This window comes from Arvicola amphibius, chromosome 1 (assembly GCF_903992535.2).
Source record: "Arvicola amphibius chromosome 1, mArvAmp1.2, whole genome shotgun sequence".
Taxonomy (NCBI): domain Eukaryota; kingdom Metazoa; phylum Chordata; class Mammalia; order Rodentia; family Cricetidae; genus Arvicola; species Arvicola amphibius.
The window spans coordinates 153,246,978-153,317,566 of record NC_052047.1 but is presented as its reverse complement, the minus strand read 5'-3'; the positions used below and the strand labels follow the sequence as shown (position 1 = coordinate 153,317,566).

General features: G+C 50.1%; 2 protein-coding genes across 4 annotated transcripts; one reads left to right on the top strand and one right to left on the bottom strand.

Moving 5' to 3' along the window:
• The first annotated feature begins 17,210 nt into the window (after nt 1-17,210).
• Cd5 (CD5 molecule) lies at nt 17,211-37,850 on the top strand. Its single transcript, XM_038344716.1, has 11 exons — nt 17,211-17,336; nt 26,074-26,112; nt 29,078-29,383; nt 29,782-29,844; nt 30,318-30,659; nt 32,348-32,635; nt 33,341-33,466; nt 34,059-34,112; nt 35,097-35,216; nt 35,790-35,881; nt 36,794-37,850. Exons 1-10 carry the CDS (start codon nt 17,285-17,287, stop codon nt 35,876-35,878), a joined length of 1,479 nt encoding a protein of 492 aa, XP_038200644.1. The 5' UTR covers nt 17,211-17,284; the 3' UTR covers nt 35,879-35,881; nt 36,794-37,850.
• Nucleotides 37,851-40,203: 2,353 nt separating this feature from the next.
• Vps37c (VPS37C subunit of ESCRT-I) lies at nt 40,204-65,662 on the bottom strand. Of its 3 annotated transcripts, none has more exons than XM_038333078.1 (5): nt 65,470-65,662; nt 48,489-48,587; nt 44,358-44,529; nt 43,468-43,550; nt 40,204-42,260 (listed from the first exon to the last, which is right to left on the bottom strand). In XM_038333078.1, the coding sequence occupies exons 2-5, from the start codon at nt 48,579-48,581 to the stop codon at nt 41,553-41,555; spliced, it is 1,056 nt and encodes a 351-aa protein (XP_038189006.1). In that variant the 5' UTR covers nt 48,582-48,587; nt 65,470-65,662; the 3' UTR covers nt 40,204-41,552. The 3 variants fall into 3 exon arrangements, with proteins under 3 accessions (XP_038189006.1, XP_038189014.1, XP_038189022.1); XM_038333086.1 differs by lacking the exon at nt 65,470-65,662 and adding an exon at nt 58,845-58,887; XM_038333094.1 differs by lacking the exon at nt 65,470-65,662 and adding an exon at nt 57,648-57,668.
• Between the last annotated feature and the right edge of the window lie 4,927 nt (nt 65,663-70,589).

The following is a 70,589-nucleotide window of genomic DNA, read 5'->3' as shown; positions in this document are numbered from 1 at the left end:
CATGCCAGTGCTGTAACCATACAATGCACACAATATTGCTGAGAAGCAGGGAAAAAATAACCAACACCTTGGAGTAATTCCTATCACTATTTTGGAATTTTTCTGTTAATAGCTGTGTTACTCACTGCCTCCTCCGTGTTTACATGCTTCTGAAAATTGAACCCAAAGCTTTATTTATACATGCCAGACAAGAACACCACCCTTTAATATAACCCAGACCTTTTCATAGCATCTTTAAACACATTTACTGTCGTAGATGTGCAAATATGTGTATATATGTATATATACATATATATATATATATATATATATATATATATATATATATATATATATAATTTACAGCAATCATTTTCTTAGGTCATTCGACTCTTCGTAAGCTGGGCTGGTGACATGCCTTATGGGGTAAAAGCACCTGCCTCCAAGACTAAGGACCTGATTTTTCACTCTGGAGATAAACATAGAAGAGAATTCACTCTTGAAAGTCACACACAGGCAATGTAAAATAAAGGAATACAATATAAAAATAATACCTTAAATCTTCATAAGTATTAAAATTTAAAGATCTAGCTGGGCAGTGATGACGTTCACCTTTAATCCCAGCACTAGAGAAGCAGAGGCAGGTGGATCTCTAAGTTTGAGGCCAAATTGGTCTACAGAGTTCCAGGACAGCCAGAGCTACAAAGAGAAACCCTGTCTTAGAAAAAACAAAAGTAAAAGTAAAATAAAACCAAACAAATAAAATGTAAAACTATATCAATTTTTAATAGCAGTATTTTATGTGCCATTAAATTTCATCCCCTTATCTGGTTCCTGATTGCCACAGCAGGGCACGCCATCTAAGACAATGTTTATGAAGTCCATCTTCTCTGCAAGACCCTGAGAAGACAGACACATGTGCTTCATACATGCAGAGAAATTAATTCTGGGTGGATTTCAGGGATAAAGGGGGTAAGAAAAAAATCACAGAAAGACTTGCATAAAGTTGGTGAAAACCTTTACCAGGGCTTTCTGTTAGAGAACCCTTTTGAACTCCTAAGGTTGCATAAGAAACCACAGCAACAACAACAGAAAAAAGATAACTTGATTTGGCTGCCTAACATTTTGAAGTAAAGGTCAAATAGCAACCTGAGGAAAATATTTGTGACAGTTGTGACAAAAGATGAATATCCATAATAAAGAGCTCACACAAATCAATAAAAGTCACCCATTGAGACCTCACTATCTAACAAGGCAAAAGACTTAGGATTGTTGTGTTGCCCTAGACAACAGCCACTAGCCATAGTGCAATATGCAAATTTAGATTTAAATTGAAGGCTTAAATGGATTAATTCCACATTTAAATTAATAATTCATATTCTGTAGCAGATCTGGCTGGTAGTTATTAACTGATGTGGATTTAGGCCATTTTTAATATACTATAAAGTTTGATTTAAAAGCACAGTTTTAGATAATTCGGCAAAAACAGACGCGTAGGCAACCATTCAACACATGCAAACTTTCAGTTCTCAAACAATATAAGCAATGCAAATGATCATCTAATTCGGATGAACCAGATGCTAAATTGCAGAACAGAGATATCGACCCTCTAAGGAATCAGTAAACAGTGGGTACCGAGAGCTATAGAAACTTCGGGCTCTGGTGGCACCGCAGCACTCGGGAGGCAGAGGCAGGTGGGTCTCAGAAGTAGATCGAGGCCAGCCTGGTCTACAAAGTGAGTTCTGGACTAGCTGGGGAGGAGTCCCAAACAAATTTAGGAAAGCAGTCTTATGCAGGAGCTGATTTATCCCCAAATTATTTATAGAGTCAGAGACCACCTTCCCACCCTAAAACTGAAAAATCCAACCTGAGGAAAGTGTGACTGTCATTAAGGTCAGTAGACAGATAAGCAATCGATAAACCTCTGATCTGCCCAAAATGGTTAATAACTTGGGAAATGTACTCAAATAAGGTTCCGTGTGAAAAGCAACAGCAGTGGGGCATGATGGTACCAGCCTGTAATCCCGGCTCTCAGGAGGCTGAGCCAAGAAGATGGCAAGTTTAATGCCAGCCTGGGCTACATAACAAGTCCCAGACTGACCTTGGAAACCTAACGAGGTTCTTTTTCAAAACAAAACCAATGCCATCCATGACAATAAGCCATTCAAATCTAACAGGACAGCATCGGCCAGAAAAATATAGGGACTTTTTTTTAATAAACAACTCTGAGATTCCATTTTATACCTATAGGAATGGCCAAGATCAAAAACACTGATGACAACTTATGCTGGAGAAGATGTGGGGTAAAGGGAACATTCTTCCATTGCTGGTGGGAGTGCAAACTGGTACAGCCACTTTGGAAATCAGGATGGTGATTTCTCAGAAAATTAGGAAGCAATCTACCTCAAGACCCAGCAATACCGCTGTTGGGTATATACTCAAAGGATGCTCAATAATACCACAAGGACATGTGCTCAACTATGTTTGTGACAGCATTATTTGTAATAGCCAGAACCTGGAAACAACCTAGATGCCCCTCAATGGAAGAATAGATAAAGAAAATGTGGTACATTTACGCAACGCAGTACTACACAGCAGTAAAAAAAAATGACATCTTGAAATTTTCAAGCAAATAGATGGATCTAGAAAACAAGTATACTGAATGAAGTAACCCAGACCCAGAAAGACAAATATAATATATTCACTCATAAGTAATTTTAGACAAAAAGCAAAGACAAAAACCAGCCTACAGACCACAACCCCAGAAAAACTAGACAACAAAGAGGACCCTAAGATGGATCTAATCTACATAGGAAGAAGAAAAAGACAAGATCTCCTGAAATTGGGAGCAAAGGGGTCACGGGAGAGGGTAGACAGGGAGGGGAAAAGGTAGATATTGGAGTGGAGAAAAATGTATAGCTCAATGAAAACAATAAAAAAAATTAAAAAATAAAATAAAAAATAAAGTGATTTTAAACAGTTAAAAAAATGCCGCCAGGCAGTGGTGGCACACGCCTTTAATCCCAGCACTCGGGAGGCAGAGGCAGGCGGATCTCTGTGAGTTCGAGACCAGCCTGGTCTACAAGAGCTAGTTCCAGGACAGGCTCCAAAGCCACAGAGAAACCCTGTCTCGAAAAACCAAAAAATAAATAAATAAATAAATAAATGCCACCAAGCAGTGGGCGCACACCTTAATCCCAGCACTGGGCAGGCAGAGGCAGGCCAATCTCTGTGAGTTTGAGGCCAGCTTGGTCTATAGAGTGAGTTCCAGGACAGCTAGGGCTGTTACACAGAGAGACCTTGCCTCGGAAAACAATAAATAAATAAATAATAAAAAACAAAACAAACAAAGAAAATATCAGAAGTCAGGAAAGTATTACTTGGTGAGCAGATTCTGAATCGTGTGCTCCTCAGCAATGGCAGTGTGCTAACTTTGTGAGAGAGGGGCCCACCTGAGCTCAAGATCCTCCTGGCAGAGTGCTAGAATTATAGGTGCATTCCATAACTCCTGTCAATTTCAGGTGTGTGTGTGAGTGGATCTGAGGATGTTTGTGTGTGTGAGTGTGTTGGCGGGGGTGGGGGGGGGTGGGGGGTGGAGGAGGGAGCAGGCAGGATTATCCTGGCCTCCTCACGTGCAGGCTCAGCATGCAGCAGTCACCTGCCTCACCAGGCACTGAGACGTTTCTCTAACCCAAGGCCGGCAGAGAGCCAGGCCTGTGCACGGCAGCCCTTCTGGGAGATGCGAGAGCTGCTGTTTCAGCAACAGGGGAATGCTTGTGTTGCACACTTGCTTGGCGAACTTGGGCCCAGAGTGCACGGCACAAAAGGCTCTTGACTGGGGAAAGACGTGCTTTTTAAAACCTCCAAAAAGGACAGGAGGAAGCGGTTCCAATCTTCAAACGGCGGTTACCTAGGGAGGTGGGAAGAAGGGTTTCCTTTTTTAGCTTAAAGAAACAAGAAAAGATCTTGCCCAAGGAACATGGCGCCTTTGCAGTGCAAGAGAAAGAGAGGGAGAGGGTAAAGCTTGAAAGGGAGGGAAGCTGAAGAGCCCGGTGGAGGACAGCCAGCAGCCGGCGCTGTGGTGAGAGTGACCGTGGGAGACAGTGGGCGCTGTAGAGAGAGTGACCTGGGGCCATGTGGATCTCAGTAATCATTTTCCCATGAATTGTATGTAAGTTTCAAACTTTTTCCAAGGGCTACTGAAACTTTTAAGAGAAAAAAATGGCATTAAGAAAACCAGGCTTGGATTGGTGTAGTGATGCACACCTTTAATACCAGCGCTAGGGAGGCAGGCAGATCTCTGAGTTCAAGGTCAGCCTGGTCTACAAAGCAAATTCCAGAACATCCAGAGTTACACAGAGAAACCTGGTCTCAAATATAAATAAATAAATAAATAAATAAATAAATAAATAAATAAATAAAAAGAATCCTATCTCAAGAAAAAGAAAAAGAAAAAAAAAAGGAAGGAAGAAAAGAAAACTTATGAAGGATATGGTGGACCATGCCTGAAATCCTAGCAGCAGGCCACACAGCAGAAGAATCAAGAGTTCAAAGTTATCCTACACCAACCTGGGTTACATGAACCCTGTCTCAAAAGGCAAAGAAAGCAAACTGAACTCCGGGTCCTCAGGTCTGTGAGGGACAGTGAGTCTACTTCCGACAGGAACTGAGGGTTAGGGTGTATCAGCGCAAAAGAAGAGTCACAGAAAGACGTGGCCTGCCCGCTGAGCCACCTGCCGGTCTCTGCAGTTCCCACTTGAGCCTCCTTGCCCACTACTCACAGAAGGTAGGGCAAGTTATTTTATAGCCTTCAGATAAACAGTCAGCGAATTGTTTCTCACAGTCGGAGCAAACTGGAGAGGAATCCGCTCTGCTGCGTGTGGCTGAGCGTGTGGCTGATAAGCAATCTATGGCATTTATCTGTCACTTATAGATCTTTTGTTTCCTCTGAGAACCTGGGGTGCTTGTCCCACCCCTCTCGGTGCCCACAGGATACCCTAATGGTTCTATCTGGTCGAGCAAGACAAGAGTTCCCAAGCCCACACGTCCCAGGTCCTAAGACCCTTGAAACAAAGGAAAGGCTCTGAACATCAAAAACTCCACACAGATTTGGTAGCACAGGCCTATAATCCCAGCCCTGAGGAGCCACAGAGAACAGTCACATGTTTGAGACTAGACTGAGCCACAGAGTACAAAGCCAGCCTGGGAAAGCTAGTGGGCTTCTGTCTCCAGAAAAAAAGGTAAAAAGATAAAGGACTGTGTGTGTGGCTCAGTGGTAGAGCTTGCCCAGCACATATGAGGGTCTGCGTGCGATCCTCAGTACCACAAAAGGGGCCCCGCTTCAGGGGAAGAAACACTTCTCAGAACAGATTGGGCCAACCCCTCCAGCAGATCAAGCTGTGGTCCCAATTCCTCTTGTTGCTTGGCTCCTCAAATTCTCTAGTGTCTCAGGTTGGTTTGTCACCTGAAGCTGGAACAGGGTGTGGGGGCCTCGCCATCGAGACCCACTGCGCTTGGCTCACCCTTTGAAGAGCTGGAGGTAGACCTTGGCTTGCACAGAAATGGTCTACTCTGTGGTTCAGAAACGTGGCGAGGGTGGGGATAGCTCAGCTAGCAGAGTACTTGCCAATTGTCCACAGAGCCTTGAGTTAAACCCTGAGCCAGGCATGGTGGTGCATTTTCTGGAATTCCAGTCAGTATTGAGGATTTGAAGGCAGGTGGGTCAGGTGTTCAAAGTCCTTCTAGACTATTTAGCAAGTCAAAGACCAGCTTAGGAATACATGAGATCCTATTTTAAATAATAAAAACATTTTTCCCAGGAGGGAACAAGACGAGCAGGAAGGACACACATTCTCTGGGGTCAGACAAGGAACTGAACTGTTAACATACAGATGAGATTTTCTGTGCTTTCAAGGGCTATGGGGAACAATAGGTTAAGCGGCTACTGCAAGGAAAGTACTAGAAAATATTAACTTCCTCTACCTTTTTTTTTTTTTTTTTTTGGTTGTTGCTGTCACAGCAACATGAAGGCTGAGTCTGGGGATAATAGGAAGAAAAGACCCAGGGCCAGAATCTGACATGCCAGGCACATGACCTCGGGGGCTGCCTCGTGCCTGTCAGCCCTGAACAGGAATAAAACAGGCCCCAGCAGCCAGAGACCCAGGGATGCTTCAGCACAGCACTGGGGAGGGGACGTAAATGCAGGCTGTTGTCACCTCTGGGAGAACAAGCCATGGTTCACAGGGCTTGGCAGTTTCTTGAGCAGAGAGCAAATGTGCTTTCTATAGCAAACCAAGAAAACACAAACCCACCCTTCTCACAGAGCCTTTCCTGGGTGTGAGGGCAGAAGAGGCCTGAGACTCACAGCCCAAGCCTCCCATGTAGAAAAAAGGCAATGCTGCACTCACAGACTGCCAGGCAGCTAGGAGAACCCAAGAATGCAAGCAGGCTCTTAAGGTTCCATTCATGGCTGAGGGAAACCTAGAAATGTCCCCAGCCTGAGGCAACCCTCAGAAGAAGCAGAAAAGAGCTACAGGCCGGGTGGCTCCAACAGTCAACCTTGTCTGACTTGATTATCATTCCCCTCCTCAGGTCTCTAATCCTCCCCCCCCCCCCCCCCCCCCCGCACAATACAAAAGCAGTTCTACAAGTCCCCAGCAGCCTCCCTTCAGAGTAACCCACAACTAGAAATCTGTGACTAATGGGACCTCCCCCCTAAAAACAATTTTCTACCCTCAAGGTCACTGAGTGTTTTTCAGCATGAAGGATTCTCCAAGAGGTGGTTTCTGGTGCCCCTGCCTCATTCGGAAAGGAGCTGCCAGGCTGGCCAGGGGCCGTCTCCCAGAAGACAGAAAGCTACAGAGGTGAATCAACCCTGAGGCCTCACAGGGCATCTGGATCAAGCGTGTCTTGAGGCCCTCCATCAACACCTACTTTCCTCACCCCCAGCCTCCTCACCCAGCCTTGTCCTGAAGAGGGCCAGACAAAGGAGCCAAGGGCTCTCACCGACCTGACCATCCTGCTGCGTGTCTAGGAAACATTCCCCAACATGATTGGCCCTCCTAACCTATGTTTCATGCTGCAAGGCCGCAGAGTTGGGTGTGTCCTAACAAAAGACTTCCTTTAGTGGGCAGTGCCCAGTGTGGCACCCCCGGGGCTTAGAATCAGCATCCTGGGTCCCTGTTGGTTCCTTAACCTGTCACATGACTACAGATGGGCCACCTCACCTCCCTAGGAAGTAGAACAAAGTTTACCTAGCCGTCTTGTGGTGTTGTGAGAATGACATTGGCTAGAGAGGCCAAGGTAAAAATTCACCATCAGCAACTGACTACAATAGTCAGGAGCTATTGTTAAGGATAACCAATGTTCTTCCTGGGCAGGGCAGCAAGAACTGTCCTCATTTGCAATTGAAATAAAAAGATATTCAGGGGAAGGCAGAGTCTCATTCCAAAACAGCAAAAGAAATTCATTTCCCTTTAAAAATACCCATAGGACCCCAGAGCAGTGAGGAATGTGGCTCAACATAAAACCATAAACCCACTTAGAACCTTATAAAGCAATTGTTGCTGATGTCTTTACGATTTTTTCTGTTTTGCAGTTCATATCCAGCAGACAACGTACTATGTCAAAAGGGTGGGGTTACCGTCAAGTTTTAAATTTTTCTCAAGAGGAGGCTTAAACCCCTAAGCTGTAAGTCCCCAGGGAAGGAGACACAGAAGAGCTCCTAAACACAGGCAAGGGTCCCCTAGAGTCTCCAGGCAGCTGGACCCAGGTAAGAAGACAGCTGAGCTTTCCTGTCTCTCCGTGGGGTGTTGGAGTCACCTCCTCTAGCCTGGGTTCATCTCCCTCACTTCTAGCCTAAGGAGAGGTACTGCCACCACCTGCCAGGGCTGAGCCATGAGGCACCACTGAGAATGCACTGTACAAATGCGGCTCAGAAGCCAATCACCCGGACCAACGGGCCCACGGCTCGCCCCACCCTCAAGGCCACTCTGTAGCAGAAAAGCCGTTGTCTCTGTCGCCACTGTGGCTTTGTGTGTTTTACACCTTCCCCGATCTCCAGCTCTCTGAAAGCCCTATTTACTCTGTGATATGCAATCTGTGGGTGGCAGCAGAGCTTCGGGGTAAATACTGTGCATTTGTACAATACATGCACCCGTCTTGGTAGAGTGTATCAACCAACTGTTGCTTGACCATGCATCAGAATACTATACAAGCAGAAAGAGAGAAAGAACACTCCCTACACAAAATACCACAGGTAGATTCAGAAAAAAAGGATACAAAACAGGTTGATACCATTCAGAGAAAATTCAAGAACAGATCAAACGCGTCAAAAGACTAATAGACGCGTGGATACAAGCACCAAGTGGGAACAAGCACACAGTGGGGCTTGTGAACACAGCTTACACGGGTGTGTCCTGTTTGTGAAATCACTCGGTCAGTGATGGTATATGCACTTCTTTGGACGCATCTATATCTAAGTAGTTTTCTCTTATGTGGGCACTGTGCCTAAGTGCCAGCTCCGGGGTTGCACATCTGTGATGTCAGTTGCAGGAATGCTAAGCTCCCGCTCTGTGGTACTATTGGATGGTCAGAGTCAGTGAGTGAACCTCGTGTTTCTACTCCTGTCTCTAGGCATTAGCGTCATTACTCACTCTGTGAGGGCTAAATCAACTCAGTGGATTTGTGGTCTCAATAAATACCATCAAAATTCTCTCTCTCAAACAACAACAAAAAAAAATAAAGCAAAAATGTTTCTTTGAAAGATTCCTGTAGTCCAGGCTGGCACCTCAGATTTGTTACGTAGCCAAGAATGACCTCCCACTCTTAATCCTCCTGCCTTACTTCTCACGTGCTCAAATTATAGGTATATGTCACCTTGCCTGACTTAAAAACAAAATTTGCCATCACTTGCGTAAACCGTGACTTTGGTATGTTTCGTATTCATTTTCTAGTGTACTGAATTAGGGCAGATTAAGACAAAGTCATAATACTAAGATTAAAATGTCCACCTCGGCGCCAGTCAAGCCCTCCTGGAACCCCTAGCACCATGAAAACCATTGTGAATGTCATAGTCACCAACACCATCCTCACCATCATCAGCACCATTTTCAGGATATCATCCTCCTGACACCATCACAACCTCTGATGCTGCCCCCACGATCATCGTCATCATCACGAATATCACACATGCAAAACCAATAGATATATATTTCTGCATCACCCATTACGGCCAGCCAGACCCAACCCTGCACTACACAAAGATTCGAGTCAGTAACACAGGACCTCCCAGAAGGATTGGGTGCTGCGAAGTGTGGAGCTCTGAGCAGAGTCCCACTCTCCATGCCAACTGAGTCCCCCACCACCACGGGCCAAGGCAAGGGCTCCTCACAGGCTTCACCCTATTCGTTGCTGACAGACCACAACATCGACCTTCAGAGGGGTAATGACCAAAGGGAATTGCAGTCTGCCACTCAGCACGCCACAGAAAGTGTCCGCCTATCCATCCCTCCCTCCCTCCCTCCCCCCTCCCCCCCTCCCTCCCTCCCTCCCTTCCTCATCCCGACACACATACAAGTGTTCCCTTCCACTTTTTTTCATTTTTCGAGACAGGATTTCTCTGTAACTTTGGAGCCTGTCCTGGAACTAGCTCTTGTAGACCAGGCTGGTCTCGAACTCACAGAGATCCACCTGCCTCTGCCTCCTGAGTGCTGGGATTAAAGGCATGCACCACCACCGCCTGGCCACCTTTTAAAGACAGGGCCTAACTATGCGGTCCAAGCTAGGCCTAGACTTACTCTGTAATCCAGACAAACCTTGAATTTGTGATCCTCCTGCCTCAGCCCCCCTGAGTAGCTGGGATTACAGGCTTGTGCCATCAGGGTTGGTTGAAAATCATCCCCAGATAGAACAATTCCTCACTGTCCTGGGATGCTCAGGATGGCCTCGATGATCCCAGCAGTGGCTATAAACCTACTCAGGTCACCACTTTTTAAGTAAGCCCAGGATATCACCATTCATATCACATATTAAAATTTTTGCTGTTTAAAATCATCAGAATCTTTGAATGAAATAATATTGTTTAAGGGATAATATTGTTTGATCTTTTTGAAAAATTATTGTGCAAAAATATCACAGTTATTTTAAGCACAAAAGAATAAACAGCCGGGCGGTGGTGGCGCACGCCTTTAATCCCAGCACTCGGGAGGCAGAGGCAGGCGGATCTCTGAGTTCGAGGCCAGCCTGGTCTACAAGAGCTAGTTCCAGGACAGGCTCTAGAAACCACAGGGAAACCCTGCCTCGAAAAACCAAAAAAAAAAAAAGGAATAAACAAAAATGTCCAATAATAAGGATTAATTCTACATCAGGTCTGTGTATTAGGTACTATACAGAATATATATATATATATATATATATATATATATATTGAATATATTTATTGAAGAGTCATAAATGGGCTGGGGATAAATCTAGGTGACAGAGTGTGCGAACAATTCTCTCTCTCTCGGTGTGTGTGTGTGTGTGTATGTGTGTGTATGTATACACAAGATTCAAATTGAGAAGATGGCTCATCAGGTAAAAATCACTTGTGACTCAAACCTGATTATCTGAACTCTATTCCTATAACCCACATCAAAAGTCAAAAATCAAATGGAGCAGTGCACATCTATAATCCCCCAGCATTCTGCAGTGAGCGGGGAGGAGCAGACCTGAGAATCAGTGGCTGCTTGCTAGGCCTGCGAGCCTGGAGTATGCAGTACAGCAGAAATCAGACAGATCCTGCCAGCGGGGCATGGCGGCACGAACCTGTAAGCTCAGCACTCGGGAGGCAGAGGCAGGTGGATCTCTGTATGGCTGAGGCTAGCCTGGACTGCACCGTGAAGGCCCTGTCTCAGTAATAAATGCAAGAGGGAGACTCTCTTAACAAATTGGAAAGTGAGTGCAGACTCGCAAGTTATCCTCTGACCTGCATTCTGGTGTTGAGGCATACCTGCACTCACACACAAATACAAACAAACAAATTTAGCCAAAAGAAAAGGCAGGTTCAAAGGTTAGATAAGAGCTTGACTATAGCTCAGAAGAGTGTTCGCCTAGCAAATGTGAGTTCCTGTGTGCATCTCCAGCACTGCAAAAAAATACATATTTATGTATACTTGTGTGTGTGTATGCGTATGTGTGTGTGATACAAATATAAAATATTATATTATATATCATTTATATATGCTGCCGACTTCGAAACTTAATGTAATGATTGTAGCTAGGAACAGAAAAAAGAGAAACAAACACATACGGCCTACTATGTTCGCAGTGGTTATACGCTGATGGTAGGATTGTGGGCGGTTTCATTTACTTTTTACTTTGTGCTCCACTGTGTTGGCTGACTTATCTCAGCATGAGTTATTCTTTTTAGCAAGGAAAACCACGCTGTAAAGATCTCAAATGCTTTGGACAATTGCACAAACACACCAACTATTTTCATTAAGAGCTTTTCTGCAGATGCCTTGTAAGTTATTTCTTAATAATTTCTGGAAGATGTATGTTTGCTTTGAAAATAATTAAACAATTAAACAATGTAGGCATCATTCACAAAAGCAAAAGCCTACCCACGCTCATGCCTGTTTCTATATCTTCCAAGCCCACCCCACTATTATTGCATCATGCTTAATTCAGAATTTTGCAAAATCCTTTCTATGGCTACAGAAACCCTGTCTAGCTATACATTTCATACGTATTTGACTCAGATAGATGACAATGCACAAACCATTATAAAGTTTGGTCACATCTACATCAGTGTGCCAGGGTGTTTTGCCCTTTTATCTTTTTCTTTGCTCAGCGCAAGGATCGCTTGTCCCAAGAGAGGCAAGCGCTCTGCTGCTGACCCCCATCCTAGGCCCTCATCGCACTTTTTGTCTTTGAGACAAAGTCTCACTAACTGTAGCCTCTTGCTTCAGCCTCCATAACAGCTGGGATTACATCAGGCCTGCTGTCCCCTCTTCTGATGGCTCTGGAGTGTGGCAGGGCTGGAATTCCCTTTTGTTTCTCCTGCTCTTTCCCTTCCCTCTGGTGGCTGAAATAACCTTCCATGGGACCCTACCTCCCACCAAGGAAGTTTCTCTAAGGAGACATTGTGTTTAAGCCTCCAATCATTTAAAACTATTACCTAGTTTTAAGTCACATGTATTTATTGTATATGTTTGGGTGTGTGCACATCACTCCTCCCTGGGCTGAGAGAAGAGTGAACTTCTGGGTCCTGCTAGGTAGTAGCCAGTATGGGACAGGTGAGAGCGTTCAGGGAAAGAGGTCAGAGGACAATTTGCAGGGGCCACGTGACTCCCTGTATCATGTGGGTTTCTGAGGTGGAACTCGGGGTGTCAGACTTGGTAGTTAGGGCATTTACAAGCTAAGCCATATCACTGGCCCTGTGAGTGAGCTTTTGAAAGAGTATTATGGTTTTCAACATCTGGTCCTTTTAAGAAAACTTTTACAGATTGCTCAGGTACTGACCAGTTTTCTAAATGACCCTCTGACCCCGTGAGGTCATAGACTGAGGAATCTCAGTGACCAGCTGGAGATGGTCCTTTGTATCTCAGGGAAACTGGGATCCAGGGACAGCCTCTAGCTGGTAGGGCTGAGCTAGGACTCAACCCTACCCCCTTCTCACCTGTGCCCTCCTCATCTGTGCCTTTCTCACCTCTGCCCTTTTCACCTGTGCCCTCCTCACCTGTGCCCTCCTCACCTGTGCCCTCCTCACCTGTCCCCTCCTCACCTGTGCCCTCCTCACCTGTGCCCTCCTCACCTGCCCCTCCTCACCTGCCCCTCCTCACCTGTGCCCTCCTCACCTGTCCCCTCCTCACCTGTGCCCTCCTCACCTGCCCCTCCTCACCTGTGCCCTTCTCGCCTGTCCCACACTGGCTACTATCTAACAGGACCCAGAAGTCTTTCTATTCACTCTTCCCTCAGCCCAGGAAACCCATCCTGCCACCTAAACCCTTCCACCTCCCCTGACTTCCACACAGGTGCCAATGGCTACATCTTTTCTACAGTGCCCTCAGGTTGGTTCTTTCCACAGGCCATCCTAATTTCCTGGGAGAGACTGCCACGTTGGTGTGAACTCCCAGGGTCCAGGCTGCTGTGTGTGCCCATGCTGTATGATCCCCTACCAACCATACATTTATTTGTTCAAGAGCAGGCTTTGTGCCCCGGGCTGGGTACTTAGGAGAGAAAGCCTAGGCTGGGTGATCAAAGAGGCAGGAAGAGCTTCAGGAACAATGCCGCTCAAAGGGGCTGGGATTGTCCACTACTCTAAGAGTGAGGGCCGCCGCCCTGCCCCATCAGGCTCTCCACCATCTAGAGGACCCACTAGGTGCATTCCTACAGGTGTGTTGGCCCACCTCACACCCCAGGCTCTGTATGTCCACCTGCTTTATAGACGGCAGCCAGACCAAGGCCACTGGAGGATCTGCAGACTTATGGTCCCCAGTGGTATCTCTACTATAACCCACAAGAGTTCCTGTCCAAATGGTGCACTCACCTGAAGTAAAAGTCAAGTGGCATGTGAAAAACCTGCTAGGCGGCCTGGAGGTACATTTCAAACCTCACTGTGGGTGAGCTCTGCACCTTGGGGAATTTACCTAACCCCTCTGGTCAAGTAGGTAGCCCATCTGAAAAATGGGCTTGTGTCCTGAGGCACATTTTCTCCATTCAAGTGTTTACCCTGTGGTCAAACAAGCTCACTGTCACTCATAAGAGTTGGAGCTGTGGGGAAAGTGGCAGTGGGGAGTGGGAGCCTGGCCCCTTCATCTAACAGCCTCCACATCACGCCCCTTGTGGGACAGCATGGAACAAGCCTGGGGTGCCTGGCCTCACACTAGGGGTGCTTTGTGCTTCACTAGCCCCGTGTGTCATCACCACAGAAGCTTCCAGAAGCCCTGTGATGCAAGAAGATGGATCTCAGAAAGGGGAGTAACTTACCTAAGATCCCACACAGATTATTGGCTGGCGTCTAGCTCCCAAGTCTGTTTCTACCCAACTGTAAAAGCTGTCATTGGAAGCCTACAACCATGGATTCTTCGACTTTCCCTCTGAGCCTGGGGGCATATCACAGGGTAGCCTTCTTCAAACACATCACACAAGGGGGGATTTAGGTAATTTGCTTCATTAAGTGACTCAGTTTCACCACAGATATGAGCGTCTGGTCCTGTCGCAACAAAGGCAGTAGGGAGCCTGCTGAGCAGCTAGCCCCTCTAGGGGCCCAGGAAAAGTAGTACCCTGCTTCCAGATTCTCTACTACTGCTTAAAAGTTCAAGCTGATGCTCTCCCACCAGCAAGATGTAAATCCTCTAGGTCCCCAAACAGAGAAAGCCCCTCCTCTGAGGGCATCTGGAACACACACACAGCCATCTCCACAGGCAGGTGTCTAAAAGACAGCTGGTCTCAGGGTCATCCTCATAGTACACGGGAACCAATCGAGGACTCCAGCATGACAGGACTCACCTAAGGTCCCAGAGCAAAGGCCATGCTTCAAACAGCAGGTGCTGGAGGGACAACAGCCCTCCCTCACACAGACAGTCCCTTCAGTAGGGGAGCGTGGTGCCATCCCCCTCCCTGTGCACGCACACACACACACACACACACACACACACGCGCGCGCACACACTCCACTCTCAGGGAAGGAGCAAAGTTGGGCCAGGAGGGCTGCACTCCCGAAGATGTGTAGGAAACTGGAAAGCTGGTCTGCTCTAGTCATGCTCAAGACTGACGAGTACAGAAAGCCATTCCAGCTATTGCTCTACCCCAGCTTCAGCCCCCTCCCAGCTCTCCTTCTACCCTCGACTCCACCCCTTTCCCCCACACTCCTAGTGTCCAGTTGCCAACTCCCTCCACTCACTCCCCTTTCCAAAAAGACAGGTGTCTGGGATCATTGAGGAGTGATCCAAACCAGAGGAGTAGAGCAGCTCTTGGGAGGGTACCTGGTGTAGCCCCGGCAATAGGGCGCGCGTCTGTCCCGCGGAGGTTCTAACATTGGCCTAGGGGGCTCACCCCCCCTTCCCCAACCTCGGCCTCCACCGAGCAGCGGCATGGAAAACCCAACCAGCTCAGCTGACTTCCTCTTGTGTCATGGAAAGAGCGGGTGTTAGGACAGGAAACTGTCGTCTGGGATCTGGGGTCTAAGCGGGGGCACCAGGGCCAGAGGCCTGGACGGATGCAAGGGGCGGAACCACCACGCGGGGTAATTACTAAGGGGGCGTGGGGGAGGGGCCAGGGGCAGCAAGGGGACCACAGACCCGGGAGTGGAGGGACCCTACCACGAGGGTTCCGCAGGTACAGAGCCAGTAACTGGGGTAATACTTTCAGTTTTCTACAAAGGATGGAACACAGAATGGAAGCCACTTAGTAGATGACCCTCTCACCTGCAGAGGGCAAGACTGGAAAGAAGCCTAAAGCCCGGGGTTTGGGTTGCCTTTGATATAGAAGAAAGAATCTGGAGGGCTGTGGAGGGGGACGTCGGTTTCTTCGTGTGTGAAACTGGAAGCTGCATTCCCATGCTGACTGAGGTCATCCTTCCTGGCTGGTGTCAGTGGACCGGGAAGCTGAGTTCTTCCCAGCTACTCTCTGTAAACTGTGAGGGAATAGGCTGCGAATGGCACTTAAGAAATAGAAGGGGCGCCGGGATGTAGCTCGGTTGGTAGAGTGTTTGCCCCGTAAGCACTAGACACTGGGCTCCATCCCCAGCACCAACCATCAAATGACAGGAACGCTAAGTCATAAGGGTCCCCTGGTCACAGCAGGACGGGACTGTGCCTCTCTCTCTTTCATCCTTGCATTTCTTGTTCTTTTCGTTTGCTTGCTTTTTTTTGTTGTTGTTGTTTTGTTTTTTTCGAGACAGGGTTTTTCTGTGTAACAGTCCTGGCTGTACTAGAACTTACTTCGTAGAGCAGGTTAGCCTCAAACTCAAAGAGACCTGCTTTCCTCTGCCTCCCAGAGTGCTGAAATTAAAGGCATGTGCTACCACCACTGGGCTGCATTTCTAGATCTGCATTTCTAGATCTTGCATAAAGTAAATGTTTGATGAACGAGTGAATACATGAATGAATACATGAATGAATGAGTTCAGATTTTCAAAATCATACAATATGGAGATTGCATACCCAACTTAAAGATCTCAACCTTAACATGGAGATCGTACACCCAGAATGGGAATTTCACATCAACATGAGATCTCAGTTTCCCTCATACACACACACACACACACACACACACACACACATACACACGTGTGCGTACACACACTGGTGCAAATCCAACTTTCACGAAGATACTCTCCTCACTGTACTTACTGGTAAAATATCACTCACAGACTCCTAGGTATGGTTAATTCACACTTCTAAGTCCAGCACTTGTGAGGCTGAGGCAGAAGGATTACCATAAATCCCAGGCTAGCATGCGGTACCTAAGAAGACTCTGGTTTGGGGGGTTGGGTTTTTTGTGGGGGTCATTTTATTTTGTTTTAATTCCCCATAGGGCAGCAGTTCTCAGCCTATGGGTCAAACTCCCTGGGGGTCCAATGGCCCTTTCACAGAGGTTGCCTAAAACCATCAGAAAACACAGACATTTACCTTATGATTCATAACAGTAGCAAAATTATAGTTAAGAAGCAACAAAAATAATTTTATGGTTGGGGGAATCACCACATAAGGAACTGTATTAAAGGGTTGCAGCATTAAGAAGATTGAAAATACTGACATCGGGATTCAAGGCACACCACAGACTTCCAGTGTGGTCCACCATGGTGGGGGTGGGGGGCGAGAGGAGCTTGACAAGGCTAGCATGTCTGTTTTCCCCACTAGACCTGAAGTGTACCCCCTTCCCACCTCCCACAGCCCCACTCAGAACACTCTGTCTGGGGCCCTTGCCCGGACCACCCTTCTCACCTCAGGTCAGCTCTCCTTAGAGCAAGATACCCTCTCTCTGGGTGCCCAGCCTCTCCCTGTCCCGCATCTCACAAGGACACCTGGCTCTATCCAGGCATGAGCGCGGCCAGTGGGCACTATCACAGCTCTAAGCATCTCAAGCAGGAAGCCGGCAGGCTTGGGCCTCCATTCAAATTGGGGCAGGTGGTTTCACCAGGAGGAAGTTGACAGTTCAACTTCAAACAAGGTGGCAGTGACGCAGGCCCACCCTGCCTGCTTCCCCGTTCCACCTCTGCTCATGCCCCCTCCCTCCCAGAGAGTGAGACACTGAGCCAGACACCTTTCCAGGCTGACTACCAAGCTCGCTGAGGCTGAGGCTGCAGAAGGCCACATCCATGGACTCCCACCAAGTGCTGCTGGCTGCCGCGTACCTGCTGGGAACCCTGGGTGAGTCTCTGCCAGGTTCCGCCAGACAGCATACCTGAGCAACGTGGGGTACAGGGAGGAGACCTCAGTTCCTCCCAGGTCAAACTCTGGGCCCATGTGCAATACCGGGCAGATTTAGGGCCAGAGCCCAGGTCAACTTCCCAGCCGCAGCTGGGCTCTGCTTGCCCATTCTTCCCCAGAACTGCCCAGCCTGATTCTCTGTATTGTTGAGAGTTACTCAGCCTTGGGCTGCAGCGTGCCACTCAGGATGCCTGGTCTCTATTTGGTCACCTCCAGGGAGGGAGAAAGCTGATGTTGAGGATGCTCGGGCAGACCAGTTCCTTCACAAGGATGCGGAAGAACGGATGCCAAGCTCAAACAGCCGCCCTGGGTCCATCCTAAAGGAGTCCCCAACTCCTGAATCTTGCTCTAGACCCAAGGCTCTGACGGTGGCCATCAGTGGCATCAGGAGAGGGGAGGTTGGCTCAACTAGCCAGAGGTGTGCTGTGGGAGTTAGGCCTGGAGGCCCAAGCCCTGGGCTCTCAGTTTGATCATGAGATCTTCCCGTACATCGGGTGGCTACATCGGGGCAGGGGTATAAAGAAGTATAAAATAAGAGGTGTGGCAGGGAGAGGGCTGCTGGACGCCAGGTGTGGCAGGGAGGAAGAGATGGCATTCTATTTTGCAGAGAAGGGGCTGAGGCCGCAGATACCCAGTCTTCACCTACAGCTGCTGATGAGTGAGTGTGGGGATGTGTAAGTTTGGATGGGAGTGTGTGTGTGTGTGTGTGATTTAGAGAGTGTGCACACATTTTTAATGTGTGTATGTATGAGAACTATATGTGTACTCTCCTGGATACTACATGTTTGAGAGAGAGTGTGCACACACTTTTAATGTGTGTATGTATGCGAACTGTATGTGTACTCTCCTGGATACTACATGGCTTATTCATTCATGTTACCATGCCTTGGATGCCCATGCATACATCCCTTGTCCATATTACAATAAGAGGTACAAAGTGCCTTCTTGACAAGCCTTGACTCACTTCCTGGATACTACCAGAACATTGCTGTGGCCTCTTCAGTCTCTAGAATCCCAAAAGCCAAGCCTTTACCACCCCACAAGCCAGTCCTCCCCTGTAGCCTCAGACCCACACTCCCCATTGGGCATGGAATGAGCTCCTGAGAAGACTAACAGGTACCCCAGCCCCATGGAACCCAGAGTCCAGGAGCGATGGAGGCAAACCTTCACCCCCCCCCCACTGTAGCGGCATCATCTGGAGGTCGGGGAAGACATGGTCCCCGTGTGCAGTTAGAACTTATAGGTAGAAAGCAATCCCATGGTGCTGGGGGCAGGCAGGGAGGGGTCACAGCTCACAATTTTATTTTTATTTTTATGGTTCTAGGTTGGACCCAGGGCCTTAAATGCTAGGCAAGCTAACACTGAGCAACATCCTGCCAGTTTTTACTTTTTACTTTATACTGCCACTTTTTTACTTTAAAAAAAATGTTTTTAGACATTTATTTGTGTGTGTGCGCGCGCACGCGTGCGAGCACGCACGAGCATGCGTGTGTGTGTGTGTTTGTGTGTGTTTGTGTGTGTGTGTGTGTACTTGTGCCACTGGGTCAGAGGGCAACTTGCAAGCGTCAGTTCTCTCCTTCTGCCATGTGGTCCCAAAGACAGAACTTGGCTCATCAGTCTTGCCAGAGAGCGCCTTTACCCACTTAACCATCTCGTCGGCCCTCAGTTTTTTAAGGTAGGTTCTCCATACAATGACCAGCTGGCCTTGAACTCACTCCATATCCCAGGAGTGCCTTGAACTTATGATTCTGCTGCCTCGGTCTCCCCAGGAGTTAGAATTACGGGCCTGTGCCACCAGGCCTGACTTTCATGAAATCCTCTTGAAGCCATTTTTTCTGTAAGCTTCCGAATAGTACAGGATGTGGGCCCATCACCCCATTTTACATTGAGGGAACACTGAGACCCAGGAGTGACAAGCCCAAGGTGGAGTAGATGGTAAGCTGCACGGAGAACCCGGCCCGACATGCTGTCCTCACACAGCTCCACTGCCTCCATAGGAGAAATAGGTCCCCAAAGCCATCCCCACACGTCAGAGCATGGCTACAGGAGAGGCCTCCATCAGCAGACACACAGAGGTCAAGGCACAGGGCTGGGGACACCCCAAGGACTGAGGAACGAAGATGTGTACAGCCTGGCTTCATTAGAGTGTCAGTCCCATGCTGCCCCCTCTTACAATTTTTCTGAGCCCCAATCATTGAAGTGGCTTGGAGACATGGCTCAGACACTGCACAGTCCGACTGACTGCACAGTAACTCCAAAAACCAACTTGAGTCCCACTCTGTCGCTTTTAGCTGGGTGACCATAAGCCTCCTCCACTGTAGTAGGAAGTAGAAACAGGATTTATGGTTAAACGAATTGACTCTCGGTAGGTCTAGCCTGCACGTAGTGGAGATAGCGCACAATAGACATCAGAGTCATCCAGAAGCAAGGCAAGGCAGGACAGAATCGGGAGGGGTCTTAGGTGCTCGCCACACCGCAGATCTTCTCCCCCATTTTTCATGAACATGTTCACTCACTCACTCATTCATCTACAAACTTGTTTTGAGCATCTCTTAGATACTCAGCTCTTTACAGCAGCAGGAGCCAAGGCAGACGCCCCGGCCCAGGTCAGAGGAGACCTGTCTGGAAGCCTAGGCACATGAGAGGGCCCCTCACTCAGCATAGAGACCTGGCTGTGCAGGCACAGGACCTTTTGAAGAGGATAACATGACCTCTGCCACCCTGAGACACAAGTGATAAGAAGAACCAGCTAGGCGGAGAAAGGAGGGGAGAGCGGCTTAGGCAGAGGTAAAGGCCGTGGAGAAAGAAAAGCCTTAGGGGCTGGGTATGTGTTAGCCAGAAGCAGGCTGTGAGATGCTGCCCCAGGATACATAGCCGAGGATGTCTTGGGCTCTAAGCACAAAGGATCAGAACCCTGACTGATCCTGGAAGCCAGGGGCTGGTACTAGCCTTGTGGTCACTTGGCATGGCTCCACAAAGAGGTCAGATGATCTAGAGTGACCAGGACAGGAATTCAATCGGACAGTGAGGAGCATCGATTCTCTGTGCTTATGTATATGCATGTACATGTGTGCAGTTGGTGTGCAGGATAGGAAAGGAGGATCTAATTTTCTTTCTTTTTAGTCACCCAGAGTGACAAGAATGTCTCTGGCCCTTGGTCTCCTCATCTATAACACAGGGCTAAGCTGGGCATGGTGGTAATCCCAGATCTCAGGAGACCGAGACAGAAAGGTCACAAGATCCAGGACAGCCTGGGTTACACAGTGAGTAACCAGCCTCAAAAATCAGCAAACAGAACAGAGCACCAGAAGCCTGTAGCTGTGCTTCAAAGGATAACAGCGGTAGTTTCCGCGGGACTCATCCAGAAACAAACACTGGTTGAGTACCTACTGTGTGCTGGGGATACACAGAGAACAGAGAGACGAGATCTCTGCCCTGGTGGGTCTGAGACACAGATAGCACCTGTGGGTGCTAGAAGGTCATTCATGGGTTGGCAATAGATAAAGGGGTCTTATAAAAAGAGAAGATATTCACACACAAGCAAGGGCAGTAAGCAAGCCCACCACCGGGTGGGCTCCGCAGGTGCAGTGGAGGGAATGAGAGAGGGAGACCATGGAGCCTCCTGGAGGACAAGCTTCCGCTCTATAGACAGGAGGACAGAACTGTCTCTCTGGGACTATGAGGCCTCATCCTGATCTCTAGCCAGATGTGCTCCAGAGTCCAGAAGCTCTCCAAATGTATACATTTCATTTTATATCTTGAAGAGGTCTGGGGGCAGCACTAGGTCACAGAACACATGCACGCCCCTGCAGGGACACCTGGGCTATCGGGGACCCAGAGGAACCCCACATGCTGTGTCAGATGGTGGTGTGAGGCGCAGTACTGCGTACCTCCAGCAAGTCATCTTCCTTTCGGAACTTTGGTTTTCCCAAATGTGGAAAATCGAATGTGGAGGCAAACCCAGCCCATTTTATATAGGGTTGTTACGGCAAGATCAGACTGCAGCTCTGAGCTTTGAAATATGTGAAGGTCGGCACCCCTGCAATCCCAGCACTGGAGTGAGGAAGGCAAGAGGATCAAGGAGTTTCAAGGCCATCCTCTGAGACATAATGAGGCCTAAGCTAGCCTGGGCTACATAAACCACCCCCCACCCCTCTCACACACACACAAAGAAGGGGGAGGCTGTCAGGGGCAAGCAAAATGGTGAGATTATTGCCTCAATCTAAACCCTTCGCCCTTTGTGCATGCTCCACCTCCCAGGTTTCATTGGGTACTCTACCCGAGACCCCAAATCCCTGGCTCTGTCTGACCTCTGTTTCCAGAAATCTTTGACAGTCTCAAATGAGGGACAACTCCACTGATAAATGTTTGTTTGAGTTTGGTATTCCAGAAAAGTGGGTTTTAGCTGGGTATAGCAGAGCACACCTTTAATCCCAGCACTGAGGAGGCAGAGGCAAGCAGATCTCTGAGTTCAAGGCCAGTCTACTCTACAAATCAAGTTCCAGGACAGCCAGGGGATACACAGAGGGGAAAAAAACTTGTCTCAGAAGAAAAAAGAAAGAAAGAAAGAAAGAAAGAAAGAAAGAAAGAAAGAAAGAAAGAAAGAAAGAAAGAGGCAAAGACAGAAAGGAAGAGAGAGAGAGAGAGAGAGAGAGAGAGAGAGAGAGAGAGAGAGAGAGAAAAAGAATAGTGAGGACCACCCCCCCCCCATCACTTTCATGTAACTTATAAATCAGGTGGCCTCTTTACCCTATACACAGTGATCCCGATTTCTAAGTTATCTTGCTCTATGGAGCAAGATAGTAGTATCTTCATTTAGGTTTAGACAAGAAATGGGTCTTCATGACAGAAAATCGCTGGCAAGGGGCCTACCATAATAAAAAGCTATTATTGCTATTGCCAAGATTCCAGCCCCTCCCTCTGACCCCCAGTGCCTACCAGATGCTAAACCAGTATGTCCAGGTTGAAAACGTAGGCAGGACCTCTGGATGGGTCAGAGGCAGAGGACCGAGTTTAGTTTTGCCGCCAGCTGCCGTGAGCCAGGCTCTGTCCTGCAGAGTGCTTTACAGGGTAGCCCTGTGAACTGTGACAGCCTGGCCACCAGTAAGGGATCCACTGCAGAGGGCCATGGACATGTGTCAGCCATTCCGAAATCCAGAAGATACTTAAAATTCCTGGCAAACAGGTCTTTACAAGACAACTTGAAGTCCTGGGAGGCTATTTATAATCCGATGCATCCCATTCAGGGCGGGAATGTGTGTGTCTCGCTGGAGACAGCATCATGTGCCTCATCCAGGGCTCGGGAGACACAGGGAGAAAGCAGAACCCCTCAGTTCCAGCAAATGAAAAGATAAAAGTAGAGACTGTTGGCCGAGGCCCTGGTGATGGCGTCACAGCCCACGGCCTGATTTTCAAAACCATCCGAAGCTTCATCAGATTTATTTTAAAAGCAAAGTAAAAGAAGTCTTAAAATTTGCACCCTCCCCCCTCCCACCCCAGAAAAAAGGGAAAGAAGAAAAGAAAACCGTTAAGCATTGCCCGGAGCTAATAAAACTCACTAGTAGGGAGATGCAGCCTGTGGATGCAGCACAAGAAAGCACAGCGAACATCATAGGCTTGCTCAGGGCAGAAGGAAGGGGGAGATACCTCAGAGCAGCTCTCAGGGATTCCTCTGACCCTTCCTGAGCCCTGTCAGCTCAGGCAGGCTCGAAATTATTGGATTTAATCAATGGAGACAAGAGACTGAGCTAGGAACAGTGGCTTCTTTGGCCAAGGTCTTTGTCTGGGCTTGCTCAGTTCAAGCCCTGCACTGTGGGAGCATGCAGGATGTTGGCCAGGGAAAGAAAAAGCCTTGGAATCCTTAGGTGTTGTTCCAGCACCCTGGAGGAGAAGTGTGGGTGGCAGAGGATGAGATAGGGTAATGTTTCCATGCCCCGTGACCCTGCAGTCTCTAGGGTCTACGAGCAGAGTCCTGGGTTGGGGTTGGCTACAGGAGTTTCTGAGGGAACTGGGCAGAGGTGAAGTGTGGCTCCAGAGGAGGTCAGAGAGATGCTGAGCACAGCCTGCGGGGCTCAGGCCTAGGAGCGTGTTCGTGGGTTCCTGTGAAAATGGTAAATGAATGAAAATAGGTTATGGACAAGCAAAGAATCAGCATGCCGTGAGTCTCGCTCTGCCAGACACCTTTAAGACTCCTTAGAAACACAGGCTGGAGATTATGTACCGTTAGGCCAAGAGGAGAGTGAAGGATTATGGAACTGAGCTTCATCACGTTATAGACCAGTGAACTGAGCTCAGAGAGCTGCCAACATCACCCAGCAGATTCAGTCTAGCCGTGGTTTATCTTGACTGCTTGAAACACGCAGGAATTGATGTAACAGAGCACAGCAGACAGTCTGCTAGGGGAAGAGCCCAGCCTCTTGGCCACTAGCTGTATGGGCAAAATATTCACCTCTCTTAGTTTCCTCTACCAAACAGGAACCAAACCAATCATACCTATCAAATGGCATGGTGGACAGAATTGAGAGATTCAAGCGAAAAATTCCCAGAAGAGTGAAAACTAAAGACGCTGATGACCGAGGGGATGATGACGGTGATGGTGGCAGAGACGAGGGTAGTAGTGATGGTAGGAGTGGCCAAGTGGTGGTGGTGGCAGCAGTGATAGAGGTAATGTGATAACGACGGCGATAGTGATGGTGATGATGGTGCAGACGGTGACAGTGGGGATAATGGCAGTAGTAACGATGGTGATGCTGGCAGAGATGGAGGTGGGATCCTGAGAGTGACGGTGACAGCACTGAGGGTGATGTCACAGCACACATGACGATAGTGGCCATGGTATAGTGACGGTGATGGAGAGAGAAGGGAAAACATGGTTCATGTGAGGACCAAACAAAATGAGCCACGCCCTGGAATGCACAGCTACCTTCTCTTAACAAATTCAACAAATCACTTTTCTTATGATCGGGGGGTGTGTGTGTGCGTGTGCGTGTGCGCGCGCGCGCGTGCCACAAGAGGTCAGAAGACAACTTTTGAGAATCAGTTCTCCTTCCACCTTATTGAGGCGACGCCTCTCATTTCTGCTGCTGTACTGTGAACTCCAGGCAAGCTGGACCCCAAGTTGCTGAACGATTCTGTGTCTGCTGCTCTTGCTGTGGCTGTGCTGGGGCTGCAGCTCATCCGGCTTCGTGCTCAAGTCACCAGGCTTGCTTAGCCACCCCCTTTACCCTGCTTTCCTTCTTAGGACAGCAGCTGGTGTCTGCTCTTCAGACTTTCCTAAGGAAATTATCTGAGCAGGACCAATGCTGTCTGTGTGGTGTCTAGCCATGGGGCCTGGAGTCCTCAAACCCAGCCCTGCCCACTAAGTCTGGCTGCTCAGGGTCAGGAGCTCAAGCATGGTAGTCTCTAAATCTGGGAGTGGCTGCTGAGTAGCCGAGAGCTAGCCAGAGACTGCTACAACCTAGACCCTGACTATCTCTAGCCAAGTGTCTGATATTCAGAATGAGTGCAGCGGATTAAGAACCCTGTGGCCTGCCCTCTGCACTTCTGAAGCAAGCCCTCTGAATCCTCCCACGGGGAAAGCTCCCCAGAGGTCTGTGGCCACACCTGCCTCACCCAAACAGCAGTAACCCCATCTATGAACACTGAGACGGTCTTGGGAGGTGCTAGGCTAAGCTCTTCACATAGAGGGGTCCAGCTCCATCTCTCAGCATAGCCTCCACACTGTGAATGGGGAAACTGAGGTTTCAAGGGTTAAGATAGAAGAACCTGCTTCCCATGTCCACAGGCAGAAACAACAGAGCAGACCCTCAAACTCAGAGCACCTCTAGGACTGAAAATCAGCCCTGTGTCACACAGGAGCAAAGGGCAGACCTAAGCGTCTCCTTTCCCCATAGCCACCACTTTAAGCACCTCAGCCTCGTGATTTTGGCAAGTGAGTGGCTCTCTAATGGTGGCTTTCCCAGTCCCCATGGGAGATCCAGGACCAGAAAGAAAGAGGACTGAGAGAAAGGTCAGAGGTGAGGAAGGGCAAAGGGTTCCTGCCTTCTCTCTCTTGCCCTGTAGCTAGGCTTCTTCCCTGCATCTTCCTGAGGCCAAACTTGATCCGCCTGTCTCTAGCTTCCCAGAATTAAGATTAGCATCACAAGGGCATGCCCAATGCCTGGTTTTACACATGGGCTCTGGGGTTAAACAAGTGTCCTTGTGCTTGCAAGACAAACTCTTTCCTGACCGAGCCATGTCTGCAGCATTGCTGTCCCCAAAGCAGTTCACACCCTCCCAATGCCGGTGTGTTGTGCTGCCCTGTATTCTGCTCCATTTCCTTTGTAAGAAGAGGAATGCTTGCATCACTGTAAGGGACAGACAGAGTGAGAAGTCCCCATGGGCAGTGGAGCTGGAGTGTATCTTGATGGGGATAGAGGTCATGCATGTGGTGCATGAATCAATTCTACTTGTGTATCCACTGAGAAAATAAATGTTTAAAAGAGAAAGTCGATGGCTGCAGCCCACAAAATGGATTCAATAACCACTTTGGGTTCTAAGCTACAGCATGACAATCCCTGCCATGGAATCTCCTTGGCAGTGGGGTGGAGGCACAGCCAGCCAGGGCCACTGCAGGCCCTTGGAGCTGAGAGAAAGGGAGGGGGATTCACATTCTGACCTCCTTCTTTCCTTTCCACAGTTGCTTTCTGCCATGGTCAGTCCCGACTGGATGACTCAGGTAAGGAAGACCGTGAGAAGTGGGGCAGGGAGAGAGCCAGGCAGCAGCATCGTGGGCTACGTGAAGACCTGCCTATTCAAAACCTGCCCCCTCCATCACTATGAACCCCACCTCTTGTGAACACTGAGACATCAGCATGCTAGTACGTGTTCAGGTGGCACCCTCTGTGGCCATAAAGCACCACGTGAATGCTAGCTAGCGTGCCCCCCGCCCCAGTCTGTGGGCAGGAAGCATACCCACCCACAAATGTGCCTCACAAAGTCTTGTTTCCTCTCTGGTCCTCCGTGGTCATGGACACTTCAGATAGGCTGGGGGAAAAGCTGTGTTAGGTTGCACTACTACTCAGGTTGAGTATGGGCTTACCATGCTCAAGGCCCTGAGCTCTATCCTAGTGCATAACAACAAACCAAGGGCAGAGTGTCTGCCTCACCTACACATCCTCTACACACCTGCCATCTCTAGATTATTTAGAATCCTAACCCCATGCAAAACTGTGTTCAGGGAACACTGACATGAAAGGCATGAATGAATGTAGGACAGATAGGTGTGCACGCATGTGTGTCGGGGGTAGGGTGGGGGGTGCTTTTCCTCACACTGTCCATATTTTTTGAGACAGGGTTGGCTCCCTAGTGGCCTAGAGCTTAGTAAGCTAAGACGGCCAGTGAGTCTCGGGCATGCCTGCCTCTGCCTCCACAATGCTATGGTTACAAGGACATGCCACCATGTCTGGATTTTTTTTTTCATTCTGGAGACCACTGGTCCTCTTGCATGCAAGGTAAGCATTGTACATTGTACACATTGAACTGTCTCCCAAGATTGTCTTTTTTTTTTCCAAGACAGGATTTATCAATGTAACAGTCCTAGCTGTCCTGGAACCAGCTCTTGTAGACCAAGCTCAAATTCACAGAGATCTGCCTGCCTCTGCCTCTCGAGTGCTAGGATTAAAGGAATGTGCCACCACTGCCCAGCCTTTCTTTAGTTTTGATCTTTACTTGGTTGAAGTCACGGATACTATGTCCTCTCTCTCTCTCTCTCTCTCTCTCTCTCTCTCTCTCTCTCTCTCTCTGTGTGTGTGTGTGTGTGTGTGTGTGTGTGTGTGTGTACAAAGAGATTCTGGGAGGATATGTTTGGATATTTTCAAACATAAGAAAAAGTAGAGCCTAGCAGTGGTGATGCACACCTTTAATCCTAGCACTTGGGGGGCAGAGGCAGATGGATCTCTTGAGTTCGAGGCTAGCCTGGGTTTCAGGACAGCCAGGACCACACAGAGAATCTCTCTCTCTCTCTCTCTCTCTCTCTCTCTCTCACACACACACACACACACACACTCCTTTTGGGGGGCGGCTTGTTTGTGTGTTTGTTTGACTGTTTGTTTGAAAGCTGTGTGACCCAGATTGGCCTCGAACTTACCAAGAATGACTTTGAACCCCTGATCCCCCGTCTTTCACCTCCTGGGTGCTGGGACGACAGACATGTGCCACCTTGCCTGGCCCTAGACATTTTACATGAGGAACATAAGCATCTGTGGATTCTAACATCCAATGGTCCTCAGAGCACTTTCCACGGGTTCCGAGGTCACCTTTAGATGTTATCTACTCCTCTCCCATCATGGAGCTTTAAAAAGTAACAATGTCAAAATTCTGCCTATAACCTAAGAATTTCACTGTAAGGTATTAACCCAAGAGAAATGGAGACACAAGCCCACATGCTGGCCTGCACATGTAAATTTATCAGCAGTTTGATTCACAGCCAACGGAACAATCCACAAGATACATAGAAAAGAAATGGGGGAAGATTCACACAATGAAATATTATTATTCACACAACACAAAGACATGAATTACTGATCCACACAGGAACACGCATGAGCCTCAAATACATGTAGAGGGCAAGAGACCCTAGCAAATGATGCTCTGTGGTTCAGTTCAATTATGTGACCCTGGAGAAGACTAATCTTTCATGGCAGATAGCAGGGCAGTCCTTGCCTGAAGCCAGAGCCAGGGAAATGAACCAGCTGTTGGGGAGCAAGCAGGAAGTGTCCAGATGATGGACAGATGCTGCATCTGGGTCACAGGGTGGCTGTGTGGTTGCAGATGCTTGTCGGCTCTCACAGAACAGAACCCTTAAAATGAGTGTGCTCCACTGCATGAAAACTGCGCCTCCATAAAATCGATGTTTGATGTTTTGCTTCATTGAGACAGACTCTCCTGCACCCCAGGCTGTCCTCAGACTCACCATGTAGTTGAGAATGACCTTGCACTCCTATTTCTCCTGCCTCCACCTGCCATGTGATGGAATTACAGACATGCACCACCACACCCAGCTAATACAATTAATTTTAAATGTTAAAACAGAAGATGTTGGGAGAAAGAACTGGGAAGATGGCTCAGTCTAGTAAGGTGCCTGAGCATGAGGACCTGAGTCCAATTCCCAGAGCCCACATTAGAAAGAAAAAAAAAATCAGGACACTTGTAATCCTTGCTAGGCAGGAAGAAATGGACAAACTCCCGGGCTTGCTGACCAGCAGGCCTGGCTGAAATGGCAAGTCCAGCTCCTAGTGAGATACCATGTCTCACAAAACAAGATGAACAGCTAGCTCCTGAGGAACGACACTAAAAATTGACTTCTGATCCCTGAAACATGTACACACACACACACACACACACACACACACAACCACATCAGGCCACACCTCAGGCCTACTGAAACTGAATTTCCAAGATTGGTAGGATTGTGTTGGACAGAAAGTGCTGAGACCATCTTGTCCACAGCCCCAGCGTTCCCTCCAGCTCAGAAATCTGAGCCACCACATAGGGCCAACATAGCACCCTGCTTGAGTTTCTAGGAAGCCTCTGTGGTGCCCTAAAAGGGGAAAACTCAGAAGGGGAAGCAAGAGCTGAGCCCCTGAGGAGAGCTCTTCCTCCATTACCTGACAAACCCCACTACTTCTTTGACCCCCCTCCAGGTCTCCAGGTGACACTAAGTGGCCTCAACTCCAAGTGTCAGGGTAAACTGGAGGTTCAGATGGAAGGCCTGTGGAGGACTGTGTGCAGTTCCAGTTGGAGCTGGAAGCAGGACCTCTGGAGAAATCCCCATCAAGCCTCTGGAGTGTGCCAGCAGCTGGGATGTGGTGACCCCTTGGTCCTCGGCTACTTCTCTTTATTGAACAGAACCCAGCACGAGATCCTCTGTCACGGACCCCTGGGGTCTTTCTCCAACTGCAGCAGAAACTCACAAGCCAAGTGCCTTCCACTGACCCTGATCTGCCAAGGTGTGTGATGCTGTGTGGCACCCTGGGCTGAGGCCTGGGAGGGTAACGGGATGAAGAGGGCTTCCCAGATTACAGTGCCCTGGCTATGGACAGGAGAGAGGACTGGGTAAGGGGTAAGCCAGAAGGTGCTGCAAGTGGCTGGCAAGACTGAGAAGCAGGATCTGGCTCTGACAAATGCCAGCCTTGTCCTTTGGGCCTCAATTTTTCTGTCTGGGATATGTGGGACTGCCACCTCTCAGAGAGTTGAGAGGCAGAACAGGGGAGGGGGCAAGTCAGCTTACCAACAAGTGGTACTAAGGTCACACGCCCTGTGTTGTCACGTTGCCAGCACTCCAGGTCCCCCCACCTTCTTCTCTTCACTCCCCACTTCCCACCCTTGTCTGTGTGTTTCACTGCAGAGCCCCTAAGGATGACACCTCCACCCACAACTGCTCCACCCACCACCATGCCAGAGCCCACAGGTAAGAGGGTTCTTGGGCCTCATGGAAGGCAGGACAGGGAAGGGACTGATAGAGATAATAAAGAGCCAAGGACCAGGTATGACGTAGCCATTGCACCCTTGAACTCACAGGAGCTGTGATTACCTGCACAAGATTAGGTTGTCAACAACTTACTGGAGGGAGGAGGGACCCATGAGACCTCACCCCTCCCTTAAGAAGCATAAGCAGTTAATGGTGGGAAGGGCATTTTCTTCAGTGCTATGGCCACTGGTAAGGTACCCATGTCCCTAAAAATGGCCCGAATTAAATTCATTGAGTCACCAAAACAAACAAAAACCAAGAGGCCCAGTTACATCTAAATCCCAGTGGGAAAGATTCAGGGGTGTCCTATGCAATGTTTGGGACCCTCACCTCCCAGGTATTCATGTGTTGGTGCTCAGCAGCAAGGCATTCTGAAAATCGTCCAAACCCAGGCATGCTTTCCCCCCCTCCAGCTCCTCCCAGGCTGCAGCTGGTGCCAGGACACAAGGGCCTGAGGTGCGCGGGCGTGGTGGAATTCTACAATGGCAGCAGAGGTGGCACCATCCTCTATGAGGCCAAGGACAGGCCCCTGGGCCTGGGGAACCTTATCTGTAACGCTCTGCAGTGTGGATCTTTCTTGACACATCTGTCGGAGCCAGAGGCAGCAGCAACACCAGCTCCTGACGAGCTGAAGGGCCCCAAGCCCTTGCCAGTTCGATGGGAGGTGCAGAATGCGAGCTGTGCCTCGCTGGAGCAGTGCTTCCAGAAAACCACACCCCAGGAGGGTGGCCGGGCGCTATCGGTCATCTGTTCCGGTAAGCTGAAAACTAAGCACGCTCTGTCAGGCCATCTGTTGCCTTAGAGTGGGGGATGTGGGGTCCCCTGATGTTATGAGAGGCCTGAGAGGGAAGAAAGAGAAGCTGAATCCTGAGCCCATGGCCTCCTCTAAAAGATAGGACAAGTTAGATGAGGGGACGTCTCAGGCATGTACAAAACAACCCCTGCAGCCCAAAGGAGCTACCATCCGGAGAAGTGGAATCAGCTGGGATCCTAGCAGGAAGAGGAAACAAGATTTTGTGACTGAGGCTTGGGAAAGGCCTGGGGCAACTGGAGAGGTGGCCTTTACCAATTAGGAGCTTTCAAATCTCCAGAAAGGAGGCTGGAGGGATGGTAAGGCGTGGGAGGTCCCTAAGGTCTGGCTCAGAGCGCAGCTGCAGAGGCAGCCGCTACAGAGGATGCTCTTCCTGGGTCCTGAGCTATAAGAGATGGGCAGTGCTGGTGCAGCTGAAGTGGGTAGAGAGGGAACGCTGACCTGCAGGACTTCTATGGGGCCAAACCAGGATGCGACAGACCAGAAGAGATCACAGTTCACAGCAAGGCAGAATAACCCCCAAGCCAAGGAAGGGGTGGGTCCATGTCACCGGAAGTGCCCTGCTGCATTCTGGGTTCGGTTCCTAACAGACTACTTGGTGCTGGGCATCCTTCAGTTTTCATCCCCACCCTGGGAGGTGGGAACTACTGTTACTCTCTTTTTCCAAGGGGAAGGGCTCAGAAACAGCTTGGCTTCCTGCCAGTATCACAGAGCACTAGCTGAGATCTGCCCTCAAATAGGGTCAATCCAGAGCCTATTTTCTAAGCCTGAACCACTCAAGGTGAGGTCCTAGGCCAGCACCATCCATGCCACCTGGAGAGAGTGTCCGCACTCCTCCCGCTCCCAGCAAGGGCCATTTCAGCAGGTCCTCGGGATTCTTGCCCAAATACAGGATGCGTGGCTCTGAACTACAAGGAATACTAGCAGGACAGCCTACTCCACTGGACAGCTGATATAAATTGGTCCTCTAGGCAGAAGCAGCCCCCAAGGTTCTCTGACCCAGATGAGAGGTCCATGGCTGGCTCCAGTCCCGCCCACCCCTCAGCTATGAGCTCTCAAGCTTTCTTGCAGGCTACAACCTGCAAAAGCCATGCCCAGGGTCTTGCTTTGAAGTTTCTTCTAAATAGAAGATTCACTAGGGCTTTGAAGGTGGATGTTGCCATGGAAACTAGCCTAAGCTGTTGAGCTCAGTATTGACTTTAAACCAAGCACAGTTGCTTCTGCCACAGATTCCCAAGCACCACCCCGTTAGCAGGCACGAATATGCTAGGCACTTGGCCTCATTGCCAAAAGCCTAACCTACAGGATTCAGGGCCCCAGGCAATAAAATTTCTGGGTTCTGTCCCACCCGTGGAGTATTACCAGTGCTTCCTGGTTCCCAGGTCTCAGTTTCCTCCTTCTAAAAAGCTCTCCCTCTTCCTAAGGAACAGCAAGAGAGTAAAAAGGCCTGGCCACCCTGTCAGCTTCTTTGCCACTGCTGTCTTGAGAAGGCTGCCACTTGCCCAGAGGTCCTAGGGACCAGAGCTTGCTCAGGGGAATGGCTGGGGAAAAGGACAGCATCTTCCCTGGAGTGCTCACCACTTCCAGGGCCCCCAGGTCAGCCCGCACCTCATCATCACTTCCCCTCTGCAGGTTTCCAGCCCAAGGTACAGAGCCGCCTGGTGGGGGGCAGCAGCCTGTGTGAGGGCATCGCTGAAGTGCGCCAGGGATCACAGTGGACTACTCTGTGTGACAGCTCTATGGCCAGGGGTCGGGCGCGGTGGGAGGAGCTGTGTCAGGAGCAGCAGTGTGGCAACCTCCTCTCCTTCCGTGCGCTGGATGCTGACAGGATCACCCCTGGGCTCATCTGTACCCAGGAGAAGCTGTCTCAGTGTTACGAGCTTCAGAAAAAGAACACCTGCAAGAGGGTGTTCGTCACATGTGAGTTGACTGTAGCCCTTGGCGGGTGAAGAACAGTTAGAGGCTTTTCCTCCAGGACCTGGTCAGGGAGCACATCTCTAGAGAACGGATCTGAAGGGTAGATAAAAGGTCCTGGAAAGGGGTTCTGGGAGCAACGATGAGTGGAACAGGTGAGGCCCAAGCAGATCACTGTCAGGCCACTAGCAGAAGCCAGAACTCTTTCTTCCCTTCTAGCTCCTCTTCGCCAGGGTGCGAGCTAGAAAACCAGGGGGGGGGGATGGGACATATTTACTACACGAGTGGCAACTGAATAATGGGTAAAAGAGAGACAGGTACATGGATGGGTGACATGAATGGGGGGGGTGGATGAGTAGATAGATGATTGTCTAAATGGATGGATGGGTCAGTGGATAGATGGATGGACAGACAGACAAATGAGTAGATAGATGACTGCATAAGTCATATGATTAGTCATAATAGGAAAGATGGAAAATTATCAGTCAATACCAAGAGTGGCAAACAGCAGCTTGATGGTCACTGAAGGTAATAAATGGTAGACAAATGTATGGGCACTAAAGACTCCTAGAGATGGCCGGAGGGACAGCTCCCCTCTGAACACACCTGTGGGTTGGTAAGAGATGCCAAGGTACCAGGGAAATCCAGGCAGCTGCTGCCCTCTATGTTGTTCCCCAGGACTGGGACTGATTTAAGACTTCCCTTGTCCAGGCCAAGACCCAAACCCAGCAGGCCTGGCCCCAGGCACTGTGGCAAGCATCATCCTGACCCTTGTCCTCCTGGTGGTGCTGCTGGTCATGTGTGGTCCTCTGATCTACAAGAAGCTGGTGAAGAAATGTAGGTGCCAAACCCCAGTCTTCCCCCTTTACCACCCAGTTCTCCCTGCTGCCCACTGGCCTTTTCCTGCCTAAGGATCAGAAAGTCAGGACTAATTATACCCTCTGATTGGACCTTATCTGGACCAGGCAAAATCCTACTGCAGTTGATAAAGGCCATGGTCACAGTACAGTCTCTTACGTCACAAGATGTAACCCAAGTCCACCTCCACAGCTACCCATAGCACTGATTGTGCTGCTGCCTCTATCTGAGCCTCAGTTTCCCCATTTACTGAATGAACTGCTGCATACCTTATGAATGAGGGGGCTTAGAGAAACTTTCCAGAGGCAAAGGAGGATGAGTGAGAACAGAGGCAAGCAGTCTTGGGTCCCTTGTGCCCTCTGGGTTATCAGTTCTGGTTCTAAACAAACCCTGTGATCATTTCTGCCTGCACTCAGTGGCTCCAGTCTCCCTCCCTAGAGAGTTAGGAAATGAGGCAGAAGGCCCATAGTGGTACCCATCAGTCTGACCTTCAGGTCATTGTGCCTTCCCTTTCCCCACCCCCCTCCTTAATCATCACCTGGCCCTCATGAGCTTCCTGTCTGTTGCCCAGTCCGTCAGAAGAAGCAGCGTCAGTGGATTGGCCCCACGGGAGTGAACCAGAACGGTAAGTGTCCCCAGAGGTGGGTCTCCTTCAGCCCTAGGACTTAGGCCACAGAAGTCAATCTGTTGAGCACACTGAACCAGCAGCGGCTAGAGGACTCAGCTCTCCACCACATTTCTACTAAGGTGTGACTGTGGCCAACAGACGTACCCACACCAGAGAAGGCTGAGGCTTCTTCTAGGGGCAAGCGGTTCTGTGCATTTTGCCTCTTGAGCCTCAGACACCATGGTATTTCTGCTCTCTTGACTTGTGGTTGACTTAAGCAGAGGTCGGGGCCCCACGGCCTTCACCCTCTGGGCAGCCTTCCCCAACTTGATGATTGACAGATGCTCATGGGGATTATTTATTCCATGGTCAAGCAGGGTTAAGCAAGCCCATGCACTGTTCTTTAGTTCAGGACTTACAAGAACCTTTTGTGTGGCTCCTCTTCAAAGTGGGAAGGCATGACAAAGGCTTGGTCAAGCTAGTTCTAAGCAGGGATCAACTTCAGAGGGCCAGTTTTAGAAGATACTGTTCTGCTAGCCCAAGCCCTCCCCTAGCCTTCATTCTCTCCTTCCTGCCATATTCAGAGCTACACTAACAGACGGAGCACGCACTCTATTCCTCTCCCCTTTCCATGTCCAGGCCCAAATCTCTCTAAAAGATTCTCTGTTTTGTCTGGTTTGAAGTAATACAAAGGCCTGCAGCTCCTGATACACAGGAGCACGTACGCCTCCCTATCTCCCTAGCATCCACATTCCAGACGCCTACTAGGTAAAAGTTCCATGATCCACTGAGCAACTGGAGGCTCTCTTGACCAATCAGACTGCTCTGACAGTCTGAGGCTGCCCCTGCTGGCATGAATCTCCCCAGAGAGAAAGAAAGGGTTAAAATGTACTACCCTTCTCCCATGACCTCATGGAGCCGGAAAGCTAAGCTATGGGATTCTGCTCGGGAAGGACTGCACCTCGGTTCTAACAATGCCACTGGCCTCCCGTGTCTGTTTAGTGTCTTTCCACCGCAGCCACACGGCAACTGTAAGGTCCCAGGGTGAGAACCGGACAGCCTCTCACGTGGACAATGAATACAGTCAGCCTCCCAGGAACTCCCACCTGTCAGCTTACCCAGGTGAGCCCCAGGGGGCTGCGGGGGGGGGTGGGGGGAGAGGAGGAAGCAGGCTAAGCCTAACCTTGAAGTTGTGTGCTGGTCCAAAGAGGGAAAGGGAGGCTCCAGGGGGTAGAGGATGAAACTGCCTGCTTGACAGCTGGTCCCAGCAGGGTGGCGGCAGGAAAACAGCCTTCACAGGTCTCTGCTGTCCCTTGGAGACCTTGAAACATTCATCTAGAGAGAAGAATGCAGTTGGATAGATGCCATTAACCCCAGCCTTGCTGTGACCTAATGGGCCTGTTTGCCTGCAGGCCTTGAGAAACTGGATGATAAATGAGCCCCTAGGATCTCTCTGAGCCAGGACAGAGCCATTAAGTGGTCCACAGGAGCCTCCAATACTTGGCTTCTCACAGGCACTCACAATTAAGTCCCAGGGGGTCTAGAGTTTAGCATCATTAGCGAACACTTGGCCAGTCTGATCAAAACTGATACAGGGCTGTCACCGATTCAGAGAGCCTCTGTGATCTTGCAACCCACTCAGCTCCTGGGGCGTTGTGTAGCCCCTGACTTCTTTAATCAGTCTGTTCTCTCTAGCTCTGGAAGGGGCCCTACACCGTTCTTCCACCCAGCCTGACAACTCCTCTGATAGTGACTATGACCTGCAAGTGGCTCAGAGACTGTAAGAGGTGAGTCTGCCCCTGCATGGTGCTTGGCACCCAGGACCTGCATCCAGCCTTGGGGCCCCAGCCTCTCCATTGTCCATATAGTGCCTCCCAGCCTCTTGTTTCATATAAAGGGGAAGACTAAGCTTGGTCTGTCACCCCGACACTTCAAAGGCAGAGTCACAAGTCTGAGGTGAACCTAGTCTACATAGCTAGTTCTGGGCCAACCAGAGATCCATAGCAAGTCCCTGTCTCAAAAAAACAAACAAACAAGCAATCCCACACCCACCCCATCCCATCCCATCCCACCCCACCCCACAATTTAGACAATGGAGCCACCTGGGCAAACTGCAGAAGACTTGTTAATCCTAAAGCCATCCTGGAAAGTTCCATCATGAAAAGGCACCGAGAAAGATACCTGAGAGAGTTGGGGTGAGAGCTGCCAGCACAGCAGAGACTTACAAGCAGGAAGACCTGAGTTCCACATCCAAAATCCATATTTAAAAACAACAGTAACAGCAAAAACAAGTGGATGTCGTGGTAGGCACTTTGCCATCCTAGCCGTGGTATGATGGGAGGCGGAGACAGGCAGCCCTGTAAGTCTGCTGGCCAGCTATCTTAGCCTACGTGGCAAAGTTCCAGGCTAGTAGAAAGTAGAAGGTGCCTCCAGAGCGACACCCGAGGCTGCCCTCTGAGCTCCACAGGCAAGTGCACACGTGTACTCCCATCACACACACACAAAAACCCCTAAGGGCTCGTGATAGTCACACCCTTCAGACCTGCCATGCCTCTAGCAGTGATAACTTCCAAGCTCAGGGCAGCAGCTTTCTTTCCCAAACTGAGCCCAATGCATCCCTTGGATACATCCCCCGTGTCACTGGTTCCCCTCCACGGTGCCCATGTTTATGCTCTGGCATGTGTCCTTTCACCTCACAGATCTTGGAACCAGCAACAAAAGGCCAAGCAGGTCCCTTCTGTCCAGAGGAGCATTTGCCACTTGGAGTGCCACCCTATTTCCACCTCAGCCAGCACTTGGACAGAGGCCAAGGTCCTTTGGAAAAGCTGCTGGGCCCTGCAACAGCAGGCCAGTTCCTATTTCCCCTAGGGCCATGACAGCCTGGCTGCTTCCTCCAAGAGCCAACACTCAACAGAGCCTAGAATCAACCAATCCTTCCAAGCAGACTCCAGTATCCAGAGGGGTTCCCACCCTCTGGGGAGCAGTGACCAGTGGGGTCAGCTTTCTCCTTGGCCTCTGAGGTCATGAAAGAATGACTAGGCAGCACACACCTGCGTGGGAGTTTATTTCTCAAGTGTATTTTTTAATATATTCTTTGTAAATAATGTTTTTTTCTATTTCCCAAGAACTTGAGTATTGCAGTCTGTTGTGTCCAGGACCCCACCCTCCAGATCCTTCTGATGAGAGACTTATTGAGTCCTGTGTGGCCACCATAGTCTCAGGCTGCACACCCGAGCCAAAGAGATTCTCGTTTTCCCTCCTTCCACCTTCTCCATCCCTCATCCAAACACATCTTCCCCTCCAGAGCACAGGACTTGCTGGCCAGCAAGGCACTGGTACCCTGCCCCCACCAGAGCCCAGCATAAAGGAGCACCCAGCCAATCTCAGCCACTAGGCTTTTTATTCCTCACAACAGTTAGAAATCCCAGCTCAGATATTTTCAGCTAACCTTCAAACCGAGGAGTTGGAGAACAGGGTTGGGTATGTTACTAGGGCTTAAGTAATTCCCTTCAACTAAGACATTCTCTAGAAGTTTCCCTGACTACAAGCAAGGGGAAGGCATCTACCCAGGAGCCCTCAGGTCTAACCCAGGGATAGGCTGTGTCTTGGTCATGAAGCCTTCAGGCACACAGGTATCAGTGACCCATCCACAGCTGCCAACTCTGGGAAAGCAAAGAGCGGTCACTAGAAGACGCTGGGAGGGGGACCAGGGACCAGGGCACCATCATTCTAGAAAAGGCTGCTAAGTAATTTGGCCTTCCTACAACACCCCTGCCCACCCAGGCTTCCGTTTGTTTGTTCGCTTTTTCATTTTAGCTATGTTTGTATAGACATGTCTTTGTGCAGAAATGTACAGGGTCGGACCCCCTGAAACTGGACGGTCACCCTATGTGAGTACTGGAACTGAGCTCTGCTCACTCGTAAGAGCAGTAGACACGAGTAATCAGCATCATTTCTCCAGCCATAGGCCTCCGTTCTAACAGTACAGTCACATATCTGCTAGGAACCCAGAAACAGGGTCTGCCACTTACCTGCTCACACAGAATGGGAGGAAAGGAGCCATCAAAGGGAGCAATGGGGGTGTAACTAGAAAGAGGATCCAAGGCAGCCATTATCCCCCCCACAGGTGTCTTTCTCGTAAGAGCTCTTTAGTTTGCCTACCAGTGATAGCAAAGCTTCCACAGCCTATTTTACAGGGAAAAACACACACCAAAAAGTTTAATAAAAAGGAATCTTTAGAAAACTGTTTGTGGGACTAAGATGATTCAGTCAGCAAAATGCTTGCCATGCAATCATGAGGATCTGAATTCAGATCCCTAACACCCACACAAAAAGCTAGACTCAGCAGCGAGCATCTCAAATCCCCACACTGAGGAGGCAGAAACAGGCTCCCTAGAGCTCCCTGGCCAAGTGGTCTACCTCAGTAAGCTCAGGTTCAGTGAGAGGCCCTGCCTGTCTCAAAAAGTAAAGGGGAGAATGACTGAGGAAGACCTGACGTCATTCTTTGATCCCCATATAGGAACACACACAATAAAACTCGCAAGCTCTGTGGGCCTGGGTGGTATATCCCAACTAGACCTGCTTGGTCACAACAGCCAAGTAGAAACAGTATCATTCCTTATGGTGCTGGTCAAGTTCTAGGCTCAGCTGGAGGGTCTGACCAGGCCAGCACTGCTCCTCCATGAATGGGAAATTCATGGCAAACCTGTCCCTCAGTCACCAAGGTTGCCCTGTTGTGACCTGGGGCTGCCTTGGGGACTCCATTCTACATCACAGCCCACTGGAACAGAGTAGGATGTGACCCTCCCACTCCTCGGTCCCCTATCTTCCTGCCCACTTCCCTAAGTGTTACTGGACAACCTCTGAAGTACCCTGTGCACAAGCTAATCCTAGTGGATTCTCACAAGTCAAAGAAACTGAAAGCCAACAGGCAGTCCCTGAGATGACCAAGCAGCATCCCTGCCTCAGAGCTAGGGCATTCCAAAGCTCTCCCCAGCCAGCAAAGCAGTCTCTAGGCCACATACATCTCTTCCAGCCTGTTGCGGTATGAGATGTGGTAAATATTTTGCAGGAGATAGAGAGGGCCTGCGGCAGTGTGTGCTGCCTTCCCAGTTATGCAGCCCGAAGGGAGGGAAGAGAACCAGGATGCCTCGTGCAGTGACCAGATCACATGGCTCTCCAAGTCCCGTCTTCATCCCCCGCCCCAGCTGCCACCGCTCTGGTACAACCCAAGGCAGGGGACTTAACTGCTACAATGAGATCTGCAACTCATTCCTGAAGAGCTGCTGACATTATTCAGCTCCCTGACATCCTGTGCGCCCAGCCCCAGCTCCTGCCAGGCAACTCAAATACAGCTGGAAGTGAAGGGCAGTAAGTCAAACTGAAGTTGGGGACTCTTGTGTGTCCTGGGGACTTCTAGCACCCTGCAGCGCTGGGACTGTGTGGATCTAAACCAAGTCTTACCTCCATGTGCAACCTGGTCACCGCACCACTCCAAGGTCTCCCTCTTAAAACTGGGGCTAGGAGGGCTAAGGTGGCTGTGGAAAGGATCCTAGAAGATACATGCCATATTCCTGGTGACTGTTAGACCTCTGGGCATGTGCCATAGGCAATCTACCTCTGTCACCTTATCATGACTTGAGGAACCGTCAGGAACCTGATCTCCCACATTCTCCTAGGCTTCAGGGTAACCACCCTGTAACAGCGCTTGGAGGAAGCTGTAGAGAATGCAGCCCAGTCCATAGAAGGCTACTTGGTCCCAGAAACAGTTTGGCATTCCCTGTCCCTCTTAGCATACTCTGCCACCCTGGTTTGAAAGCGGTAAACCACAGCCAGACTGGGGCACAGGTGCCCCCTGGTGGAACTGAGTGGCCATGCATGTGGCCTAGGACAAAGCAAGCATTCCAGGCTTCAAGAAACAGCTAAGGAAAAACCAGAAAAGAAAATGGTAGAAAGAGCCAAGCCCTTTGGCAGAGTGGGGTGGGCGGGGGGGGGGGGGGAGGGAATCAAGAGGTGGCCATGGAAAGAAGGCGCTCTATAGTCTAAGGCTGCAGAAGTCACCGCCCCACAAGCAGCCACAGCTGCTCTCAAACTCATCAGAGACGCCACACACTTGGGAACTCATCAACGTTTATTACGGCAATTACACAAACAAACAGGCGGTCATTCATTCAATTCAGCAGCAGTCGACCAGACTCCATTAGTGATTCCTTTCTATAAATAACTTAGGAGAAGCAAGCAGAGTTGGTAATGCACTCCTGGGCAGTGGCCTATGGGCAGGGTGGCACCAGAAGATGGGGTTCATCCTTGACCCCCAGCACCTTGGCCCACCAGAGGCTGGGTACCCAGGCAGGGGATGTTTCAAGGCACATACAACTTTCAAACGTGTGGCGGCTCCAGGGGCCACCCTGAGACCTGGTTCACATCTGGACCAGCCACTCTGATGCATCATCTGCTGCAACCCCTTTGGGATAGTGTAGTCACTTTTATTACTAAACAGCTTTGGCTCCCACCAAGTGCTGGGGCTGCACACACAATCCCTGCCCTTTACATTCTGAAGACGAGAGAGTGTAGAGAAACCAACCCCCATGTAGTGGTGGCGTCTGGGAGCACCATTGGGATATTCTGTAAGGGCAGGTCTGATATCTGTCTTGCAGAAACATTGGGGACAGGAAGGGATTACACAAGGATAGAGGGGCTACTAGCAAATGAGATTCAAGGCACTAAAGGAGTGGAGGGATGGGTGAACCTCAGAAAAAGCCAGCCAGAAGTAGAGGGCCCCAGGAGTGAAATGGTGGCTGGGAGGTAACCTGGGTCCTCAACACCAGCCAGAGGCTTCAGGGTGACCCCTAGGGCATCCAAGCATACAAGTGAGACCTAGGTTTCCCCTGGCATTCCCCAGCTCCCTCATCAGTACTGCTGTGGTTCCAACCAGCACACAGAACATACTAGCCTGACATTGGCACAGCAGCTAAATTATGGCTTTTAGGACTCAAAGTCCCCTTTTTTCCTGACTGTTACTTCCTTCGACCCAACTGTGGTAAATGAGATAGACCATCCTTAAATGGACAGACAGAGCTGTGTCCCCTGGCACTTGGCTCCACACGAATCACGCCAAGTTCTAAGGGAGAGCCTGCCTGTCATCAAGATCACTCTGCACTGGTTCAGACGGCAGGGAGCAAGCGCAGGAAGCTGTGCATAGTCGAACACGCTTGCTCATGCAGACACTGGAGAGCCCTGGGCTCACATCAGGCTACCTCAGGATGTGCTGAGCTGGTCCCTGGCAAAAGGTGCTCCCAGAAGGACCCATGTTGCACTGTCCAGGGCCTTTCAGGGGCCTGTGTGTTCCTACTCTGCAGGGAGTATTGGCCCCACTTCCAGTGTCAACCTCAAATCTCAGCAGATGGAGGCCAGAGGTGATGGCGCAGATGGAAGGAAGAAGGTGAGCAGGGGTCAGGGCTAGTACCTAGGCCAGGCAGGTCCCGGGGGATGGAAGCCATAGGGAGGGGTTGGCCCAGGAGGATATGGAGGTTGAGGGGGCACTGGAGGCTGTCCTGGGAAGCCTGAGAGCTGAGGTTGTGTTGGGTAGGGAGGTTTGCTTCTTGATGGTAGGTAGGGGGACTGTTGGGGATACCCAGGAGCAGGAGCTCGGCTTCCCATTAAGGGGTATCCTGGACCAGAGGTGCTAGTTGGGACCACAGGATAGCCAGGCACGGGTGGCACACTCCTCTGTGGGGACCAAGAGTAGCCCGCAGCAGCCCTGGGTCCTGGCTGAGGTGCTGGGTAAGAAGGACCCAGAGGCCCGGCATAGGAGGAAGGCTGGGCCACCACAGGGAAGGGGGCTGACTGTAGGGCTCCCTGGGCTGTAGGGCCCACAGGCAAGCCTGGGGATGGGCTGTAGGGCAAAGGGTAGGGAGTCACAACAGAGGGCTGTGGAGGCTGGTCTTCAGTCACAGGGGGTGTCGCCTGGGGCGTTGGGCGTGGGGGTGGAGGACGTGGTGGAGGGGCATCTCCAGCCAACTCCGGCAAAGCCCGGGGCCGCCTCACCACGTCCTGGAGCTTCTCCACTCGGACTCGGCGCAGGTGCAGCAGTGTCCTCATAGAGGAGAAGGACTCTAAGAAAGTCTCCAAGGGCACCTCACCCTCCAGGAACTTCTCAGCCATGGCCTAGAGGACACAAGACCTGTTGGCAACAGAGACCTTCCACAGCCTTCCCCAGCCCCCCTTCAGAGTGGCTCCCTCACCAGAATGCCAACTCCTCAATGTCAAGACCGTGTCTTCCGTGGTCACACTGTCCCCTTCCCAACACTATGCCAGGCCCCTGAGGGTCACTCTAAGTCTGTTCAACAGCTGGGCCTATGCAAGTGACTTGATTGCTGGCTCCTAGGCTGCACACCTGCAAGCTGCCTCCATCCAAAACATAAAGAAGTCTCTGTCCTCTAAGACAAAAGGGACATCCAGAGAGAGGAGGCAGCAGAGAGAGACAAGGAACAGGGGCCTAACCTCAGATGCTGGAGTGTCCTCTGTACCCTCATCCAACCACGTTTGCAAGTTCCCTGGGGCCTGCTGTCAGTCACCCATCCCTGATTCACCTGGGGTCCTGGCATAGTAATACCCCCTTATCCATGGTTCCATTTACTAGAGATCCTCTGGTGGTCCAAAGACACTACATGGAAAATTCTAGAAATAATCTGTAAGTTTTAAGTAACTTTTATTATAAAATACTGTGCTATTATTAGTTACTATTCTTATGTGTGTATGTGTGTGTGACTACACATGTGTATGGATGAACACGCACATGTGTGCATGTGGAGGCGAGAGGCCAACATCAGGTATTGTTCCTCAGGATCTGTCCACATCCCTTCTTGAGACAGGGTCTCTACTCTAGGTTCACCAATTCCTAGAGTTCCTACTCTAGGGAGCACCAGGGACCTGTCCATCTCTTCTGCAGCACTGGGACTAGAAAGACTGGTGTGTACCACCTAGCCTGGCTTTTTATATGCGTGCAAAGGTTCAAACTCAGGATGTCATGATTGTGCAGCAAACACTTTATCGACTGGGCTATCTCCCCAGCCCACGGTTACTGTTCTTAATCGCTCACTGTACCTGCTTCATAAACTATACATTTCCACAGACATACATGTACAGGAAAAACAGTACTGTCTACTCAGAAGTGAGTGTTAACTGTGGTCTCAAGTGCTCGCCAGGGGTCTTAGAATGTGTCCCTGCACTGTGCTCCACTGGGACTCCAGGTGCCATCTATTCTAGCGACATTCCAAACCTTTGTGCTTTGTGGTTCCTGAGCCTACCATGAGACCTGGCTCCAAGGGCTACCACCCTGTTTAAGGGAGTAGGGTATCACTCCCCACCTCACCTCAGACTCCTCCTCAATCTTCATGCCTTCGATCTGCAGAAGGTCCAACAAGGTCCCAGGTTGCAATGCTGAGGAAAATTTCTCTGGAAGGAAGGGGAGAGAGGTCAACATTTCAAAAGCACTGCTTTAGTTAAAGCTGAGGACTCCAATTTCAGGAAAGACACATGACATGCCCTCTGTGTGCTTGGGGTCTAGCCACACCAGGGCCCAGCACAGAGTTCCTACAGCTGGTTCTGGAGCACTCGGGGCTTAGCCACACCAGGGCCCACTACAGAGTTCCAACAGCTGGTTCTGTGGGACCCTTTGGATTCCTGTAGGCATTTGCTGTCCTGAGTAAAGAAGAGCTCAAGGACAGAGCCCAGGTCATGGCCAAGTCGCTCCCTATGGGCACAACTGTCCAGGGAGCTCTCCTACCTCCACAAGGCTTGGGGCTAAGATGGCTAAGTTGGCAGAGGCAGTCAAAGACACTGGCTGCCTGCATTCATCTCCCAGTTCCAGGGCCGCAAAGATGCTCAGCTGTTAAAGGCTAGGCTTGCAAATCCCAACTCCACCCAGCTCTAGAGGCTTTCCTCATCTATAAAATCTGAACCGCTTTTCACTTACACACACACACACACACACACACACACACACACACTTTACCAAGCTATCTAATAAAATATAAATACTCAAAAATTTAGACTAACCACAGGACCTACACCTTTCCACACTGTTGTGCAAAAACACGCAAAGCACTTTGCCCAGAGCACGGAGGACAGTGGCTGCACCGCTGCTGGCCCTTTCCTGTCCATGCTATTCCAGCTACCACCCTGTCCTTCCGTGAACAGGAACCCTGTGTCAGTCAGCAGGGGAGATGCCCAGAGTGCATGCCCACTGTCAGCTGTTCTTACCCAGCTTGGCTTTCTGTTCCTGGCACCGTTCCACAAGCTTCCGCAGCTCCTGATATTTATCTGAAAGGTTAGAGCGGCTGATTTCCAAGGGACCCTGGAACTCCAAGTTCTGCTCTGCCAGGCTTCGGTTGGTGGCTAGTGCCATCTCTCGTTCTAACTGCAGGTCCTGAACCTAAGGAAAGTAGGACAATTGACAATAAGCATAATTGTCACTGGTCACCCTCCAGGGCGGGGGTGGAGGGCTTCTGGATTCAGTGTTCACCTGGGAATACTCAGCTTGGTGCTCGGCCCTCAACCACAGTCACAGGAGCCTGGGTTTAAACTTCATACAAGACCTTGTGATCCAGGAGCTTCACCTCACCCTGATCAAGGGAGCCTGTGAGGCTGACACATGGGAAACAGGCACCGAGGCTAAACACTTACTCGAGGCCTCTCAAAGGACAAGCACCTGTAGGTGGTTTTGTGCTGGGCACGGGTAAGGAAGATCCACTCCTAAGGAAGGAATAGGCCCCAGGTCTAAGTCATTGGTCCCCAAGCTTCAAAGTGAGAAGACATATGAACACACACGCTGTGCACACATGCACACAAAGAAGCTGCTAGAGAGAACTCAGGTGGCCCGGGCCAGACCACAAGCTAAAAATGCTGTGAACTTCCAAAAGTACTGAAGGAGAGGGGTGGGGGCAGGGTTCTGGGGCAGGTCAGACAACCCTGCCCCCAGGTCATACAGGGTCTAAAGGTCTAAACTGTAGACACTCCCTGAGTGCCTTCTGCTGAAAATGCTTTCCACATCAGCATCACTGAGCCCTCGTTTAGGCCCCTATTTAACTGCCAGGCAGGCAGAAGCCTTGGAACCTTGCCCAGCAGGCCTAACATAGGAAGGTATCTGCTTCTCTCAGAGGAGAGCTGGAGACAGGCCACCATCCTATCACAATACCATCTGGCACCAGCAGAGGGGGCTCAGCACTGGCCACAGAAATCAGGGAAGATGTCAGCAAGACCAGCTTCCACAGGGGAACAAAAGGTCCTGCAACACAGAACTTCACCGTGGCCAGCTAGCCGCGGCACACCAGACCAGATGGACTTACTCTACAGCAGCCACAGGGAGCCAGGCGGCATCCTGGATAAGGGCTTTCAAGAAAGGCGACCCTGCTCTGATCCCGGCTCAGGGCCTCAAGCCCTGCAGCCTACAGCAGGCTGCTGCCTATTAGAAAGAGGGATGTCGCCAGTTATCCCCCAGTTGAGAAGGCTGCCAGGGCTCAGGTCTAGAACTCCTCCACCTAGACTGTCTGCTGCCTACCCAGAAACACCACTGGACAAGCTCACTGGCATTGCAGCAGAGAAACTGGCGAGTCTGAATGTTTGCCAAGGGGGCTGGCTCAGCATTTAAGAACACATACTGCTCATCTAGAGGACCTGAGTTTGGCTCCCACCACCTGCCACTTCAGCTCCAGGGGATCCAAAAGAATCTTCTGGCCTCCAAAGGCAATGCATCAAACATGCACAGATCTACACACACACACATCAATACACATAACAAAAAATACATTGTTAAAAAGAAAAAAAAAAGCCTGGGACACTTGTGTTTACTTTGTGGTGAACTCAGAGTGGAGCCTGGCCTTTCTGGGTCACACACCCTTGGGTATCCTTACACATCCATGACTTTTCCCTGGGTCTGAAGCATTACATCCATGCCATGCCTCCTTCCCTTAACTTGATTATACACTTCCACGTCTCCCTGCTAGTCCACCTATTACAAACCGCGGCTATGAGGCCAGTTGAGTTCTACAGTTCCCCAGAGCTCCCCATGCTGTAGCCCTGCACTCTCTTCTACAGAGAAGAATTCCCACTACCTTTCTCTCCTTTCCGCTGGCTCTTCCCATGGTCCCAAGGTGGCACAACTGCTGCCTTACCGCCAGGCAGAGGCTTTCTGGAAATCTAAGTAGTTTGCCCTATTTTGCTTCTGCCTATCCCACAGTGAGTATTTTATCCCTCAGAGAATTCAATTCTCTTCTTCAATTATGTTCAATCTGCCCTTTGGCCAGGAGGCCGCAGCCCTCATATTTCCGGTAGGGAGACTTGCTCAGCTTGGAAGCAAAGAAGAACTGAGCACAGACTTGCTTTGGCTGAGCTCCACTCCTTTCAGGAACGAGCCTGGGAATTCCCTTAACATTCTGCTGCTTATCAATGACTAAAGAAGCACTTTGGGGCCAACAAGATAGTTCGGTGGGTAAAGGTACTTGCTGCTAAGCCTGACTGACTTGAATTTGAGCCCTTGGCTCCCAGTGGTGGGAGAAAACCAACTCCTGAAAGGTGTCCTTTGACCTTCACACTTGTGATGTGGCACAGAAACAGGATAAAATAAAGACCTTTGGAATTTGATGGCTGAGCATCCCTAATCCAACACCCCAAAATCTAAGATTCAGACCTTTCTCAATGACACTCTTGTGTTCCGGATTTCGGAGTGCCAATGTGACACAAAGTTCAGGATTTCAAAATGTCTCAGACTTAACATTTTTTGGATTAGGGTTACCTAACTAGTAAATCTATACAAACATTTCAAAATCCAAGGAATCTGAAATACTCTCACCCCAAGCATTTGGTGTAAGGGACACTCAGCCTGTTATGTGACAGATGAATGTGCCAGTCAGAGCTCCCACGCTGCTGAAACAGGGTCATTCCTGCCTCAGGGCTGAGAGATGAGCCACACAAAGACCTGTCCTACTCCCTGCCTAGCAGGAGGCCTTTTGAACCCAGCCCTGGGTCATCTCTAGGGCCGCAGAAAGGCCTGACCAGGGCAGGTGAGCAGATGGCAGCAGAAAGCACAGCAGAGGTGGGAACAGGGTCATGTAGTGTGTGTGGCTGTGGAGCAGGGGAGGGGCTCCAGGATGACGGATGGGAATGCTAGATGGGCAACTTCCTGTTCTCTAACACAGTGAGTTCATAGACACATGTCACATCAGCTCACAAGGGGAAAGAAGGGCACACATGGGTGCCAATCCAAGGAGCCCAGCATTACCTGTGCTCCTTTTTCTCCCTCAAACAGAGGCAGAGGACAGCATTTCCAGGCAGATGACCAGCTGCAGTCACTCTTGGGGTACCTGTGGGCGTTTCTGGCTGGGTGGCCACAACCAGTCACCTGACCTCCATTTCACAGGAAGGTCACAGGAGATGGTGACAGAAAGGGCCAAGTCAAGCTCTGTAGAGACAGTGGAGTGATGCTTATTCCTGGAAGGGCCCTGTGACTAGGAGCTGAGAGGTGGGGTGCTGGCTGCAATGGGGAACAACGTGAAACATGAGTGAGCAATAGAAATCCTGGCAGCCAAGGAAAATCTCTTCAAAAGTCACAGGAGAACACAGGGTCTCACAGGCAATGGGGGGAAGTGGGCTCCCCCTCCTTAGTGTATCAGGGAGCTGTCTCTAGACTCAGGCTGCAACAATATGAAGATTCCTGGGCTATCTGAGTCCCTGGCTTTCCTAGTCCAAGGTGGGCCCTGGACTTCCTACCACTCCCTGGCCTGAAACCTCAGGGCTCCTCTCATGAAGTGGACAGCAAGGTGAATCCTGGATCAAGCTCCTACTAAGCAAGCATCCTTGAGAAGCATTTGTTAGGGTGGGTGGGATGGCTCAGCGGGTAAGGGCTCTTGCCACCAAGTTAACAACCTGAGTTCAATCTCTAGTACCCATTTGATAGACAGAGAAGCATTTCTTCCAAGTTGTACTAGGCACACACATACACACACACACACACACACACACCACACACACACACACACACACACACTCTAAATATAATGAAATTTTAAAAAGACCTTAAGTGGAGCTGGAGATACGGCTCAGCAGTTAAAAACACTGGCTGCTCTTGCAGAGGACCATGGTTCAGTTCCCAGCACCTACATGACAGCTCACAGTCACTCCAGTTCCAGGGCATCCAACATCTTCGGATGACCTTTATGGGTACCTGGTACACATACACACATCAGGTGCACACAGACAGACATAAAGTAAAATAAATACATTCGCTGAGGACATCAAATGACCAATTACTTAAAAAAATAGGAAGAGGAGGAGGAAGAGAAAGAAGAGGAAGAGGAAGGAGGGACAGCAACAGCAGCATTTGCCGCCTCCCTGTACCTCAGGAGACTCCAAGGCCAGCCGGGTAATGGCATCCGGGTCATTCTGCATGTCCTCCAGCTCCTGCAGCGTTTTGTCTTTCAGCCCCTCCATCTTCCCCTGGAAACATAAAGCAACACCCAGTGTAAGGGAAAGTCACCCAAAGGAGGAGCACAAGGAGATGTGAGGGTCCCTGGAGCCCCAGCCATTGCTCCCTGGCAAACCCTGAGACAGATGAAAGATCTGTCTACTTCACAGCCAAGACTAGATAGCATGGAGCTAACCGGAAAAGGCAAGAGAGGGGCCAGGCTACAGTAACACAGACAAAATTTGGTTCCAGGCCTTGGTACCTGACTACTTTTGTCTGAACCTGATTTAAACACCCCTGCCACCTACCCATCCCCCACCACAGGGCTTTACAGCCCTCAACACTACAGGCCCAACTATGTCCCTGCTTGCTATATTTAGTGTTCTAGCAATCTCAGGTCTCCCTAAGGATTCTGCAACCGCAGTCCTCTCCACGTGTCACAGAAGCAACTGCCACATCTACGTCCTCACTGGAACAGGGGTAGGGGGGTCATCATCAAATCACTTTCATGGGTAGCATAAGGGAAAGAAAGCAACTGACCCAGACAGGAGGTTACTCTGACAGAGCGAGGTCAGTAGTCCTCCCCCATCACGCTCCCAAAGGCCTTCTGTCATCTGTGCGACAAGTCACAGCCTGGCCTGGGGGAAAGTCTGGGGCAGCCAGGAATCCTGTCTTTCTGCTGACAGGACCCTCTATGCTTACGTTTTCTCATCCTTTCTATATATGCAAGTTTTAGAGCATGCACATTGAGTGATCTCATAAAGGTTGCTATTTCCAGAAAATTCTAGCTCTGAGGAGATCAAGGGCCCTCTCCCCTCCTTTTGTCTGTTTGGTTGGTTGTGTTTTTTTGTTTGTTTTGAGACAGGGTTTCTCTGTAGCTTTGGAGCCTGTTCTGGAACTAGCTCTTGTAGACCAGGCTGGCCTTGAACTCACAGAGATCTGCCTGCCTGTGCCTCCCAAGTGCTGGGATTAAAGGCGTGCATCACCACCACCAGGCTTCTCCCCTCCTTTTGTAGAGTTGCCTGGGGGCCATGCTGTTGACTCAACTAAGAAGGCTTTTGAAAGTTAAGAGCCAAGGTAACAGAAGCATCCTTCTCTGGGTCTGTTTCCCATCTGTAATGGGAAGGGGATGGCATCCCTAGGTGAGGAGAGCAAGGAATGAGCAATGATAGCAAGTTCCTCTTGTCAAGGTCCTCGCCCTGCTTTGGGCCTGACCTGTCTCCTTTTATGTTCCAAGTGTCCTGGTTAAAGAACAAATGACATAGTCCCCAGCTATTGAAGAGCTACTTAAGTGGGCCATCATCTCCTGAGGGCTGCACATTGCCCAGCCTCTAAATAACATGGAAATTCATCATGCAGTAAGTGCCCACCCCATCTAAGCCTCAGCACCAGAAGCCCACAGTCCGTCCTGGGGACATGGATGCAGCTGGTCTAAGAAAGGATAACTCCACACTTATTCTATCATGCAGGAGGCAACAGATTCTGGGCATCTACAGTGTGACCTACACTGCCTCACCCAGGCACTTGGATCTCCAGAAACCATGCAAATTCAGGCTCGGCATGGCTGCTGGCCTGTGCTCTGAAGATAAGAGTCAAGGGATCTAGGAGCAAGCTGGCTAGTCAAACTAGCCATAATGGTGACCTCTGGGTTTAAGAGAGACCCTGCCACAGTGAATGAGGTAGAAAGGAAGGAAGGTAAAGGAAGACTAAACATCAACCTTAGACCTATGCCCACATATGTTCACATGTGTGAACACACACACACACCACATGCATACACAAATACATAGGAGAGGAAGGTAGGAAATTCTTACAGAGTAATTTTTCACAATGAAAAGACCCAAAGGAAGGGAACCAAAAATCCCACCCTGGACTGTGTGCATACTTCACACTACTACGCAAAACCCTGGGTCTAGCCAGAACACAGGAGCAACGGCCATATGGTTGGAACCATAGCTCTGAGGAGAAATACTGTTCCACCAAAACCCAAGTGCACCTGCAGTGAAGAAGACAGCACTTTAAAGGTCCTGAGACTCACTAGGCATGGTGGTACATGCCCATAACCCCAGCACTTGGAAGATGGACATCAGGAGTTCAAGACCAGCCCAGACAATTTGGCTGAGGATGTAGCACAGTCTGCAGAGTGCCTGTCAGCAGGCATACAGCTCTGGGCTCCGTCCCTGACACAGTATAAAACCTAGCATGGTGACACACATCTGCAAACCCAGTACTCCAGAAAGGTAGAAGCCAGAGGATCAGGAGTTCATGGCCAGTATGAGCTACATAGTTCAAGTTCAGTCTCAAAACTATGAAAGACCTGAATACACCCAGTCACATGGAGTCCAGACCTTAGTAACCCAGTCCTAGCATGAGACCTGTTCTTTCACCTGTCAGCTGTGTTCTCACCCAAAGGGAAGCTCCTGGAGCCTCAGGTTCTTCATCTGTAAAATGGACTGAATGACAGCACCTCCCCCTCAGGCTCAGTGACACAATGCACAAGATCCATGTTCAGCAGCAAAACAAATGCTGACCAAAGATTTCAACATCACAGAAATTATGCAGGATCACGGTGACCTCCAATGTGGCTCAGTCAAGTACTTTCTGAGCCACAATGGCAGCACTTAGCATAGTCCCACCCACCAAGCCCAGTGCCTGCCGCTCTTACATCCTGGGGGCCCAGGATGGCAGCTGGCTAACCACACACAAACTACTTACTGGTCACAGTGCCAACTGGAGCAACCCCAGCAGCACCAGGGCCTTTCCCCACAAAGAGGTCCATTCAGCAGAGCCCTGCGCAGAGCTGAGAGTTCCTGGGGCTGTCTTCTGAGGTTTTCCTCTGGCACACTTGCTGTGCCTCAGGAGTATGATGAAGACCAAGCCCCAAATGGGGAGAGACCACGAGCCCATAAGCCCACAAAAGCAGCGCACTGCTTACCCCGGTGCTGCTATTCCTGCCTCTTGGCAAGAGATGGTTCCTACCATCACCAGCACATCCCTGGCCCAGCGGGCACACATTGCTCTGTGAGAATCCTCACAGCATCACCCTGGATGTTACAGGGGCTGGTCTCTCACAAGTCAGATATTACCTACTTTTCAAAGCCACCCAGAGAGCCTAGAGCAACATGCACTTGTTCAGGGCCACCACTTGGAAAAGGTGAGAAGGGGACACTACTGGAGACCCACGCAGCAGCTATCTAAAACTGTGGCCCTGTGGCCTGGGCCTCTGCTGCTAGCAACATCTAACTGCCACCAGCCAGACAACAGCAGACAAATTTTCAGAGTGATCAAAACCACCAGCAGGGGTGTCACAGAGGAGGGAAGCAGGGGTTGGTAACACATTATTTAGGGAACAAGTCCTTAGGCTTTTGTTTCTAGAGAGCTGGCAAGACCAATTTCCTCAGGCCTTGGTGCCAGGGCTCTGACACCAACTTTCCCTCCCATGACTGCTATGGCACTGAGAAGCTGGGTGACTCCCTGGGGACAGTGCAAGGGACTGCTGGGGGAGGGGAACTGGGGGCAATGTAAGAACGGGCCCTGGGCATTCATCTTTGTCTTCCCAGTTCCTGGCACAGACCTGCTCACAGGCAATTCAGAAAGAGCCTAGAAAGAGTGGAGGAAAACAGGGAAACACCAGGTCAGCCAGATGATAGACAAGTTTAACAAGGTGCAGAGGCAGAGCAGCCCATCCTCCCACTTGCTCAAGCCTTCCCTCATATCTCCATTCCTTTATGGAATAGGCATTGTTAAACAATTACTATATGCAAGACCATAGACACATCACAGCAGAAGGAAATACGTAAATATGTTGAAATTTATGAGCCTGGTTTAGCAGACATATTAAAAAACAAAACGCCTTTCTTCTTCCTCTCGTAGAACCCAGTTTGTTCTATAAGTCATTATGAACACATGAACACAGGGAAGAAGAGGCATGAGGTGTGGACCAGTGAAGCAAGGTGGGGACAGGGAGGCGGGAAGAATGACAGCTGGGAGCAGCAAAGGCCAGAGAGGAGCTCATCTGGGAGGCTCTGTGGGGCCGCTGCACAGCAGTCACAGGTACAGAGGGATGACAGTTTTTCCGGAGGTGACACCGACAGCTCAGAGGTGACCAGACTGCGGGTGAGGCGGGAAAGTAACAGCGCAGGAGCCAGGCTGCTCTTCTCCACGGTGGTGGGGGGAGGTGGGGAGGGAGGCGAGAACCCATCCCTGCTGCCTGCACTAAGAAAGGATAGGGCCTCGTTTTGTTTTCCCCACTCCCATCTTATCCCTGCCTTTTTCTTTAAAACTTTTGCCTCCTCTGTTCTTTTTACCTTCGCTAGAGATCACAACTACAGCCATGTGTGAAGAGGCCAGGCCCACAAGTCTGAGGCCAAGCATGGAATGAGGACCATGAACCCCAGTAAAGCCACAAACTCTGACCTCGCACCAGACCCTCCTGCAGGAAAGGTGATGGCTGTGCCAAGCTTGCCAGCTCTCAGGAGAGCCACAAGGCCCAGTCTAGATGCATGGCCCCATTTGGGGTGGGCCACAAAACCCAGGACTGTGTTTCATAACCGAAAATTAACACTGTGTTCTTTAGTGTTCCTGCACGTGCAGATGACAGATCACAGAAAAGCGGAGAGATGGGAAAGCAGAGGGACGGAAGAGGGAGACCCAAGCCACACCACAAGCTCTGGTGCTCCGAGTGCGGGTGGGATGGGAGCAGAGAGTGAAAAACTGAAGCCCAGGAGGCGCATTTCCTGGGGACCTTGCCTTGTAGTCTACTGCTGGCCAGTGGCCCTGTAGCTGGTTTCACCTTCTTTTCGTGGCTTCCTATCTTGACAAAACCAAGCCACATGCTTTGAACAATGGCAACACGATATGACCCAGATAATAAGGCCATCGGCCAGATTAGAACCAGTGGATTTAGGCCAACTTGGCTGTTGTTTGTGGCCACACCCCAGCAGAGGCGGCAGAGAAGGGCTCAGGGAAAAGGCCCAGGGGTGCTGGGTGGGCTCAACAGATCTGTCCCCAACAGCAACAACACAGCAACACTGCGGCCCTCACTCTAGGAGCTCTGCTGTGACTGTTCAGCACAAACACAGATGCAAGCGACCTGGGGTCCTTTCCTAAACAAACTCTCGGAAGGAAACCAAAATGCGCCATGCAGAGCACATAGCTCTTTTCAGACCATGCAGTGGCATTATGCACATCTGCACCCCCAGCTCTCACTGGTTCATGCCAGCTTGTCCTCCACAGGACCCAGACAAAAGCAGAACTGGGGACAGCTGACCTTGGGTCCTGCTTCAATCCCACCAGTCTTGGCTACATGAGCTCCATTAAGCCCCTGAACCTCAGCTGGGAAATGGGCAGAGATCTATTAACCCCCTTGGGCTCACTCTGCCTCTTGAAGGTACTGTAATGGTGAGGGGCAACTCCTGAAAGCCTGGGATGCAAGAGAAGCAAGTAACTGGCATCGTTAAATCCTAACTCATTCCTCTGATGAGGTTCTGTGGGCTCAGCTTCCGACCCTCCCCTCACCACAGCCAGCCAACATTACTTGTCAGTCTGATATCACACTGCAAGGAGGGCTGACGCCCCTCAGTTTCCCATAAATTCCTCCCCAGAACCAAAAACAAGGGAAAAAGTTGCTACCATAGCAACCTACAAAGTGCATATTACAGGAAACTAGACCTGTCCTATCCTTAACAGCAAAGGCACCTTCTGTTGCCTTGGAGACCTTCCTAATCCTGCAGTCTAATAAAGGAACATTAGTTGAATGTTTACTTCTTGTTCTAGAATGACTTCAGCCCTGGACCCAAGTATGGGGGTCTCGGCCTCCCAGGGAGACAGGAGAAGCATCTCCCTAACCCACAGCAAAGTAGAACTGATCTTCCCTGTGATCTGAAAAGCTGGAATTTAAGTCACAGAAGGGAGACCCTGGGGGGCTTAGGTTGTCCCTGACATTTCTACCATGCTGGGGACGAAACCCAAGGCCTCCCAATGAGTAAGTTAGTTGTGTCACTGCTGAGATAACATAGCTGACAGAACTTAAGGAAGGAAGGATTGCTGGCTCACATTCCAGGGGTATGGTCCCTTGTGGGTGGGGAGGGTATGGTGGCAGGAGCCAGAGGCATCCCTGCTAAAGACACAGAGATGGCACCACCCATATTTAGGGTGTGTCTTCCCAGCTCAATTAACCTAGTCTAGATAATTCCTCGCAGGCAAGCCCAGAAATGTGTTTCTGTGGCAATTCTAAATCCCATCAGGACAGAAACCATCAAGTTAGGAGAGAGCTTTACCACTGAACAGCATCCCCAGCCCAATCTCCACTCTTTACTTTTTAAACTTTACTCTTAGTGTGAGAGTGGGGGAGGGGTCAGAGGACAACTTCATGAGTTGGTTCTCTCCCTTCGCTTTGATGTACGCTCCAGAGATCAGACTTAAGTCACCAAGCTTGTGTGGCAAGCGTATTTACCTGCTGAACCATCTTCGCTGCCCAGCTTTTCACTTCTTCAAAGCAGTGCTAAGACTGCAGGCAGGAGGTTTCTCTCCAGCCTCCAGTTCCAAAAAGAGATCAGAGCTTCATAGCAAAGCGTACCTAGACCTGAATCAGCTGGACCTGTCTGGTGGCTTATTCCGTCTTTTTCTCCAGCTTCTCAACTGATGCTGCCACTCATCAAGGGGCTGGAAGGCCCTAAGGAGAATGAAACAATCCCTGATGGTGTCAGGCAGCCACTGGGTCATGATGACTTCAAGGCACACCTTCACACCTATGGTTACAAAACTCTGCCTCTCAACCTTGCCAAGACTCCAGCTCGCACATCGAACCAGAGCAACCTGGTGTGGCCTTCTTGAACAGGCTCCATATCAACGTGAACCAAAGCCCACAAATACAAGTCTGCAAATAGAAGCACACAGACACATCAAGTGAGGGAATGCAATCCCTCGGGACAAGGCTTTGCGAAAGAAACTGCCTCCTGTATGTAAATATTTGTACAGTGGCCCACCAGTGCTTAGGCCCACTGAAAACCCCTACTCTGACTAGGGCAGGGCCCCCATGTAAGGCATTACTGGAGGGATGAGTTCACTATGTCAAGTGTGGGAGCCCAGCAGATGACATTCTGATACCAACCAGGCTTACCCACTCCTAGGCTGTCACCAGCTGGCTGGGCACCTCACCAACAAAGGCAACCTGTAGAGTCTCTGGTTAACTCCCTACTTTCCTTCCATGACCCAGCCCACGTGCTAGAGAGAACCCTCCCAAACCTGCTGGATTCTACCTACACTCCTGAGATGCCTGACTCCAGCTTCTCTCTCCCTCCAGCCACCATTTATTTACATCAGCTTTTCAAAGTCACCCCAATGCCTGGGTGGGCCACTTCAGCCTCGATCTTCCTTTAGTCAGTGTCCCTAAGTCTCTGAAGAGCACGGTCCAGCCACCTGCTACAGGCTCCGAGATGATTTTCCATCTCCAAAGCCTCTTCCTCTCCATCATCGCTCAGCCCCTCTGGGTTGATCTTTCTCTAAGCCTGCTGGCATCCCTGGGGCCAGCCGTCCCTTCCTATTCTCTTGCTGGAAGCAGGAAGAAACCTGGAGACCACCATCCTAAACTCGCCCCACCTGCTGACACTGACCCTCCCCATCCCAAGTCCCACTCTTCTGCTCCCTTTGGCTGTGATATCTTACCGGAAAACAAAGAGGGGGCCATACTGGGCTAACCACCTATGCTGTCTCCTCTCTAGAACTGCAAGATGAGTTCAGCAGCACAACAGGCTGATGCCAGTCCCCACAGCTCTCAGTAAAGGCTCACTGGGTACAGAGCACCATCCAAGGCAATCTAGCAAACCATGGTGTGGCCTTGGCCCTTCCTCTTTCTGTGGAGAAGAAAACAGGGCTACAACATACTCTGTGTCCTCCCACAGCCTCACAAGGAGGAACTGTGGCTCAGTATGGACAGTCATGGAGTTAGCCCACACTCTTCGCATATTCTACGTACCTCACCATGACTGTAAATCAGTGTCTGGGACAAACTCAATAAAGATAACCGGTTACTACAGACAGATTTCAGACAGGCTCCGAGGAACAGGGCCTGTTAGATTATGTTCAGAAGCTTCACAATCCTCAACACAATCCTCACAAACAGTATGGGGCCTGCGATCCTTTACCAGTGCTCAGGCTAAAGTCCAAATTCCTCAGCCAGGGCCATAGTACCCAGAGACATGGTGCCACTCAGAGCACCCATATCTCAGCTCTGTGGAGCAGACCTAGCATCTGGAAGGCTAGCAGCCTTTACTGGCTGGGGAGCCTGGACAGGCAATACAATTTCCCCATGCCTCAGCTTCTTCCCTTAGAGGGGGCTTCAATGAGAATGAAATATTAGTGCCTAAAAGGGCTACCACCCTGCTCTTGGACAGGGCTCACCATGGCTACGCTGGCACAGTGCCCAGTTATACAGTCATACCTCTACCCTCAGCACTCCCCATGTGGACGCTGAAAACAGGAACTTGGATTCCTGTCAACAGACTGCCGGAACCGGATGACAGGATTCTAACTGGATCAATAGCATTCATCGTCAGTCAATAGAACCTCCAAGAAACAGGTGTCTAAATAGGCAGCCAGTCCTTCAAACTTCCTGACAGAGACACTCAGACACTTGGCAGGGCCTCTTCCTTCTCTTCCTTCCTTAATTTTGTGGCTCAGAGTCTAAAGAAAATAATTTTCAATGACCACACACAGGCTTCCAGCCCTTTCTGGACCACTGTCTCTGAAGGCCATGAAGGCAGCTGTCTGTCTTCCCACCCCATACCTCAGGCTGCTCAGAGCTGAGCAAACCATCTATCATCCCTTACAGAAAGATCAAGATGGAGGTCAGATCTGGGTTATGAGGTGCCTCTGTTCAAAGTTCACAACAATGGGACTACTTCTATGGCTGGTCGGTGGCCATCCCAGGCTGGTAGGACACAGGCAGCTGCAGAGCCTACTCTAGCCAGTGCTAAGTCCAGCCACATAAACTTTGGGGATGAACAGAGTCATAAGCAGGCAGACGAGTCCACTGGGGGTAATGGGAGAGGCAGAGAAAATGAGAAACCGAGTAAGAGCTTCTTCATACCCACCTCTGACTCTGGAAGGACTGATGGAGGCCATTACCCAAGTTGGAAGGTGGCTGTGGCCACAAACCAGCTTCTCCAGAGGTGACTTACTGGGTTCTAAAGGATTCAGCCCTCTTCCACATGCCCAGAAACCTCAAGAGAATACTCAGAGTTCTCACTGTCCTGCTATGAAACCTTCCTTGGCTCCCTAGTGTCTTGGTGTCATGTTTCAACTCTGTGTTCCTTGACTTGGAACATGATGATCTGCTGACCCTCAACTTCCCTTTCCAGTTAATCCCGAGGCCTTCACCACCCATGAGCTGCTCTGCTCATCCCAGCTCCCCCGCCTAACCTTCTCCCAGCACAGAACACACTTCTCATCACTCAATAAATAATAACAGCAAGACCCAGATCCAGCCCTCCAGGAATTGTACACACAGCACATGTGGTCTCGCCTTTTTTCCTGCTTATCCCTCAAATATCACATCTCTATGAAGCTTTTCTTGCTCCTTCCTCCTAAAGAATCCATACCTCTCATGGTTCTATGAAAACACCATGCAGCATTTATTGCTAGGAAATAGCATGCTTGTCCAGCAAGAATCTAAGTTCTTTGTGCATTGCTCACATCTGCATCCTACAATGCAGGTCGCTGCTGAACACATACCAGGCATTCAATGAGTGCTTAAGGGAATTCTGCTTTAGGAGCATGGACCAGACCCTAACACACACATGCACACACACGCACAACCTCAAAGAACTAGAAAGCTAGACAAAGCAAATGCAAAACAGCTTTCCAATACTGGATACCAGGCAGCCTGGAAGAACGATGCTCAGGGAAACAAGACAAATGGAGTTCACCCCAGCTCACTCCTAAAGTCCCCAAGATGGCACAGGGAGTTGGAAAGAGGGATTTGGGACTCCAGGAAAGACAATGTTGCCAGCACTCACAGAGCAGAGAACCAGGGGGACAGGAGTTACATACAAAGAACACCCCAGAAATGTGTAGAGATCCCCCAGGTCCCAGTCAGCCCTGCTCAAGATAATCTGTACTAGCATAGCCAGTGCAAGTGGGAAGGCCTCACGCTTACAGCCGCTGCTAAAGCTCCACAGAAGGCATTACCTCTGTAGTAGGGGAGCCTAGCTCTGCTCTAAAGCTGTCTAATCGCAGCTAACAAAGCTTAGCAGGCCTCTTTCAAGGTTCTGTTCCAAGTGGCAATATACCTGCAAACAATCCAGAGATGTGTGACAACATACATGATGTCCAACAAGGTAAAACTGGCATTTGACCTCCAATCCGAACTTACCAGAAGACTGAAACAGCACCTGTAACAATCAATAAAAATGGACTCATATATACAGGTGACAGAATTAGCAAGCAATGATATTAACATAGCAGCCATATTTCGTGTGTGTGTGTGTGTGTGGTGTGGTGTGTGTGTGTGTGTGTGTGTGGTGTAATCTAATCAGATTTCTATTTGGTGTGTTCAAGAAGCACAGGATCTAAAAGGTTAAGCACAGGAAATACAGACTTGGACCGTGGTTTTGTAAAGAGATAAACAGCACTGTATGAGATTAAATGTGTATCAGACTAGACAATTGGCAGATTAGATTCTGCAGGGAAAAAAATTATCCAAACAGAAACTATTTGAAATGAATCATGAAGAAGAAATGGGGAGAAAAAGAATTGGAAAGTTGGGGGATGACTCTAAGCGCTCCTGGTTCAGCCCTGAGGGTGAAGACGCACAGGGCCCTTGAAACACGCTGATACATAAAAACTTCTCACTGCACACACGAAAAGCAACTGCTAAGAAGAAATGCTCCTCTTTTACACCAACACAGCAGCAAAAGAAAGGCCATGAAAACTACTCAATGCCTAAGAAGTCACAAAAATGGGAGAAAAGAGCAAAAAATGCAGGCAGGTAGAAAAGGAACAGCAAGATTCCGCCACAGCAATGTGGAAACTGAGGCAGAAAGATTACAGTGGAAGGAGGGAAGGAAGGAAGGAAGGAAGGAAGGAAGGAAGGAAGGAAGGAAGGAAGGAAGGAAGGGCCGGTAATGGCACATGCAGAGAGAGGCAGGCGGATCTCTGTTAGTTGGAGGCCGGCCTGGTCTACAGAGTGAGTTCCAGGACAGCCAGAGCTGTTACACAGAAAAACTCTGTCTCAAAAAAAAAAAAAGCAAATTTTTTTGTTCTTCATATTTCACACAGCACGCTGTCTAAGCATCATCCATGTGGCACTGCGGACTCTGGCTGCCTGGTATACGTACTGCATTCCATGCATTCACGCACCAGTTCATGGACTCTGTGGGCGTGGCTCTTTTGACTCTCATAAACAACACAACTATATTCATACACAAATGGCTACTGCAGTTCCTGCTTTCATTTCTTCTGCATAGATACAGAAAGAGAACTGCTGTGTCATACAGCTAATTGACTTGTTGAGGAATCACTGTACAGCTTCCCATAGTGGCTGAGGCTCTTCCTATTCCCACCAAAAACACACAAGTCTTCGATTTGCCACCTATTTCCTATTTTTACTTAGTGTGTGTACGCATGTGTATGTGTGTGTGGTGTGTGTGATATTTATTCTTGTTAGTGTGTGCACGTGTATATGTGCAGGCCAGAGGTTGACCTGGGCATCTTTCTTCCATGGCTCTCCATCTTTATTTTTTGAGACATGGTCTCTCAGTGAGCTTGAAGCCAACATGGCTAGACTGGCTGACCAATGAGCTTCAGAGTCTCCCGTCTCCACCTCACACACCCAGGCAGGATTCCATCACCATACCCAACCTCTACATGGGTTCTGGGGCTCTGGCCCTCATGCTGCAATGGGGGGCATTTGTTGCCTGAGCCATTACCCAGGCTATTTCCTATTTTTAATGCTTATCCAGCAAGTAGAGAAGTGTCGTGCTGAGATTTTTAATCTGTACTTTCCCTGATATATCATTTTAGGTACTTTTGGTCACTCGTATATTCTTTGGAGAAATACTGGTCAAGTACTCCATCCACTTTCGACCTGGCTGCTTTTGTGACTGAGTTGTAGAGTTCCTCTGCAGTCTAAGTCAACTATATTAACCCTAGCTTTAAAACACAAGACTTCAGGTGTGGTGGGGCACTCCTTTAATCCCAGCTTTTACGAGGCAGAGGCAAATGGATTTCTGTGAGTTCAAGGGAAGCCTGGAATACACAGTGAGTTCCAGGACAGCCAGGGATATATAGAGAGACCCTGTCACGGAAGGAAGGAAGGAAGGAAGGAAGGAAGGAAGGAAGGAAGGGAGGAAGGGAGGAAGGAAAGGGAGGAAGGAAGGAAGGAAGGAAGGAAGGAAGGAAGGAAGGAAGGAAGGAAGGGTTAAATTCAGAAGAGATCTTTGTTAGAAGCATCCTTTATTTTTTTTCTTTTAAATCACAGAAGCTGTCAGACATGAGTAGGATTTGACTGATGGCCATCAGACTCTTCTTCCCAGCAGCTGACAGATGCAATTACCCAGAGTGGTGCTTGGACAAGTGCCCTAGGCTGAGCAAGGACAGAGGAGGATGGGAACTGCTACTGTCAATCTTTCCTGTTCCCGGGTTGAGATGGGGGTGGCCAGGAAGGAACATCAGGGCCTCCTCCACTCCTGGAGTCTCACCAGGGACAGCCACTTAACCAGCACCCATTTTCATAAAAATTCCATAAGCTGCCAATCAAGTAGTCACTTCTGCAATTCTGTAAGCTGACAATCAAGTTGTTTTAAAACCCTATGGCCGCCAAGACTCCAATCTAGCCACCATCTCCTGTAGGAGACCCAAGCCAGACCCAGTCACTCCACAGGAACTTGGTTCTTGCCAGGAGGAACCACACAATTGTCAAAGCCACTAATCCATCAGAGGCTTTAACTTGGGGAGGCTTGGCTTCTTGAGGCCACGGCAGCATCAAGGGCTGCCCTCCAGATAGCCAAGTCCATGGCTACTACTCTGACCTCATCACATGGGACCTCGTAGCAGCAAATCCTCAACCCAGTCAGTGTTATAACTTTAGGTGAGTGGAAAAGCTCTGCCCCAACCCAGGACAGCTAGTGAGCTTTTGGGACTGACTGGCCAGCGAAGAAAGCCTGTTCTCTCCCTCTCTAGCAGCAGTCTGGGAAACCTGGCTCACCAGTGCTGTCCCTGCATGCTGCAGCGTAGACCCCAAGAATCTTGGAGTCTTACTGCCGAAGAGCAGAGTGAGCTGAGCTGACTGCATGAGAACAGGTGACTCCCGGGGCTGCCGGCTCCCACACCCAACAGCGCTTAGCAGGTGGCAGCAGTCTTCCCGCTAGGAACGGAGACTGAGAAAAGATGAAGGATGAGGAAGTGCGGGGAAGGTGGCAGGCAGTGCAGAGCAGACTACAGGTCAAGAGCTGTGGAAAGCAAGAACAGAAACAACAAAAGGCGAGAGAACAGAGCTGGGACTGCGAAAGGGCTGCGAGCCTCCACTGCTGGGAGAGTTTAAAGATTGCTTGCTGCTGCTGAGAAAAATCTCAGAGAAGTAACACTGAGAGCCGAGGGTCCCCGCACTCCGGGCTAAGAGCTGTCGCACAGGACAGTGGGCGCTAGGCCACTCACCTAAAGTTATAACACTCAGAATGAAGGGGGCTAGGCACCCCAAGCTCAGAGCAGCTGACCCAAAGGGAATCAGTTACACCTGGCCCGCTCTCAATTTCCATCTGATCAGAGCAAAAGAACCCTGGGTCTCAACAGACCAACAGACTGGTGACGGATGCCATCTCCCGGTGACAACAGGAGAAAGTCAGCAGGGCCCAGAAGACAAGCAGCTCGCACTCCCAATTGGATGGACTTGACCACTGAACCAACTTTTTTCTCAAGTCTCCCTAAAACATTTACCAAGCTACACCATATTGTGGGACACAACAGGAGGCAAATCTAAAACAATTCAAATTAAGGCCTGGCTCAGTTGGCAGAGTGCCGACTCAGCTCAAATGAAGCCCTGGGTGTGGTTCCCTGCATCACGTAAATCCAGTGTGGTAGGGCACTCCTGTAATCCAGCACTGGGGAAGTAGAAGCAGGAAAGTGAGTTCAAGGTCCCTCTGCTACACAGCAAGTCAAAGACAGTCTGGGCTACATGAAACCCAGTCTAAAAAAATAATAAAATGAAAAGCAATCATGATGGTTTGTCAACTAGGCAGGCATTCTGGTCACCTAGGAGACATGCCCCTCAGCACGCCTGTGAGGGATTACCTAGATTCCCTTAACTGAGGTAGGGCTTCCTACCTCAACTGTGGGCAGCACCGTAAACTGAGGTCCCGGACAGAATCAAAAGGAGAAAATGAGCTGAGCACAGCATCCATCTCTCTGCTTCCTGATAACAACGCGCACGACGAGCCACCCCAAGCTCCTGCCACCATCACGTCCCTACCCATCTCAAGCTCCTGTCCCCAACATGTCCCTACAAGAACGGTAAGTATCTGGACTCTGATCGGACCCCTTCTCCTTTCGGCTGTTTGTGTCCAGGTATTTCAGCACGGCTACAAGAAGAGCACCAACACAGGAAGCCTCCGTTCACAGAGACATCAAATGAGAAGCTGGTGTTCATGGGCAGTAGGATGGACTAGAAGCACAATCCTGTCTGCTCCTCCTGCTGCTTCTGGAACCTGCTGAGACACCTCACTCACCGTGGGAGTTAACATATTCACGGGGATTCAACGCGCAGGCCTACCCTGCTGAAGTTAGCTGTCTTGAAGTTCACGGTGGAGACTCTCCCTTCCCTGGCCCAACCTAAGCCCCAGGGCCTCACTTGTTAACCCCAGCTCAATCAAGGCAAACCTGTTTGATATTCCCTGTCTTCCAGACAGCTAGGGGAAGCAGATAGAGAGGAGAGAATGGATGGAGAGATATGTGGATCATGCCTAAAGACTGTGGGCATCACTGAAATCTGTGTCACAGGGCAAGCTGGGTGGGGACAGGTTAGAACTTTCTGGAAACTCCAGATCCCAAGAGGACACTTCTAACACAACTCCCCCACAATAGCAATATAACTGCACTAATTCAGGTTTTCAATGACCTCATTGGTCAGTCTGGAAAACCCCACTACTACTAGCCAGCAGTGTCCAGGAATGACCCAAGTATCTATTTACCTCAAAACCCTTTAATGGAACATTAGCTTATGTCAAAGAAATATGCAAAACGCACCAAGAATCTTGGGTAACCATCATTTCCAAGCTCCAGTGACCCGGAAAACCTACAAATTTGCATTAAGATCAGAATCACCCAATGTGTGTATTAAAAACAGACTCCTGGGCCGGGCGGTGGTGGCGCACGCCTTTAATCCCAGCACTCAGGAGGCAGAGGCAGGCTGATCTCTGTGAGTTCGAGACCAGCCTGGTCTACAAGAGCTAGTTCCAGGACAGGCTCTAAAGCTACAGAGAAGAGAAACCCTGTCTCGAAAAACAAAACAAAACAAAACAAAACAAAACAAAAAAGACTCCTGGGGTCCCCTCCAGAAAACATCACAAGACTCTAGAAATGGGGCTCTGCATTTTCAACAAAAACTATCATACATCATTCTTAAACTCCAACACATTAGGGCAACTGACACATCTGGAAAGCAGTATTAAGAGGTAAATGTATTTGTTTTGAAAAGAGACAAGAGGGTTAAAAATCCTAACTCAGCTAGCCACTCACTGGCTGACACCAGCCAAATGACCTAACATCTCAACAATTCTGTAAAATGGGATTGCCAGTCACTCAGAGGTGTTCTCTGTGTCCAGTATGTTCAAAACAGCCCAAGGACAGTACCCAGCACAGGAGAGCCACACAAGCAATCAGAACTACTGCTTGGCAGGACAGCAACGGAAAACTGCCCCCCTGAAGCAGCACATCATGGGTTCTACGGAGGGGAAATTACAAAGGCACTAGGCCAGATTTCCAAGGTAATCTTAGGAAAAAAGTTTTTTCTGGGCACTATGACGCCAAGAACAAAGACTCATTTCAGAGTTCAGTATTGCACCCAGCAGCCCAGATCAGGTCCCTCCCTGAGCCCCAACCAATAAGAGTCCTTCCTAAGTCCCTATGTCACCATCATCTCCAGTTTTAGGGCTGACAGTCACTAAATGTGGGGTGGCACATTTTGAGTAGACTCCTAGATAAGAGGCAGGGAGCAATGAAGGATACCTGGGACTCTGTGAGGCTCCCTGGCTCAAGGCGAGCAATCCCAGGATGAGAGACAAGGTATATCCTTGGGAAACGCCTTCCCCCACCCGAAAAGTGGAAGAACACCCCTAACCGGCTGTGAGGTGGGAAACAAAGGAGAACCAGGCACATGCTGGGACCATACACCACTGTCCTTTGCACCTGGAAGGCTCAGGAACAAGGACAGTTCGGATACGCTGGACAGTTCAAGTCAGGGGTCAGAAGAAATGGAAGAACAGAACCCCAACCTCTTGCTATTCTGGGGAAAGACACAGGCCACCAAGTCAAAGGCCAGAGTCCCTCCAACCCCACTACGCTGCTAGGGCAAGTCAGATCACACGGGCCTCAGTTTCCCCATCCGTAGAAAGGGCAAAGTGGCCCTTAATGACACACTGACCACAAGATGCTCCTACAGAGGGTGAAGGGCTGCGTGGCCTTAGCGGATAGGTGGGAGGGGGCGGAGCTGAGGCGACCGGAGAGGACAGCCTCCCACCCTCCAGCCCTCCCACCGAGATGCAGGGGCGCAGGCCCGCGGGGAGTCACGCGCCCATTGCGCCCAATCGCCGGCCTCCGCCAGGCAGGAGGGTGGCGGAGGGGGCCTCTGAGCTCGCCGGCAACGCCTCCAGCACCGTCCACCGCTGCCCACAAGCGCCCGGGACCCTCCCCACCGGCGCTCACCTGCCGGGGCCACCGCCACCGCGGGCAATCAGTCGCCGCCCGCACTTCCGGGATCCGCGAGCCCCGCCCCCGCCGGATGTGACTCCCTCCCGAGTCCGCGCCGGGAGCCGGCCGCGCTGGATCTCCGCCGTGCCTCAGGCGTCCCGCCTCGTGGGCCTCCGAGCTGCCGAGATACCGACACTCAGACGCTGACGGCAGCCGGGAGCCACACCCGCGGAGGACCACTCGGCCCCGCCCGCGCGGGAAGGCCCCGCCCCCGCGTTCGGACTCCGCCCATAGCGAGTACGCGTGCGCAGACTTGCAGGCATGCCTTTCAAACCGCTCTCTGAGTCCTGAGAGCTAAATCTTGGAATCTCCAAAGGGAGGCCCAGGCGGGCTACTTGTGCTGCGGTGCCCCTGGCCTGCCACACACACTTATTTTCATAGTTTGGTCCCAGGATTAGAAGGACTGCGGTCCCGAGTGTCCTCTTCAGACTCTGCAAACAGCTGAGTCGGTTTCCTAAAAGTCACCCTTTGTCAGAATCCTAGATTACACTTTAGTCCTCTGTAGATGAGTAGCTCTGTATAAACATCGGACCTGATTCATTCTCACTCGCCCAGAGTGATAAGCCCCAGGACGGCATGGGAACAAACCAGCCCTGAAAAGTGAACGCCATTCCCCATTGCCCTCTCGGCAGTGGTGGTGATGGGGGACCCTGGTAGATAAACTTCCAGCCTAAGAAAACCATGACACCTGGATGCCACGCTTTACTTTACATTAGACCTTCGTTGCTAGTGTCAGAGACCAGCACAAACTGGCTTCTGCAAAAGGCGATTTGCTGGGTCATACTAAGGGGGAAAGTCCAGAGGCCCCAGTGAAACAGGCTCAGTGTGGTCCAAAGCCTCCTGCTCCTTCTCTTGAACCTTACTTAGTTCTGTCCACACAAAACAGTGCTCATCTCAAAGGGAATGAAAGACATTTTGTTCTGAGCCAAGTAAGAGTGACCATGACTTGGGACACAGAGTCAGGTTGCCTTAAATAACATCCTCCAAAGTAGAAGAAGCACTTTCACGAAGTTTGTAACAACAAAAGCAAGTCATATATCAAGGCATTTTTCAAATACATTTCTGGGAACATCGCATCAGTGGGTTACAGAAAATTAGGGGAACTCTCTGCTTGGGTCTGAGATGCTGTTGGGTACTTTTTCACTTTCCACTCGGTGGAGCTAGGGGTTTGCTGGGTTAACGAACTGTAAAAGATTTTACCTGACAATCACAAGGATGTGAGATCAGGCACAGAGGTGAACAATGGCTATCAAGGAGACTAGAGATAATTCTGAGACAGTTTGACCCTCTGCCTGCAGCATTCCAACGCTGTAATCAAGAAGTTCTAATCACTCATCAGCCTTATAAACACAGTTGTAGTCCTTTTTTTTTAAAAAAAAAAAAAAAAAGGCAACTTCAATTTCACATCTTTTTCTCTTTTGTGCCATCGCATTTTCAACAGGAGCTCCCAAGTTTGTTATTTCAGATTCTAGATTTAAGATAATCCTCATTGTTCCCACTGGGCAGAGCACTCTCCCCTTCAGTACTTCATGGGCTGCCTGGTCATGTAACCCACCTTCTTCAGTCACTTTTTTTTTTCTTTTTGAGACAGGGTTTCCAAGGTCTCAGGTAGTCCATGCTGTTCTAGAACTCTCAAAGTCAAAGTAACCAAGAATGACCTCCTGCCTCTACCTACCAAGTGCTAAGATTACAGGCGTGCACTGCCATGCACACAGTGTTTTGCCGTGATGGAAGTAGAAGCCAGGGCCTCATACATGCTAGGCAAGCACTTACCAACTGAACCACATCCCCAGCCTGGAACACAGTTACTGCAGAAGGAATCAGTACAGACGACAGTCAGCTACCTATGCGAGGTGCTGCCCACTCTTGGGTGCCAGCCATCCTGATAGGGACTCAGTGCTATTTGTTTTGCAAATGTCTCATAGGTCAGAGTGAGGGCTGTTTACAGCAGCTTCCAGAAAGCCAGGCTGATGCTGTTTCTCCAGGGTCAGGAGGGCCAGCCGGGGCAGGTGAGCTTGACCATGTTTGTCAACTCTTATCCTGTGTGATTTTTGTCTAATTTTTATTCATTAGCTTGCAAGCAGAGATTCCATTTTGTGTGCCATGGTATTGGTGTGCAGGTGTCGGAACCTGCTAAAGCTAAACCCCAAGCCACCAGAACCTGAAAACTGGACAGCAGTATTGGGGGGGGGGGGGGGCGGGGAAGGCTACATCCTTTCTGCAAGCACTGCCCCAGTGCCAAGTCATGGTGGGGACCGTTTGAGTAACCAAACTTGGAGTATGATGATAGGGAGGGAGAACTGGTGGCAGAAAACCGTCTCCTGGGAGACGATGCACTAGGAAAGATGCCTCGACTTGGCTTCGTAGAATCCCCAAAGCAGCCCCAGGACTAGTTGGAGGTTAAGAGTCCTCTGGATCTATAGACTAGGCCTGGAGGCCACAAAGCCATCCTTTTGACTCTGCAGTTGGCCAGTCCCAGCTACTAGCTCGACCTCACAGCTGGAAGATGGAAGATTCTTTGTCAGGACCAGTTCCAAGTCCCAGCTCATGCTATGCCACTAAAGCACCCTGACCTTGGCCCAGTCCCTTCTGCTTTCTGGCACTCTGATCCCCATGTGTCATGCCAGGGACAGGTCCAGAATTCATCCTCCTTCAAGATACTCCACAGTGGGGCCGGAGCGATGGCTCAGCAGTTGAGTGTACATTTCTCTTGCCGGGAACCCAAGCTCAGTTCCCAGTATCCAGGTCGGGTAGCTCACAATCTCCAGCACCAGTTCCGGATCTAATGCCCTCTTCTGGCCTCTGCAGGCACTGCACTCACATGCATGCACATGCCTGCACACAATTTAAAAAAATAAACATAAACGTAAAATGTCTCAAAGAAAGAAAGACACCACAATTGTAAAAACATTCCAGAGAGGGGGATTTGTAATTGCAAGGGCCTGAGACAACAAAGCTCAATAAATGGCTGCTTGCCCATCTGTAGCCTTCCCTCTGTACTTGAACATAACACTATCACCTAGGGGACCTCTATACCTCATTACCCACCATGACCTAAAGCCTCATTCACCCTTGATTTCTTGGCTCAGAGTGAAAGACTGTGTGTGATTGAGTTAAGGCAGTCAGGACTGTCAACAAAGCCAAGTTTACTCTGGGATCAGGCTACATGGCTAGGCTGACTATCTTCAGTAGCACTGAAGATGTCATGTCTACCTGTAACAATGGCTCTGCTCTCTTGGTTTGCTTTTGTCTGCCCTCTCCTGTTTTCCTGGAAGGTGCACCCAGCCCCTGGATAGGGCCAGAGAGAGAGAGAGTAAATACTCTTGTCTAATCTTCCCCGGTGTGACCATGTAGCACCCAAATGATGGTCCCACCCTTGGCAGGTCCTGCTTCCTGCATTCCCTCTCATCAGTACCTGTCCCAAGGCCTATGTCTGGCAGACACTGGAACAGAGAAGAGCCTGGCCTTTTCCAGGGGCTTGTCCTGTTTCCCAGCCAGATCCCTGCAACAAGGTCCTCAAGAAGCATGTGTGATCTCCTTCCCTCTCTAGGGTACTCAAAGCTCCAAGGATGCTCTCGAGCAGCAGAGGTAAGAAGCCCTGGACTTCAGCTTTGTCTGAGCTGCTCAACTCAACCATGGGTTCCCCCAAAGAAAGACTACAATGTGTTTCCAACCCTGTGACATGATGTCATTTCAAAGTTCACACCTAAGAACTGTATGGTTGAGTAACAACACAACAAAACCACACACAAAAAGTCTTGTAATGTTTTGAGTAAGTTCACAATTTTGTGTTGGGCTGCATGCCTCGTAAGACATCCGGTTCCTGCTGGCAAAGTCCAGATAGAAGGTGCTTGTGACTTTATGAGCCAGTGCCATACTAACATGGGAGAGGAGGAAATGCTGTGGACTGACAAGCTGGGCGTGGTCCAGGGCTAACCTGTACCACCTGCGGCTACCTGCTGCCAGTTCAGCTGCAGCTATCCCTGTGGTCCTAGGCCCCTTGACTCTCTCCCGCTGTTCCAAGGTTGTGGATCTAGTGATACAGATGTGAGGGTGGAACTGAGGAGACAGGCAAAGAACCTCAATGTGGGGCAGCTGCAAACCCCTGAGAGCTGCCCATATCATTGAGCATCTCTGTCTCCCCTTCTCAAGGCTCTCAGCATCTATACCTTACCCCACTCCGGGAAAAGACTGCCTAAGCCCAGAAGCCCTGGATTCCAGTACTCCCTGCCTTACATTAAAGACTCTGGTAAGTCACATGTCACAGGTCTCAGTGTTCCCTCTTCCAAAGAAAGGAGATGGGCCTGGAAAATAAATATCAGTCACTCCCAACCAAGAGCCAATGCTGACTAGTAGGACATTTGGCTGAAGAGAATCTATGTCACTCAGGACCCTGGGGCTCTATCCAGAGGTCAGGAGTGCTGGGATCAACTGGTGATGTCTGCTTAGCACTCAGGATGAAGAAGGCAGACAAGGTGCCACCCACCCAAATCACACCCTACCTGCCACCAAGACCAAAGACCCCTTGTGTTCCATGGGACACTCTGCCCCTTGGATTCTATGAAATGTCATGAAGCAGAAGTTACCAATGGGAAATTTGAGGACTCTTCAATAGAAACTTGATCCGGGGGACAAGTCACCTCCCTTAAAGGATGGAAAACAGGAAGAGGACTCTGAGTTCCGGGCATGCCAGTGAGGGGCAGGTGGATTTTAAGATGAGAGGTGTTCTAGGTGACCTCAATAGCCAGAGTCATCAAAGAGCCACCGGCTGCAGCTGTCCCCTTTCCTGTCGCACGGGAGCAGCCACTGACTCAGGCTGCCTCATATGAAACAGGAATCGGAGAACAAAGAATCAGATCCAGCCTCCAGCACCCGTGTCCCGGAAGACATGCGTGGGGCAGACCCCTCGTAGGTGCTGCTGCAGTCTGAGGTCTTCTTTCTGCGGCCAGGTGAGCTGTTTAAGCCCTTGGCTCACCCTACGTGGCCCACTACCCTACGTGACCTTTTCACCACCTCTCCTACCCTGAAAACTCCCGTTTTCCTTCCAAGGTCCCTTTCCCATCTGATCCCTCCTG

What these genes read in the sequence shown, in the direction of transcription:
- Cd5 (XM_038344716.1), top strand. Translation starts at nt 17,285, where the DNA reads ATGGACTCCCACCAAGTGCTGCTGGCTGCCGCGTACCTGCTGGGAACC. An exon ending in CACCATGCCAGAGCCCACAG is followed by an intron (nt 29,845 to 30,317) that starts GTAAGAGGGTTC and finishes CCCCCCCTCCAG; the next exon opens with CTCCTCCCAGGCTGCAGCTG. An exon ending in CACGGGAGTGAACCAGAACG is followed by an intron (nt 34,113 to 35,096) that starts GTAAGTGTCCCC and finishes GTGTCTGTTTAG; the next exon opens with TGTCTTTCCACCGCAGCCAC.
- Vps37c (XM_038333078.1), bottom strand. Translation starts at nt 48,581, where the DNA reads ATGGAGGGGCTGAAAGACAAAACGCTGCAGGAGCTGGAGGACATGCAG. An exon ending in GGAACAGAAAGCCAAGCTGG is followed by an intron (nt 43,551 to 44,357) that starts GTAAGAACAGCT and finishes CCTTCCTTCCAG; the next exon opens with AGAAATTTTCCTCAGCATTG. An exon ending in AGATTGAGGAGGAGTCTGAG is followed by an intron (nt 42,261 to 43,467) that starts GTGAGGTGGGGA and finishes TGTGTCCTCTAG; the next exon opens with GCCATGGCTGAGAAGTTCCT.